The sequence below is a fragment of the Marmota flaviventris genome, chromosome 17 (assembly GCF_047511675.1).
Source record: "Marmota flaviventris isolate mMarFla1 chromosome 17, mMarFla1.hap1, whole genome shotgun sequence".
Classification (NCBI taxonomy): Eukaryota; Metazoa; Chordata; class Mammalia; order Rodentia; family Sciuridae; genus Marmota; species Marmota flaviventris.
The window spans coordinates 22,607,306-22,679,394 of NC_092514.1; the positions used below are offsets into that span (position 1 = coordinate 22,607,306).

The 72,089-nt window shown below is 41.7% G+C and overlaps 1 protein-coding gene across 1 annotated transcript; it reads left to right on the forward strand.

Moving 5' to 3' along the window:
* The first annotated feature begins 11,521 nt into the window (after positions 1–11,521).
* On the forward strand, positions 11,522–32,703 carry LOC114101732 (myosin-3). Its single transcript, XM_027946854.2, has 39 exons — positions 11,522–11,725; positions 13,527–13,670; positions 14,110–14,266; positions 15,065–15,092; positions 15,396–15,504; positions 16,123–16,215; positions 16,959–17,022; positions 17,103–17,201; positions 18,118–18,221; positions 18,305–18,443; positions 18,834–18,952; positions 19,043–19,192; positions 19,920–20,090; positions 20,181–20,487; positions 20,604–20,674; positions 21,593–21,680; positions 21,765–21,882; positions 22,318–22,441; positions 22,530–22,666; positions 22,751–23,006; positions 23,227–23,469; positions 23,559–23,735; positions 23,840–23,985; positions 24,066–24,156; positions 24,945–25,334; positions 25,440–25,566; positions 26,549–26,667; positions 26,841–27,037; positions 27,408–27,591; positions 28,248–28,413; positions 28,719–28,843; positions 29,518–29,826; positions 29,948–30,151; positions 30,226–30,351; positions 31,280–31,450; positions 31,558–31,662; positions 31,829–31,924; positions 32,024–32,161; positions 32,655–32,703. Exons 1-39 carry the CDS (start codon positions 11,522–11,524, stop codon positions 32,679–32,681), a joined length of 5,823 nt encoding a protein of 1,940 aa, XP_027802655.1. The 3' UTR covers positions 32,682–32,703.
* The last annotated feature ends 39,386 nt before the right edge of the window (positions 32,704–72,089 follow it).

The window sequence follows — 72,089 nt, forward strand, 5'->3', positions numbered from 1 at the left end:
AGAAAGGACTGGCCTTATCAATATTGTATGTTACTAAGCCTGATTTTTTTTTTAATGTACTACTTAGCATTTAGCAAGAAGAACAAATTAGACACAGCAGTATGGAAACAGAACCATGTTATATGAAATTCCTGCTTATTTGTCTTTGGCACTCGGGGGTAGAACCCAGGGGTACTCGACCACTTAGCTACATCCTCAGCACTTTTTGTTGCTAAGTTGCTGAGGCTGGCCTGGAACTTTCAATTCTTCTTCTGGCTCCCGAGTTGCTGGAATGATAGGAGTGTGCCACCAAGCCCAGTTCCTGTGTGTGCATCAAGTTTTAGATCCCATCTACCTTATTACAACACTTTTCCTCCCCTTTCTTTCTCTGGAGGTTCTGAATGACCCTCTGTTGCTTTTAACCATAAAATTCAGACTGAGATAGTAGGGAATACTTTTGTAAACCCGACATTAAAGATAGAAAGTAAGTCTTTGCTGGGCTCGATCAAAATCATATATAACAAAGAACTACTGGCCCCGATATATAAGGATTATTTACAGACCCATAGGAAATAAAAGATGAACCCCTAATAAAAAGCTGAGCAAAGGATATAAATAGGCAAAAGAAAAATATCAGATAGATGATAGCCACACAGAAGATTATTAGCAAATTCAAACAATGCCATTTTTGTCTCAGATTCACTAAAAAGAATGATGTCAGCCCTTAAGGATTAGGTGAGTAGAAACTGGCCATCACACAGAACTGGTAGCAAGTGTGGCTGCCATTCTAGATGGAATTTGTCAATATAGAGCAAGCCAACTATACCATCTTTGTGTGTTTATCCATGGTGGGAGGTACATTAAAATGCACAAAGATTTGTTTGCCGCAACATTTTTGTAATACAGCTAATGGGCATAGGAACTAGATGCCCAGCTACAGCAGATAAACAGTGGTACATTCATGAATGGCATACCATGAACCCATTAAAAGGGAAATGTTGGTTTAATATTTACTTATATAGAAAGCTATTTCAGTGAGTAAATAAACTGCAGAAGTTTGATCCCACTTTTTTTTTATAATCCCGTGTTAACAGTGGTTAACAATGGCAATATGCTCATAAATATTTTTTATTTTCTTATTTTTGAGTTATTTTCTAAACCTGCTTAAATGAACATATATTATTTTGTAAGAAGAGTCACTATTAGGAAAAATAGCTGAGTGACAGGAAGACAAATAGTTTATCCCTGTGTTTATTTAAATCAAATGTTAGTTGCTTTCTACAAAACAGTGCTAAGCAGGATTAGGAAGCTGCAGCCAAGCTCAGGTGGTGTGTGCTATGATCCACTGTGTCTGAAAGGGTTGGCGGAAGCGGCGATGGCTACCTTGATCTAGTCCTCTCCAGCCATAAAACTGAGCTGGAGTTCTTGTTGCTCTAGGTCTTTGGTGGCTTTTTATTGCATGGAGGCAGCATGAGGCATCAAGCTCCTCACTCACAGTCCAGGAAAGGATAGGAAGGAAATGCCTTTGGTGACATACTGTTGCAGACATCTGCCCTGGAGAATGTCAGACATGGGGATGGATCAGCCAGCTGCCTCCTCCACCCACCTTCAACACATACATAAGCCTTAAGGATAAGTTCAATGCTTTTGCTCAAGTGTCTCTTTCTTATGCCTTAGATTACAGAATCAGAAAATAGCAGAGCTGAAGAGGACTTAAGAGGTCATTTAGTTAATGATTCCCCTGATAGTCCTAAAAGATGTCATCCAGGCTCCATGTCTCTGTTGGAGCATTGAGACAGCTCAGAGTCCCAAGCTCAGAGCAAGGAAACCAAGGTCCTCCCAGAGCCCAGTTAACCTGGGCCAACTGTCTCCACTGAGTCATAGTTTCCCCACCAATTAAATGGGGATAATTCCACCTGCTTGGACTATCCCCTAGGATTGCTGCAAGGCTCAAAGAGATCAGGAACAAATGGAGGAAAACATTGGCAATATACACGAGAGATTACTAAAATCTTTGACATATGAAAGATCTTAAAATAGAAAAATATTAAATCTTAAGGGAAAAAAGACAAAGGATATGAAGACTATTCATAGAAGAACCACAGATGACCAGCAAATAGGAGGCTCAACCTCAGACCTTACTTATAATGGAAGAAAAGCAAATTAAAGCATCAGTAAAATATATCTTTACCAATACAAGTGGCAAAAATTAGAGTGAAGATACCCAGAATTGGAATGACATGGGGAAATAAACTTTTTTTTTTTCACAGCTTGAGGGAGAAGGGTAAATGAGGAGGCAGAGAAACCTACAGTGGATCTCCCAAAATTTATCTATTTTTTATTCTGCTCTCCTAACTGTTGAGTCATGGGAAGACATCCATGTTTTTCATAGTACTTGTTTCATTTCTTTACATTTGGATCTGATAACACTGGTTATTTAATCTGACATATGGTTTGAAGTATGATCCCAATTTATCTTTTTCCAAATGGCCATCTGGTTGTCCCACTCTTAGGTGGTAGTTAGTAATGAGCAGTGGAATGAGTAACAAGGTCAAGGTTTAATTTACTCTTAAGGTTTTCTTTAAGTTACTGCTAAGGCAGTTGGGAAAGTAACTTATAGAAGATAGCCTGTGTATAGAAAAATGTGTATACACAGACTTTGAGAGTAAGCAAACAGAAACAAAAGGAGCTAATTGGGGGAATCCAAGAGGAAAGAATTAACGGAACTTACTCTTGATAGGGTCCACTGAGGTCAGGGTAAAATTAGAGTTATAGCCATAGGTGTCTCCATATAGTTCAAAAAGGAGGTTTCTCTAGGAACACAGATGCACTAAGGTAGCTTTAGACTAGCCACTAACCCCAGGACCCACATTAACATAGGATTGACTTATAGATGAAGCCACCCTAATAGGATGGCCACCACAATGACAGTTCCATAGAGGAATAATTGGGGTCAAAAACTCTACTACCCACCAGGCGCAGTGGCCCACGCCTGTAATCCCAGCAGCCTGGGAGACGGAGGCAGGAGGATCATGAGTTCAAAACCAGCCTCAGCCACAGAGAGGCACTAAGCAACTCAGGGAGACCCTGTCTCTAAATAAAATACAAAATAGGGCTGGGAATGTGGCTCAGGGGTTGAATGCCCCTGAGTTCAATCCCCGGTATTACAAAACAAAACAAAACTCCACCCCTGACTGTGAAGAAGAGTTAGTTGAACACCTGATTGGCCAAGAGTGCCGAAGGTGGTCCCTAGTTCTCAAGGCAAACATCAAACAGTAATAAGTTTGGAGACAGTATTACTTCCTTTGTCATTCTTTGCTCAGACACACCTCCCTCTCTCTTTCTCTTGCCCTCTACACTTCAGTGTTCTTTGCTTGAGCCTTACTTTACTTTCACTTACAATAAAGTTTTCTTGCAAAACTTTTAGTTTCTGACTTTAAATTTTCTTTCAATCAAACACAGGAACTGAGGTTTGGAGCCTCAGCAACTCACTCCTGTGACGCCACCAGCACTTATTAACAAGTCCCTCTTTGCCTCACTGACTTAAGATGCTATTTTCATGTGTCAAACTTCCATATGTATTTCTATAGGTTTTTGAAAAGCCTCTCTCTGGGCTTTATATCATGTTTGGCCAGTCTCTCTTCATGCACCTACAGAACAGTCTTCGTGATACAGACTGTAGAGTATGTTTTAGTATCTGCTAGAATGCTCTCTGTGGCTCCTCTTCCGATTTTCTTACCAAACACACAGGAAATTTGGAATCAACTTTCTAGCACCAGAGAGGAAAAATGTTGCTATTTTTCTTGGGATTGCATTAAATTCATATATTAATGGGGGGATATCCAGCATTGTTATTCTGTTGAATCATCCTATCTGATAGCAAGGAACAAATCCACTTTCGTGTCTCAGTAATACTTTCAGGTTTTGCACATAACTTGTTAAGTTTATTCTTTTGTTTTGGGTGAGGTGGTTCCAGGGATTGCACTTAGGAGCATTCGATCACTAACCTACATTCCCAGCCCTATTTTTTTGTATTTTATTTAGAGACAGAGTCTCACTAAGTTGTTTAGCACCTCACTTTTGCTGAGGCTGGCTTTGACTTCTCAATCCTCCTGCCTCAGCCTCCTGAGCTGCTGGGATTACAGGTGTGCACCAGCGCGCCCAGCTAAGTTTATTCTTAAGTAAGTAATTTATCTTGTTGCTTTGATTGGTACAATTGATCTTCCAATTGATTATGCAAAGCTTTTTCTTTTTAACAGCTCACCAGGTGATTCTCATATGTAGCTGGGTTTAAAAAACACTACTTTAAATGAAAAGTCAGCATCAACCTTCAAATTAAAGGTTATGATTTAAATGATAATTGACCCCCAACCCTCCAAACTTGTCACTTTTTTTCCCGTGTTCACTATTGTCATAGTGCCATTTGTTCTCCATTCCATCCCTCTGGTAATGTCCTGGTGATCTTTGATCTTTCTCTTCCATGCCCTGCATTTAGCCAGTGAACTAAGTTATCTGCTTCCTTCTCCTTGACATTATTCAGACTCATGGAAACTCTTCAGTCCCATCTCTAAATCCCCTGGCGAGGCCCTGGGCCATGCCTGACTCTTTGCAACCTTCTTTCCCTTGGAATCCCTGTCTTCTCCTGTCCCACTCAAAGCATTCTTCCCTGCTTCCGTCATGTTGCTTCATGCTGCCAACCACATGAGCCCATCAATCATCTGAGTCTAATGAGGCCTTTCGATGGTAGCTGCCAGTAATTAGGCACGGTAGAGCAGCTTCTCTTCGCCAGCTGAATGTCTCAAACTTGATTGGCACTCTCCTCCTTAGTTCTCTCCTTAAGTTTTCCAGGGTGTGCAGAATTGTGACCTTACCTAGTCATTCTTCAGCCTCAGCTGTGTCTCACTTACCAATGGGGTCTGGTGTTTTCAAGAAGTTTGCTCTGATCCACCTTGCAAACTTCCCAACTAATATCATAATTCCCAAGCCATCCATCCCATGATCTCTTCTCATATAGTTAATGAAGTGGTTCATACCACGGCTTTGACATCAAATAGAACTGAATTTTAATACTAGCTGCCTGCCCTTAGCAAGTTACTTTCCCTGTCTTCAGCCTTGGCCCCCTTTTCTGGAACACAGCTCGTCACAGTACCTCTGTCACCTTCCTCACAGAGTTTATATAAGCATCGGATGAACTAGTGTTCACAAAATACTTAGAACAGTGCCTGGCAGAGATTTTTTTTTTAAAGCTAGCAATTTTTATCCTTGAAATACTAGCAACCTCTTATAACAGGCTATATCATGTCTTGAAGGCAGACATGATAACTCGTTTTAATTTTATTGGCATTTTTCATACTATATCTTTTAAAACTTAACAAATTCTTAGACTAGCTAACACATAGACCAAACATATATTTCAAAAGTTATAAGAGAAGGTAAAAAAAAAAAAAAACCAAAAGGATATCTCCCTCTCCTCTATGCCCTCTCAGCTACCTGGTCCCCGTCCCAGGGAAAGAAAACTTTTGAGAGATCAATAAATGCTTGTTTCCTATGGACTTGGCTTTTCTCACTCCCTGAAAGTATCCACCCTTTGTCTTTGCCCTGCTGCTCCCCTCACCAAAAGCCTTCCCTCGACTGCATTTTCTCATATCACAGTAGTTCCCACTCATCCAGGTGGGATGCATTCCCAGACCCCCAGGGGATGCCTGAAGTCATGGAGAGTATCAAACTCCAGATACACTGTTTTCCTGCACATGCATACCTGTGGTCAAGTTGCATTTATACAGGAGACACAGTAAGAGACTAACGGCAATAACTAACAAAATAGAGTGACTATAACAATATGCTGCAATAAAAATTATGTGAATGTGGACTCTCCCTTGAAAGAATCCAGACACATGCCACATTAATATCTTCAGACCAAAGTTGACCTTGAGTAACTGAACCATGGAAAGAGAAACCAAGGATAAGGGAGGACCAATGCCTCTTCACAAAGGATCCCAGGGCCCTCATCCGCCGTATCCAGCTGGAAGTTATTTTTCCCTTATTCAAACACCATAGCATTTGTGCATTTTGGTGGCACTTGTCATTTTTGACCTTGTACTACACACTGGAAATGGGTAAATGTCTTACCCTCTGCTCATCCCTAGAGTCAGAGACCTCCGTGTTCTTCACTGGGCACATAAGAAGTGCTTAGTTTAATGTTTATGCTATTAAAAAATAAAATTAACAATACAGAAGGAATGTTCTAGACCAAAAGAAGCTGGAAAGTCAAAGCAAACCAAGATAATGTCCAAAACCAAACTCAATCATAATCTGGGGAGGAATGAACCCAGTGATGTACTTGTGGGAAGAACTGGAGAAATTTGAGTATGGACTACATAAGAAATGATACGGAATTATTTTCCATTTGATTAAGTGAGAATATGGCATTGTGGAGACCGTCCTTATTTCTAGGAGATACACACTGAAGTATTTAAGGGTGAGGTTTCATAATATCTGCTATTTATTCACAATTGCTATAGCCAAAGATGATGGACAAGAGAGTGAGAGCAAGAGGAGAGTGAGATGGAGGGACAGGAGCAAAGGGAGAGAGGGACAAAGCAAGTTGGCCAAGTGCTAACAGTTGTTTCATTTAGATATGAGTGTGTGTTTATTATGCTTTGTACTTACCTGTATGTTTGACAGTTTTCATAACAGAAAAATACGGAGTAATGCCTATTGTTGAATTGAACTAAAAGAAGACTTATGGCCTCTCCCTGTTGGAACTTCTCTCTGGGGCTCTGAATACTGGCTCAGGACCCCTACCTAACACCTCAGTGCCAGGGAACCATCTTGGCTCAGAATAAGCGAGTTCCTCATATCCAGTGACACCTAATCCCTCTCACAGTGGGACATGGAGAAGGCATTTGATCCTGAAGGTTATGTGCCCACTGATGCTGACTTCATGCCCTGGCAGAGAGCGGGCCTGGGAATGCTGCTGCCTGGCTGGGAGCCCCTGTGTCCATGCTGTGGAGCCAGACATCAAACAGGGAAAATAGCTAGGGAAGAAGCTGCCAGGAAGGGCAAAGTGGGCTCCATTCGGTGCTTCCCAAATGGGCCTGCATTCTTGAGACACGATACATTTTTTTTTTTTGCAGCTCATGGGGATAAATGCAGCCCTCTGCTCTGCCTGGGGATTAGCTATGGCTGTGGAATGGCTCAAAGGACAAGGGCTCCTTCTGTTCCCAAAAGGCAGCTAATAATATACCAATAGGTCATCTGTCCCCTTTTATCAAAGGGAGAATTCCACACCAGGAGAGTATCAGTTTGCTCCTGAAGCTGCTTCTTGAAGTAGCAAGAAGTTCTCTTCTTCAGGATTTTCTCTTGGGATAGACATCTTTTAAAAAAATAATAATAAGGTAAAAATGTATGACTATCTCTTTATCTCATCACATGGCAATAAAACATATTCAGTATAATCTATTCATGATTATTATGAAGAAAGCCACTCATACTGGGATATAATACCTTCAGGAAGAAAAGAAAATTTATATTTGTCAAACATCGATGTGCCAAATGCAGCATGGTGGGCCTGAGATTTGAATATCCTATTGAACACACATAACTAGTCTGTGAGGCAGGTGTATCCTCCCCATTTCACAGATGAGGAAACTGAGTAGAATAGTGCTCAGCAGTGGGGGAGCTGGGAGCCACAAGCAGACTCTGTTTTTTCTGCCAAAACCTACAGCCACTGCCACTGTGTGGTTCTCCCCTCTCCTACAGATGATTTCCCAAATGACCGGATCTTTGATTCCTGACATCTAGTTTTTATATATATATATATATATATATATATATATATATATATATATATATATATATATATATATATTTTATACTGCAGTTGTCTTCACTTCTTTCTTCCTCATGATGTCTTCTATAGAGTTGAGTTCCATCCCTGATGCTTCTCTTTGTGGCTCTGGAAGTTTCCTCCCTCTCCCCATCCTCCATTTTCTCACAGAAGAAAAGTGATCTAAGATCTTCCAGCGGAACATTCTGTTCTATGTCTCTGCCATGTTTTCTCCTAGTTTCCCTTACATCTGCATGCTGAGGGTAAGAAATTTGATAGAAGGAAGAAAGGATGGGTAATTTTGGAAAAGCTGGGATGGGAAGCCACCAGCATTTAAAGTTTGCACTAGGTTCAGTAACATGACATGGGTTCTGTCTTACAAGAAACTCAGAAGCACAGGTTATTTCTTAGACTCCTAGAGTATGGATGTAGTTAAATGGATAGATGAACTGGTAAACACACAGGGAAAAGCAGAATTAGCCCATATTTCATGTCCATAACGTCTTGCCCAACAAATCTGGGTGTTAAAGAAGGAACTGCAGACCCCCACCCTCCAAGCATCCCATGGCCTGCCCTGAGTAACTCACTGCCCAAGATATAGACAGGGCCCCTTGCACTGTCCCTTGGCTGAATGGGGCTTGTTAACACTGCTACTCTCCTAGGTGACATCTACCTGTCCCATGGCTGTCCTGACTAGGTCTCCCAAAGGGGCAGGCAGTCAATAGCCTGATAACTAGGGTTGATGTGTCCCTGGAAAGGCAGGACAGAGCTCAGGAGACAGCTTCCATCCAGGACATAGATGGACCTTAAGAAGTGACAGTGCTAGAGAGGCACAGCTATTTGAAATAAAATTGGAGAAAGAGTGGTGGGTGAGATGGGGCCAGCCCTTCTTACTCCCTTGGCAACCACTCATCTTGCCCGGTGTTTACAGAACTGGCATTTGATAACCATGCACTGCTTTGATCTGAAATTGCGTAAATCTTGGAAGGGAGTCTATATAGTTCACCTGACTCATCATTTACAATATAATCTATTCAGGAGAAAGCCCGCATTTTCCATTTCCTTTGTGTCTTCTTGAAGTACTCTGGATAGGAGCCAAGAATACAGAGGGTGTTTAATAAATGCCCCCTCACCACGAGGACTACTGTCCTGCTTACCCTTCCCACCCGCCGCTCTTTGAGAAGCCTGTATATCTGAACTGGATATGGGTGCTGTGGGAGGGGACAGTCTTTTTTTGAAGTGGGACATGTTCTCTTTAGAACGGACAACTATGGGATGCTCATGCAGCACCCTCCCAAAGACTCAGTTGGAAAATAAATAAAAAGTAGAGTGGGAATGGAGACAAGCTTCAAATATATCCTTATTCTTTTCTTAAGGCTTGATTTTTCCAATCCTGATTTAGAAATGACCACATTTGTTAGACAGCCGTCCAGCTCCCCCTCCTCTGCAGGCCACCACCTTCCCCCACGACCTCCCATCCAGGCCAGCAGCTGGTCTTTGCTACTCGGTAATATATCTCAGTAACAATGGGCCCTTAAGCAGCTGTCACTGTGAATACTGGCTGATGGCATAGTTCCCTGTCATTAATTTACTTGTTGGTCCTACAAGAGCTTAAGAAAGGATTTAGTTAATAATGATACTAATGAGACAGACAGTTACAGGGTGAAAAAGAAGAGGAGGGAGAAGAGGAAAAGGGGAAGAAGCAGGAATTATTATTATTATCTATGATTGTTATTATTCCTGGCATAAGTTTTACAATCACACAGTTCTGCTGCACCCTATGTAGTGACAAAAATTTCTGTGAAATCCTCCAAGAGGATTTCAACTTTTTCATCCTCTATTATATTTGTTTTTCCTTACGATGAGATTCCTAATCAAACTGCCTGGTTGCATGTCCCCTCTTCCCATGAGGTGAGGGAAACTAACTGCTCAGGGAGGTGACAACTGAGAAAGGGAGCTAGGGGCCTCCCCAGGGAGGCTGCTCCCTTGCATCCAGTGGGGGAAGCACCAACCCCAAGTTTAGAGAAAGGCATCTCAAACTCCCAACTTTCTACAGTTGGAAAATGGTCATGGATCCTGCTCATTTCTATATATACCTTTCCCTTGGCAACAACCAAAAATACGTGTGGAAGGAGCTTGTTCTCAGCTTGTGGCGTTGGTCATTCTCTTTCCAAATATAGAGAAAGAATGAGCTGAGGGGGTTAGTGATGGCCTATAAAAGCCCAAGGGAGCAGCCGCCCCTCTGTGGCTCCTCTCTCGTGGGCGTGGGTGGAGGTAAGTCCCAACACTCCTCTCTCATGCCTCCTCTCAGCCCCCTGCTCCTTGGAGGACACTAACCTGGCAAAGGTCCATTGCTCTGTGCTGTGGCCCTGCCTGGCTTTTATATGGTGGCCCTCACTTTTCCTCCCCAGTGTTTCCACAGAATTGTTTAGATGTAGAGTTAAATCTCCCTGGGCCCAAATGCTTAGCCATGCTCTGCCTCCAACACCTCACCAAAGTTGGGGCTCTCTCCTCCTCCCATTCTTCCTGTCCTCCTCGAGTGCCTTCGTGGGCAGGATCCCCATGGACCCCCGTGAGTCTGTCCATGGGCTGATGTTCTCCTGTTGCCTCTCTGATAGAGGAACTGGGCCAGTGTCTTCCCTACTTGGGCTGTACACCTGTCAAGCGTCTCTTCCCTGAGGATCGCACTATGACCACCAGGTGTAAATAAGCCAATTTCAGAGATTTCTTCCATTTGCAGATAACAAGGAAGCCTGTTACTACAAGCATTTTATCAAGGGCTCTGTCCCAATTCCTGCTTCTAAATGGAAGACATTGCAGACTGAAGAAGGTGCCAGAATGAACTAGGGGAGCTGGACTGCTGGATAGTGGGGGCTTTCCTTCCTCAATGGCCTCCTTGTGGGTCATCCCTATCCATTCCTCCAGCTCACCTCTGGGCTAATGCTTTCTTTTCTTTTTTAATTTCTTGTCCTTTATTCTTAGTAGTTAACTCCCATCAAGAGCTGATTCCAAACAGAACCATACCAGGCAGTCCCAACCGTACCTAAGCTCCTCTGTGTGTGCACTGTCACAGGTCCATAGTTCCACGGCTGCTGCTGCCTTCTGCTGTCCTCCTGCGGGTGTGACTCTCAGGTAAGAATCAGCCATGTCTCTTGGCTACTGAAAGTTTCTGGGTGGTTCCAGGTTACCCATTACTCCCTCTTCCCAGTGGCCCTCTGAAGCTACAAAGCTTAGGCAGGAGAGATGAGGTACAGAGTCCAGAAAGGTGGCAGCACTGTGACCTTCCACACAGGGGCTGTAGGCAAAGACTCACTTCTATTCTTAGCCACTGAAGGAGCTGCACACTCTCTTTGACGAATGACTTTGTTTCTCCATGGTGTTTATTTTTAAATATTCCCTCTGCCACACGCGGGTATTTCAGAAGAGGAAAATAAGGTCTAGAGAGTAGTGCTCATCTCTAGGACCCATTCAGTAAATGGAGAGAACTAAGTAGTTGGGATTAAATAAGGTCTATGATTTTTGCATGCAGTAGCTACTCAATAAATATGTGCCAATTTGATTTTCCCAGCCTAAAGGCTTTGAGTGGAGCTCCATCAGGCATGAAGACAGCCTTGTTCTTGGGGGAATCCCATTTGAGGGTCAGGTGGGGAGCTGCCTGGTGCCTGGACCTGGAGGCAGCTGAGCCATGGGTGGATTTGCCTTGCAGCTGACATCATGAGTAGTGACTCTGAAATGGAAGTGTTCGGCGTTGCCGCTCCTTTCCTCCGGAAGTCAGAAAAGGAGAGGATCGAGGCTCAGAACCAACCTTTTGATGCCAAAACCTACTGCTTTGTGGTTGATTCAAAGTACGAATATGCCAAAGGCAAAATTAAGAGTACCCAAGATGGGAAGGTCACTGTGGAAACTGATGACCACCGGGTAAGACTTGTACACTCCCTTTGTGGGCAACTGGCCTTCTGTTCCTCATGTTACCTTGAATATGCCCCCATCCTACCTCCAGCCACTTCCAGATGAGGCTCTGGGATGCCTCATAGGAAATGGATTTAGACTTCATGGGTGTCCTCAGAGAAAGCAAGGCAGTACTGGCCTCAGGTTGCAGGGTGGGAAAAGAGTCCCACTTGTGGTAGATCAAAGCAATTAGCTTTCAGGTGCTTTTATCAATGTTCACGTGCTCTGGGCCAGAGGGGATCAGCTTCATGTGTCTCAAGGGTATGGAGTTGGGAGTCCAATACTAGGAGGAACGCTTTTAGAATATTCTCCTGTGGCAGTCTAGGTTTCTCTCTAATTCTAGCAATGGCCATCTAACAGAGGACATACGGAAAATACATAAGGGATGCTAGTGGATCATAAGCTCAGTATGAACTAGCTGCCTGCCTGGATCAGAAATGCGATGAGCATTGTGGTTCACTATAATCTGTTCCAAGCCACTGTGGGAATGAATGCTGGGAGAAATTCTGGATTTGGACGTTCTATTTTCTGTAATCTTGAACATAAGAATCTGCAAATGTTCCAAGAAAAGTCAAAGAGTAAGAGACAGATAGAAGAGGGGTGAGGGAGGGAGAAGAAAGGAAGGAGAGAGGAAAAATAAAATCCGAGAGACAAGTAAAGGCGATGACGTCATTGAGTTGGATGAAGGAAAAGGGCATTGAAATTTATCCTCTAGTGCTACCAGGCATTGAAGCCCCCAAAGGTGGCTGTCTACATATTTCGGATAAAGAAGCTAAGAATGGGCTTATAAAACGGGAACATGAGGAGCTAGATTTCATGAATGATAATCTAGGACCATCTAAGAAGCCTTGTACAAGGAGGATGGATGGTCCTGAATGGTGTGGATGAATTCCTGCTCGGAGGCAGGGAAAAGGCAGGCTTCCACTCACACTGTCTGGAGACAGGAGCAGGAAAACTGGCCATTTTCAGAGGGTGGTCACATAAAGAAAGAAGGTAGGGGCAGGATGAGGAGAGGAAGACAGCTCGCGCCATGGGTGCCTGAGGCTCTGCCCCCCTGAAGCCTGAGGGCTTTGGGGAAGAGGTTCTGCTTTCTGAGAGGAGTGCAAAGACATTACAGGGCATTTGCCTTGTGGTCCCCTCCCCCAGCTCATAATCCTCTGTTTGCAGAAGGGCCCGGAGGGGTAAAGTGGGGCTGCAGGACTTTTATGAGCATGTGCAGGGAGGGTGGTAAAGGGGGAAAGGTGTGGGGTCAGGGGGCTGGACAGCTGCCTTCAGAGCACTCCAAATCTTGGCTAACTCAGAGGCCACTGACCTGGGGATCCAATGCCACCTCCCTCTCTGTCTTCTCTCCCTGCCTCAGGACTGCCCTATGGACATGCCATTTTTCTCTGAGTAGGTAGGAAAACTCCCCTCAGTTGCTGGAGCTAGGTTTTGGCATAGTGAGCACTGCAGAGCTGAACAGTTCCTGTTGGCTCCCACTCCTGCCCTCAGTCCCCACATCCTGCACAGAGATCCTCTAGTCTCATTTCTGTTATTGTTCCCTCACTCCAGGCCCATCAAAGCAGAAAAGGGAAAAAGTCTTCAAGTAACAGAAACAAAGCATATTCTACCATCAGCATCATAGCCGCCCAGTAGCCTTGTCTTCCTTTGCTGTCACTCAGGTGTTCCCCAATGTCCCTCCTGCTGTCTCTACGCCAGTCTTTATAGGAGATGGACACCTGCAGCAGCAATGCACAAACAATATTAAGCACCAGAACTCTTCCTCTTTCAGACCCTGGTGGTGAAACCGGAGGATGTGTATGCAATGAACCCCCCCAAGTTTGACAAGATCGAGGACATGGCCATGCTCACTCACCTGAATGAGCCTGCAGTGCTGTACAACCTTAAGGACCGCTACACGTCCTGGATGATCTATGTCAGTGGTGATGGGCGTCGTGGCTTTCCTGGGACATTTGACATGAGGGGAAGAGGGAACGGGAGGTGGAGACATTTGTGTGGGTGACAAGATCTTGAAAGATTTGTGTTTGACCAGCTGTTGAGGGGAAATGAAAAAAAAAGATGAGAAAGCAAGAGATGAAGGGGGTAGGAAGAAGAGGGGTTGCTGGCAGGAAGGTGGGGAGGAAGACAGAGAGCTGGCAGAGCAGGAGAGATGAGGCCATGGTGGGATTGGCATTGTCACTTTCTGCATGAGGTCCAGCCACCCTCCTCCCTGAGACTCAGTTACCTCATCTATAAGTAGAAGCCATGTCTTCTCTCCATTATGAGTTTATCAGAAAGAAACACAAATAACAACAAAGGCAAAAGTTTTTAATATACATACACATGGATACATACGTATATGGTTTCCCCCACAGACCTACTCGGGACTCTTCTGTGTCACCGTCAACCCCTACAAGCGGCTGCCGGTGTACAACCCTGAGGTGGTGAATGGCTACCGGGGCAAAAAGCGCCAGGAGGCCCCGCCCCACATCTTCTCCATCTCTGACAACGCCTATCAGTTCATGCTGACTGGTGAGCACCAGAGGAAGGGGCAGGAGGGCGAAGCCTGCACTGGACAGGCTCAGGGCAGCTGTCCCTCAGTCCTGGACCTGCCCCCTCTGGTGTCCAGCACAAGGACGGGAGGGGGAGGAGTGCAAAGAGGTCAGACCATTTAGGGCCTTGCAGGCCAGGACACGTTTACAAGAACTGGTTAATATAAGGGAAGAAACAAACAAAGGAAATGCAGAGAGATAGGAGAAACTGCTCACAGCAACACAGGTTTATTCCAGACAAACTTGCAGAGGGGGGTTCTGGCAGAAGCTGACACCCGTCTTCCACTTAAAGCCTCAGGAAGTTATAGGGGAGGGAAGGGGTGGGGGAAATTTTGCAGTTTGGCCACTGCTCCACTGGAGTGGAGCAACAATGAGAGGTAAACAGGGCATGTGACAGAATAACTGGGGGCCAGGTGTCCAGGTTGTCAGAGAAGGGTTCTTGTGATCATCACCATCATTCTTTGTGCTGGCCACTGTTCCATGTCAAACTGGATGTTTCTTAAGATTTCAGTTCCAGGGCACAATTCTCATCATAGGATATTATTGTCTGGGGTTTAGATCAGGCTGACTGTTGTTCTGGGTCACAGTAAACACAGGGTGACAGTTGTTCTAAGGTGGAGGATATGTTTCAAAATGGCATTGCCTAAATCAAGTTCTCCCTAACTTAAACCACATGAAACTGACATTGCACAATTTAACGGACTGCTTGAGAGATAGATGGAATTAGGGAGCTCTTTTTTATATTGCCATCAACTCTGATTTATTTTTCCTTTGGCAGATCGTGAAAACCAGTCCATTCTGATCACGTAAGTATTCAAGGAATAGACTGGTTTCATAGCTGTGGCCAAAGGTGTTACTTGCTTTATTCTGTTCATTAAAAAGTGTTTGGAGCAAAGTCTACAGTGAACAGATAGGTTTGGGATGGGCACAAAAGCATGCATAAGACCCCGGGGCTCTGTCTCTCTTTAGTAGTCTCTCAGGTTTGTTTGATAGGTGTATATTAGATGTGGTTCAGGCTGTCCAGATGAGTGACATCTGTTTATACATTTAACAGGACTTATTTCTTCTTCTTTTTTCTCCTTTCTCTGTCTTTTGATCGCCCTGAATAGCGGAGAATCCGGGGCAGGAAAGACTGTGAACACCAAACGGGTCATCCAGTACTTTGCAACAATTGCAGCTACTGGAGACCTCGCCAAGAAGAAGGACTCCAAAATGAAAGTATGGAGGGGAGAAAGGCTTGTTCAGCTTGTACTTCTAACCTCTGTCTTAACTTCAGAATTAGGAGGCTAAGTGTCATCACATTTCCCTCCGCAAGGAAAGGAAGGCAGGCTAGGATATAAAATCTTGAAGGATAAGTGATCATCTTAGACAACCCAGTATGTTAGATCTCACAGGACCAGATTCTGTGATTTCTTCAGAAATAAGGCTTCAAGCCTTAACTAAGAAAGATGAAATTGGGGGCAGCTCAGGATGCCTGTCCTTAAGGGTAGAATCAGATACCAACTGGAGAGAGCAATAGTCCATATTTGCTTTTGAACTCAAATGTGTAGCCACAGTATGAAATGAATACAGACAATCTAAATGAACTGGAGAATCAAGTGTTCAAGTAATGTCCAATCAGGAGACCCAGCTAGTGTCAAATAAGATGGGATGATAAAAGTGCTTTGAGAAGGGCATGCTGCTGATTTGGTTGGTCCCCAAATTGGAAAGTCAGGGAGGGAGGGACAGGCCTCACCAGAGCTGCCAGGCAGGAGAAACAGAACTGGTGAGAAGTTTTAATTGTCATGTTTATGGTTTAAAAATAAATCTTCCTTCCTCCCTTGATTTCTTTATCAGGGCACTCTGGAAGATCAAATCATCAGTGCCAACCCGCTGCTGGAGGCCTTTGGGAACGCCAAGACTGTGAGGAATGACAACTCCTCCCGCTTTGTAAGCCTGAGTTGGTTGCAATTGAATCTTATTTGTAGATTACAAGACAGGAAAGATGCCTGTCCCAGGGAGTTTAGAGACCAGTGGAGAGCAACAGTGAGAGGATGTGACAAATAAGATACTTTCACATGAACTTCAATAAACAGGGCATGTGATAGAATAACTGGGGGCCAGATGTCCTTTAGATGGGGTTGGTAGGTAAAGCCTCTCTAAGGGGCAGTTCTTTGGCACATGAACCAAGATCTGCAGGATGAAAAGGAGCCAGGCTTTAAAGTCATCAGGATGAAGGGAAGAGAAGCACACAATCCCTGAGGTGGAAAGGGCCTGGGGAAGGGACCTAACGAGAGTCTGTGAGGTAAGGGGGCAGGTTGCATGAGACAGGCAAGAGGGAAGAAGTGACCTGGTCATGGAGGAGGACATAGGCCACAAGAAGTTATTTGGAATCTACTCCTAGTACAACAGGAAGCTCCTGAAGGATCCTGTAAGCAGGGAAGTGATATGGTTTGATGCACATGCTGAAAAAATTAGTCTAGTTGCTTTGTTGTCTAAATATGTGCAAGGGATGGGGGAGCACAGGCCATGAGGAACAGGAGCAACAGAGCCACACCATTACTGGAAAGAGAAGAAAGGAGAAGCGGGGAAAGGTTCAAACTACAGGGGGAAGGCTCCCATTCATACTGCCCTGGAAACCAGGTGGAGTCATTGGGGCCATGGTAGGATCAGGTCTCTCTTTCCCCCTGCAGGGAAAATTCATTCGAATCCATTTTGGTACCACTGGAAAGCTGGCCTCGGCAGACATTGAAACTTGTAAGTAGATACACTGGGATCAGATGAGGTCTCAGCAATTGGGGATCACTTTGGAAGCCAGGGCTTTGTTTGTGTTCCAGATCTGCTGGAAAAATCAAGAGTCACCTTTCAGCTGAAGGCTGAGAGAAGCTACCATATCTTCTACCAGATTCTTTCCAACAAGAAGCCTGAGCTCATAGGTAAGGGAGTTACTGGCTGCCTTGGTCTTCATGCACCAGGGGTTGTGAATCACTACACCGTGGAGAGCTGTAATCTGTCCATAGGTGGCAATGAAGGACATTTGTCCAGTGAAGGACATTTATTTTAGGCCCATCATGTGGCTGTTTGGGCAACGACATGCCAATGTGAAAAACATAATCAGAGAGTCAGTAACAAGATCAAATCACTATTGGATTCAGCCCTGGTTTATCAAAACCTTCTAAATAACTAAGCATTTAATTGTCCTTGAGCGCCCCCTTGTGTTCTGGCACAGAAACCAACCTCTCATCAAATGTGAGGCCCATGCAGCAGCCTGTGTGGAGAATCACTCTGCTCCTTGTTCTGTACCTAACAGAGGCATCCGTGCACACTGTCTTCTCTGCTCTCTGGCTGTGTCTGCTCAGCCTCTGGTCAGCAGCTTTTCAACAAATTTTTTAAAAGGCTATGATTATACCAAACAACCTGTACTTCCCACAGGCAGGGTAGCCTCCTGTCCTGACCCTCCCTCAGCCAGTTTTCCCTATTAGCTTTCCTTAACCTACATTGACATGCATCTCTGTCATATTTGAAGTAAGAAAATTTAAATATTCTCTCTAAGGGTTTTTTTTTTTTTTTTTCAATGCTGGGGATAGAAACCCAGGGCCTCAAGCATGGTAGGCAAGTGCTCTACCACTGAGCTGCATTCTGAGAGTTCTTTATCTATGTAGCATTGAGAGACTGCAAAGTCTCCCTTGGACTATGTTTTTAGTCATAGCCTTAATATTGTGAAGCTGTCTAGAGGTTACTAACTCTACATTTAATTTGGCTCCAGCAATTAAAGTCCTAGGCCAGGATGCAAGAGCTCAAACCCACAAGGTGATATTTTCTTGCATCTCCTCAAACTACTTATCATTTCAGAGCTGCTTCTCATTACGACCAACCCTTATGACTACCCATTCATCAGCCAGGGTGAAATCCTGGTGGATAGTATCGATGATGCTGAGGAGTTGTTGGCTACAGATGTAAGTGGGAGAGATGGAAAACGTGGTGAATTCCTCCTCCATCACTGGGGCAATGGACTGACAGGCTGTTCTTTCCATGCCAGAGTGCCATTGACATCCTGGGCTTCACCCCCGAAGAGAAATCTGGACTCTACAAGCTGACAGGGGCTGTATTGCATTATGGGAACATGAAGTTCAAGCAGAAGCAGCGAGAGGAGCAAGCGGAGCCAGACGGCACAGAAGGTACAAAATCCCCACAGCAGACCATAGGCCAGAACTGGTAGGTTGTTCACCATTTGATGTTTCTCTTGAAATCAGTTAATACTTTTTCTACCTAGAAGGGTCATGACCCTTTTCTGGGCCTCAGATGCCTATAAGCACCATCACCTCCCACTCTAGCAGAATCCCTAGAATAGTCCTGTTTCAGGTGCAATGAGAAGTAACCAGGGCTTTCTGGAACCTAAGTCTGCCTTTTCAGAAAATCCCCATCATATTCTCTGACTTCCCCACCTAAGCAGCTCAATGTTATGGAATGTAAGACATACCAAGATGAGCTCAGCCAAGCTTTGAACCACTGCATGATTTTCAGAGTCTCTTCTACCTTGCTGAACATTAGCTTTCTTTTCTTTACAGTGGCTGACAAAACAGCCTACTTGATGGGCCTGAACTCCTCGGATCTCCTGAAAGCCTTGTGCTTCCCCAGAGTGAAAGTTGGGAATGAGTATGTTACCAAAGGTCAAACTGTGGATCAGGTAAGGTACTGGCTCAAGGCCAGAAAGGGACCAAAGTCCCTTATGGTCACTATCTTCCTACTTATTAGCTGATCTTCCCCACCCCCACAGGTCCATCATGCTGTGAATGCCCTTTCCAAATCAGTTTATGAAAAGTTGTTCTTATGGATGGTCACTCGCATCAACCAGCAACTGGACACCAAGCTCCCGAGACAACACTTCATTGGGGTTTTGGACATTGCAGGCTTTGAAATCTTTGAGGTTTGTATGATTTGTACTCTTCCTTTTATACATGTTTGTATGGGGGACTTGTTTTTCATAATCCTAAAGGGAAGATGTCAAAGTGTTTATTTTGTAGAAAAGCTAGATAGAGTGAATCAGGTTAAAAAAAAAAAAAAAGGGACCATCTTGGGAGGGTTTGTGTCATTTTGAGAGGCAAAGACTTCTGTAAAGTGGAATTTTAAAGGACATCGCCAAATAGTTTAACACAAACAAACAAACAAAAATGCTATCAGTGACTTAGGGAAAGCCAGAAAGACAAAGATACAATTTGAGAGTAGTAAGTCAATCATGTAATATTTTTGTATAATTGTTCTACTGCGTCCATGAGAAAAGCATACAGATTATCAAAGTGTGTATTTAGTCTCTAGACAGCACTAGACATGCAGGAGAAAAAGAAAAAGCCGAGCTTGTGGTTGTAGTTGAGGGAAAGCGCAAGTCAATAAGGTGCACAGAAGAGTTAGCACAAGACAAAGTGCACAAGAGACGCTCAGACTATGGGAGCTCAGGAGAAGGAGAAACAGCTTCTAGTTGGATGTTTGGAGGTCAGACTCCATGGAGAAGAGGTGGTCAAAGCCTGGAAGAATGTGACTGGCTCTGAAAGGATGAATGAACAGGGGAGGCCCAAGGCAGTAGGCAGAAATGCTAGTGGGTCTCTGCTTTTGAAAGTAGACTAATTTTTCAAATGAATGTTATATTTTGGTATCAGTATAATAGCCTGGAGCAGCTGTGCATCAACTTCACCAACGAGAAACTGCAACAGTTTTTCAACCACCACATGTTCGTGCTGGAGCAGGAGGAGTACAAGAAGGAAGGCATCGAGTGGACCTTCATTGACTTTGGGATGGACCTGGCTGCCTGCATTGAGCTCATTGAGAAGGTAACCTCCTCTGTCTACTCGGTCCCTTCTGCCCATGTACTCTGCTTTTCACATTTACCCAGATGCCTTTTTGCCTTGTCTTAAATCTAGCCACTGGGCATCTTCTCCATCCTGGAAGAGGAGTGCATGTTCCCCAAGGCAACAGATACCTCCTTCAAGAACAAGCTGTATGACCAGCACCTGGGCAAGTCCAGCAACTTCCAGAAGCCCAAGGTGGTCAAAGGCAGGGCTGAGGCCCACTTCTCACTGATCCACTACGCAGGCACTGTGGACTACAGTGTCTCGGGCTGGCTGGAGAAGAACAAAGACCCCCTGAACGAGACTGTGGTGGGGCTGTACCAGAAGTCCTCCAACAGGCTCCTGGCACACCTCTATGCCACCTTCGCTACTGCGGATGGTAAGAAACTCCAGAAACAGTGAGGGTCTTGTCCTCACATGATCTCCTTCCCTTTGTTCCACAGGACCCAGTAGACTTTGTAGATCCAACAGCACCTGCCCTCTTGTTTCTTTCAGCTGACAGTGGGAAGAAGAAAGTTGCAAAGAAAAAGGGTTCTTCCTTCCAAACTGTCTCTGCACTTTTCAGGGTATGAAAAATACAAGTTTATTTGCTTCTGGTTCACTTAAGTTACATCAAAATGAGAAATGGAGAGAGATTCTATCCTGAGTTTATTTTAGAATAGTAATACTGTCTGAAACTAATCACTTCACTGAGGTCGAGGGATAATATGATCATACATACATGAGGTGGAACAAATATGGAGCCAAAATTTCTTTCCTTTTCTTTTTGAAAGACAATTTTTATTATTTTTATGTGGGGCTAAAATTTCATTGTCAATTGTACTGCATTTTGGCTGAGTTGGCTGGCCAGGGAGGAGAGTTCCCAGCACCAACTCTCCAACTCACCTTTAGGCAACAGTAATAGCAGCCCATGCTGTGGCAGGAGCAGGACACAGGTCCAAAGTTGATTTCAGAAACCATTTTATACTCTGGCTCACTGGGAGGTAAAAGACTGACAGGTTGAGTTCCCCATATCTAAAATACTTGGGACCAGAAGTGTTTCAGATTTTAGACATTGGAATATTTCTTATGCACAGGAGATTTCTTGGGGATGGGACCCAAGTCTAAATGTAGAATTCATATATGTTCCATATATATTTTACACATATAACCTGAAGATGACTTTATGTAATATTTGTAGTGCACCTGCATTTTCCTTATGACCCATCACATGAGGTCAGGTGTGGAATTTTCCTCTTGTGGTGTCATGTCAGCACTCATAAAGTTTTAGACTTTGAAGAATTTTGGATTTCAGACTCTCAGGTTAGGAATGTTTAACCTGTGAATCAGTTATTTTCCTAAACCTCTAGACATAGGACCATTAAAGGAGAGGGTTCATTTTACTATTCTTTGGAATTCATGATAAATTTATATACCTAACTTATTTTTCATCGCAACATATCTGTGTCTTTGTAAAAGCCGTTAAATTGATCTTTTCCTTTTAGGAAAACCTGAACAAGCTGATGTCAAATTTAAGAACTACTCACCCTCACTTTGTGCGCTGTATAATTCCCAACGAAACCAAGACCCCAGGTGAGGCACCTGATGGCTCTCTAGAAGGTGCTCAGTTTGCGAGAAATTCTGTGTGAAGCTGATGTGTCTTGCTTCTGCTCTCAGGGGCTATGGAACACAGCCTGGTCCTGCACCAGCTGCGGTGTAATGGTGTGCTGGAAGGCATCCGTATCTGCAGGAAAGGATTCCCAAATAGGATTCTCTATGGGGATTTTAAGCAAAGGTATGCGATAAAAATATTGTATATGCTTCTTAATGAGATATACAAAGACTAGAATTTTAGAGAAATATTGGCATGAAAAAAAAGCATTTCAAAAGAACAGTTGTAGGCTTTCATATAAAATAAATAACCTGTCACTCAGTCAAGACAAACTATACTTGTTTCTTCCGTGTTTTTCTCTGGGACTGATCTGATACACAGAATGGAAAAAAAAAAAACAACAGGGCCTAAAGGTCCCAAGGTCTAGATTCAGGCTAGTTAGCAGTGAGACTATGGTCCAGTTTGGTTTTCTTTTCTTTTCTTTCTTTTTTTTTTTTTTTTTTTAACTCTTGTGAACTTGGTCTTCTGGCCTTTAGGAAGAGAGGCCTAGAGTTGCTGGTCTCCAGGGTTTTTGTCTTTGTCAACAGCTTATAATTAATTCTGTGTCTACAATGGCAGATATCGAGTGCTGAATGCCAGTGCAATCCCAGAGGGCCAATTCATCGACAGCAAGAAAGCTTGCGAAAAACTCTTGGCCTCCATTGATATTGACCACACACAGTACAAATTTGGACATACCAAGGTAATGCCTCAATTCTGACAGATGCTGGCCTATTTGTCTTGTTAACGTCTCCAGACAACTGACTAATGTCACTCTTCTCCCCTCTAAGGTATTTTTCAAGGCAGGCTTACTGGGAACCCTGGAAGAGATGCGGGATGACCGCCTGGCCAAACTGATCACCAGGACACAAGCTGTGTGCAGAGGATTTCTCATGCGTGTGGAGTTCCAGAAGATGGTGCAGAGGAGGTAGAGCAGGGTCTTTGTTCAAATGTGCACTCTCTGGGGAGAGAGGGAGTCTCCCTTAGGAATGAACAATGTCGTGTTTTTTAGGGAGTCCATCTTCTGCATCCAGTATAACATTCGCTCCTTCATGAATGTCAAGCACTGGCCCTGGATGAAACTCTTCTTCAAGATCAAGCCCCTCCTCAAGAGTGCGGAGACTGAGAAGGAGATGGCTACCATGAAGGAAGAGTTTCAGAAAACCAAGGATGAACTGGCCAAGTCAGAGGCAAAAAGGAAGGAGCTAGAAGAAAAACTGGTGACTCTGGTACAAGAGAAGAATGACCTGCAGCTCCAAGTACAAGCTGTATGTGTTTTAGAAATCTTTTCTTTCTTTCTTTTTTTTAAAAAAATCCTTCTAGATTTGTTTATGTATTTAGGAAAGCTGGATTATTTGTGGGATTTTTAAAAAATTTTGTGTTGGGATGCTCTATAAAGGATTTCATATAGAACAAAAACACTGGATCATCACAAACCTTATCTCATTCAAGGAAATTGTGATTTTTTTTTGTTGTTGTTTTTTAAAGGAAAGTGAAAACTTGCTGGATGCTGAGGAAAGATGCGACCAGCTGATCAAAGCCAAATTCCAGCTTGAGGCCAAGATCAAAGAGGTGACCGAGAGAGCTGAGGATGAGGAAGAGATCAACGCTGAGCTGACCGCCAAGAAGAGGAAACTGGAAGATGAATGCTCAGAACTGAAGAAAGACATTGATGACCTTGAGCTGACACTGGCCAAGGTTGAAAAGGAGAAGCATGCCACCGAGAACAAGGTACTGTCCTGATGGGTCTTTCTTGTTTGATGCAGTCATTGCAAACTAGACTTTATTTCTTTTTATAATTGCTTGTGACTTCTTCTTAGGTTAAAAACCTTACTGAGGAACTGGCAGGGTTAGATGAAACAATTGCAAAGTTAACCAGAGAGAAGAAGGCCCTGCAAGAGGCCCACCAGCAGACCCTGGATGACCTGCAGGCAGAGGAGGACAAAGTCAATTCTTTGAGCAAAATCAAGAGCAAACTGGAACAGCAAGTGGATGATGTAAGTAAACAGTGTTCATCAGGACTCCTTCAGGGCTGAAAGAGCACCCAGGGGTCCTCTTGCAAAGCCTTTGTTCCCTAAAAGGAAATGGTGCCTTTTTTTAGCTGGAAAGTTCTCTAGAGCAAGAAAAGAAGCTCCGAGTAGACTTGGAGAGGAACAAAAGGAAGCTGGAGGGAGACCTGAAGCTTGCCCAAGAGTCTATATTAGATCTGGAGAATGATAAGCAACAGTTGGATGAAAGGCTCAAGAAGTAGGTCCTAAAACCACTGCTCTCAAGTTTATAAGTTACTGGGGATTCTGTTTTCATACAGTGTACACTTCCCTCCCCAGGAAAGATTTTGAATATAGTCAACTACAAAGCAAAGTAGAAGATGAACAGACTCTGGGCCTCCAGTTCCAGAAGAAGATCAAAGAGTTACAGGTAGGAGGCCTTTGGATTTCTCTTTCACGTGTGGTGTCACTCACTCAGTGTGCTGGAGCTCTAAGCCATTTAGAACAAATGGGCAGGACAATGAGGCTGCCTTTCTCACAGGTTCCTTTCCTGCCAGCTGACTCCGCAGGGATGCACAGTGATTTTCTTAACTTATAATAAATTCACAATTATTTGGACCAACATTCAGTTGAGTAGAAAATATCCTGGGTTGGTCACTGCGGGGGTAATGACCATGCTGGTAAAGGAAAAAGCCATTGAAAGAAAACTTATCAATATTCCTATTTCTTGGGGAAAATCCATAAACAGATTTGTCTGATAGGAATGGAAGCTAACCTATTCTTTTATTTTTATTAACATGCATTACTTAATATGTACACATTGACTTCAATGTGATATTTCAATGCATGCATAAGGCATGCATTGATCAAATTCAGCCTGCCTTTATACAACCTCCAATCCTTTTCAACCTCTAGTAATCACTATTCCACATTTTTTTCAACCTCCACATATGAGAACACGTGATACTTGCTTTTCTGTGCCTGACTTATTTCACCAAACATGTTGTCTTCCAGTTCTATCTTATTAACTGCAAATGATAGGATTTCATTCTTTGTATGGCTGAACAAAATCCCATTGTGTATATGTACCACTTTTTCTTTATTCATTCATTCGTGGATGGGCTCTTAGGTTGATTTCATATCTTAGCTGCTGTGGACAGTGACCCTGTGAGTTGGTTACTCTGGAGGAGTGAGTGACTGGCTGCTCGCTCTGTACAGGCACGCATAGAGGAGCTGGAAGAAGAAATTGAGGCGGAGAGAGCGACCCGCGCCAAGACGGAGAAACAGCGCAGTGACTACGCCCGGGAACTGGAGGAGCTGAGCGAGCGGCTGGAGGAGGCGGGCGGAGTCACCTCCACGCAGATCGAGCTGAACAAGAAGCGGGAGGCGGAGTTCCTGAAGCTGCGCAGGGACCTGGAGGAGGCTACCCTGCAGCACGAAGCCATGGTGGCCACGCTGAGGAAGAAACACGCGGACAGCGCGGCGGAGCTCGGGGAGCAGATTGACAACCTGCAGCGGGTCAAGCAGAAGCTGGAGAAGGAGAAGAGCGAGTTCAAGCTCGAGATCGACGACCTCTCCAGCAGTGTGGAGAGTGTGTCCAAGTCTAAGGTGCCTGGCTAGGGTGGGAGACACGTAAGGGAGACACGTTGCACCTGGGACCCTTCATACCTGACCTCTGCCCGCCTTCTCTCCCTTTCCCAATACTTCATTCAGGCCAATCTGGAAAAGATATGTCGAACTCTGGAGGATCAGTTAAGCGAGGCCAGGGGCAAGAATGAGGAGATTCAGAGGAGCTTGAACGAGTTGACCACACAGAAGTCTCGGCTTCAGACTGAGGCAGGTGAGCGATGTGCAGGAAACCAAAAGGGCGAAAACACAACGGCGCCTAGAACAGTGTGCGTGTCTGAGGGAGAGTCTCTAGGAAAGAACATTTTCAAGAGAGAAGTAATCAAAATAACCTACAAAGGGGGCCATCTACAGTTTCCTAAAGGAAGAGAGCACTGAGTTCGGTGAAAACCAGAGAGAATAAGAAGGGACTCAAAATATCACCTTGTTTAAGCTCTGTCACAATTAGGATCAACTTGCTTCAGCTGAAATCTCATTGGCAGAAATAGGACGAGAAACCAAGACTCATGGCCTTTCTGCTTCTTGATGCACATCATGTGCATTCGGGTGTTTTAGAGAATAAAGAGAGAAACAGGGCCAACTGCTCTTGGTGTGTCATAAAAATATAAAGGAACATTATTTGAGGCTTTTACATTGAAAATGTGGCTCCACCCAGGACGGGTCTGTCATTATAGGTTTTGCTCATCCATATTTTGCTGCATCCATAGCCAAGACAATGGAGATGAGAAGTGTAGCTAGTTGTCACTTCTACAATAACCTTTAGGTTGACCTCTGGAGTCATAAATTCCCACCCTCTTTTTTTCTCTGACTTCTGTATAAGGATATAAACCTGAACTTACCTAATTTACGCAAGAGTCTAACTTCACATTATTAGAAATATAAATCCAAAATATTCCTCTTTATGACCAACAAACAGCTGGAAATACCAGCCACTGGAGAGGTTTAATGGGAGTTGTTAAGAACCACTGGTAATGCTTCAATTTACAATTATTCCCCCCACCTTTTTTTTAATCAACAGAAGCCACTCCCATCTTCCAGTAGTTTAAAATGATATCAGGTTATGCTTTCCATTTCTTCTTCAAGAAGAGCCCACATCTTATTGTTATTCTTTCCCCAGACCTTGGTACAGGGCCTTATACACAGTAGAAACTTGGTGAATGAATGAATGCCATGAAAATATTTCCTTCTGGATATAGGTGAGCTGAGTCGTCAACTGGAAGAAAAGGAAAGCACAGTGTCCCAACTTTCCAGGAGCAAGCAAGCATTTACTCAACAAATAGAAGAGCTCAAGAGGCAACTGGAAGAAGAGAGCAAGGTATCTCCTCTGAAGGATGCTCCCTTGATCTAATTTTCATATACTACCTGCAAATAAGATAAAACAAACAAAACTGCAACTTTATTCCATAGGTGATGTTAGCAGGAACATACCTAGATTGTATGATGCACATAGGATTAAGTCCACTGGGGGCTCTTTCTTAACTCCCACAGGCCAAGAATGCCCTGGCCCACGCCCTGCAGTCCTCCCGCCATGACTGTGACCTGCTGCGGGAGCAGTATGAGGAGGAGCAGGAAGGCAAAGCCGAGCTGCAGAGGGCGCTGTCCAAGGCCAACAGTGAGGTTGCCCAGTGGAGGACCAAGTATGAGACGGATGCCATCCAGCGCACGGAGGAGCTGGAGGAGGCCAAGTACGCAACTCTCTGCCCTTAGAAGAACTAGAAACCTTCAGTGATCATAATGCTTTAGAACTCCTTGGGGATACATTTGATGAATTTGTTTTTGTTACTAGACGTTTTCCTGTTACATGTGCCTTTGAATATAGTGCTGTGCCATTAGAGGAACTTACTGTTAGTACATTTCATTAAGACAAACAACTTTGATCTTGGTTAAAGACAAGACAGATTATTGATCACGGATTTTGAGACAGGGAATTCTCCTGGGCTTATGAAAGCACTGGGTGTTTGAATCACATAGATTAGTGATTCCAACTTGATGAACAGTGATGTTCAAGAAGATTGAAACTTAAATAGCATCTGCTTCTCTTTCATATTCTCTAAGGAAAAAACTTGCTCAGCGCCTTCAAGATTCTGAGGAACAAGTTGAGGCAGTGAATGCTAAATGTGCTTCCTTGGAGAAGACCAAACAGAGACTGCAAGGGGAGGTTGAGGATCTGATGATTGATGTGGAAAGAGCCAACTCTCTGGCTGCCGCTCTGGACAAGAAGCAGAGGAACTTTGACAAGGTGTGGGATCAGCTTCTTCTTGGGTGAATACATGATGTGGGGGAATTCAAATGGCATGGAAGGATGAGATTGGGTCCCATACCTGACTCTTCCCATTCCCAGGAGGGTGGCCTTGGGAAAGTCTCTGAACTTCACCAAGATGTGGTTTCCTTGTCTGTGAAACAGAATGGGAATGGGATGGGGGTGAAAATCCTTTTCCAACATTGTCAGTGGATATGAATCAATTTCTACAATGTCATTCAGCCCCAAGCCTTGTTCCTTCCCCCTTGTGTCAAGATGGTTGTTATGTGGTACTCTAACTTGGGTCCCAAGGACAGGCTTTTGGAATTTTCCCCTCTCAGTATGGCAGATAAGGATGATTTGAACCAATGTTTTAATAAAACACTTAGAAGTTCAGGGCCATTTTCATATTAGGAACAAAGCAATTTAGCCTAACTAATTCCTTCCCAAAAGATCCATTTGCTTTTTGGAGATAGCAATTGTTACGGATTATCTTGAGTAAATGGATGGAATGAAATCCTGGTTAGTCCAATAATCAAGAAGGATCCAGACACCACCAACTTAGTACTAACTCTGAGACTATTTGCATTATGGTAATATTTAGTAAGAAGCTTGGAGGAGAACTCTTAGAAATCCCTTCCATCCTGGTGTTTCAGGTGCTAGCTGAGTGGAAGACAAAATGCGAGGAGAGCCAAGCAGAGCTGGAGGCGTCTCTGAAGGAGTCCCGGTCTTTGAGCACTGAGCTCTTCAAACTGAAAAATGCCTATGAGGAAGCATTAGATCAACTGGAAACTGTGAAGCGTGAAAACAAGAACTTAGAGCGTAAGCTGCTCCAAACAGTCTGCGATGGTCCGAAACTGCCTCCCTTCACACTCCATAGCCAGTGTGCTGGATAGGGATGGCTCCATTATTCAGATCCCCGCACGCATGTGTATTGAGGCACCCTCAGAAAGCGTTCACTATCCAAGTGTTCTTTTTGAGTCTCTCTGAGCTACATCTTATCTCTAGGAAACAGCAGTCCTTAGAATTTTAATAAACTAGTGAAAAAAAGCATTGAGTTGGTGCTTTGCATGCCTGGCAACCCGTGCAGAGGCGTCCAAGTACAATGGAAACTTATTTCATTGCAGAAGAGATAGCGGATCTCACAGAGCAAATTGCTGAAAATGGCAAAACCATCCATGAGCTGGAGAAATCAAGGAAGCAGATGGAGCTGGAAAAGGCTGATATTCAGCTGGCTCTGGAAGAAGCAGAGGTGAGCATGAATGCTGGGGAGGCGGCAGCAGAGACAATGAGGGGGAGCCTGGGAGGCCAGCTGAGCCCATTCTGTATCTTGGCTTTTGCCTTTGCAAAATCACAGTCCTAAAGCCTTTCCCTTTCCCGTCAAAGAGTGTAACTGAGGTTGAATGAAATAATACCTGTGAGTTATCTTGAATGTATTGGAGAAAGTCATTACATTTAAAGAATGAGATTTTATAAAATCTTAGGTGAATTTCAAATATTTGTAAAGTGCTTCCTGCTCCTGGGAAATATGATGATTTAAATGTTATTGTTGTTGGGCATGGTGGTGGAGGTGAGGCAGCAAAGCCAACCTCAACAACTCAGGGAGACCCTGTCTCAAAACACAAATAAAAAGGGCTGGGGATGTAGCTCAATGGTAGAATCTCCTCACCACCCCCAGATTCAATCTCCAGACCCATGAAATTAAAATAAGTGTTATTATTGTTTTATTGTATAATCAAAACTAAATAGCAGTGAACCTTATTCTATTTTTGCACTGAAGATAAATTCGAGGTTTTTTAAAAGTAGCTTTGAATATTATAGAGTTCAATTTAGGAAATATCCCACTGAAGTTTTGTTACCCCAAAGGTCATAGAGCAGACTTATAACAGGCATAGATACCATTCGTTTTGTTTTTGTTTTTTAAAGGCTGCTCTTGAGCATGAAGAAGCCAAGATCCTCCGAATCCAGCTTGAACTGACGCAAGTGAAATCAGAAATTGATAGAAAGATTGCTGAGAAGGATGAAGAGATTGAGCAGCTGAAGAGGAACTACCAGAGGACAGTGGAGACCATGCAGAGTGCCCTGGATGCAGAAGTGAGGAGCAGAAATGAAGCCATCAGGATCAAGAAGAAGATGGAGGGAGACCTGAATGAGATTGAGATCCAGCTGAGCCATGCCAACCGCCAAGCGGCAGAGACCCTTAAGCACCTCAGGAGTGTCCAGGGACAGCTGAAGGTTGAAAGAGCTACCTTGGGGGGTGGGAGAGACCTCTCTTGTCCTCATATTCTCAAAGATAGAAGGCTCATGGTCCTAGTACCTCCACTTCAAATAGAATTTTCCTTTTCCCTCTGGCTAGGACACTCAGTTGCACCTGGATGATGCTCTGCGGGGCCAGGAGGACCTGAAGGAGCAGCTGGCAATCGTGGAGCGCAGAGCCAACCTGTTGCAGGCAGAGGTGGAGGAGCTGCGGGCCACACTAGAGCAGACAGAGAGGGCCCGGAAACTGGCTGAACAGGAGCTCCTGGATTCCAATGAGAGAGTGCAGCTGCTGCACACCCAGGTAGGGGCAGAGAGGACAAGGTGAGAGGGTTCGGCCTCCAACACAGCTGTGTAACGCCCATCCTCTTGCTGCAGAACACCAGTCTCATCCATACCAAGAAAAAGCTGGAGACAGACCTCACCCAGCTCCAAAGCGAGGTGGAAGATGCCAGCAGGGATGCCAGAAATGCTGAGGAGAAGGCCAAGAAGGCCATCACAGATGTAAGGCTTCTCTTTCCTGTTTCGCAGGGCGACCAGAACAGTGCATCATTAAAGTCTATGGTCTTCCCTCATCTCCAGAGAGTGCCCTGAGACAGGCAGAGTCTCCCCCAGGACACACAGGGTGGACATGTTGCTCCAATACCACTCCTACCTCCCCTCAAACTCAGCAGTTACCCCCTCAACATTTAAAAGTAGGACATAGGAAAAAAAAAGAAGAAGAAGAAGAAAGAAAGGGATCACATCCTGCTTATTTTTTCAGTGAAAAGGCATGATTTTCTTTCTTTCAATATCTGACTTCTTCCAGATATGGGAGTAAGGCCTCCTGCTGTCACTGTCCTATTAGGTTTCTCTCCCCTGTGTCTAGCTGAACTTCCTGGATATCCTGGAAGCTCCAATAGCACCACCTGCTGCCTGATGGGAGAATACTACCTCAAAACTATTTTGCTTTCCTGTTTGTTCAAGCACCACCTTAATTCTCCAGACGCCTTCCTTTAATCTCCAAATTTGTGAGACTGGATATTCAATCGGTCTTCTTCAAATCTCAGGATCCTTTGAAAATAAATATCAGTGATAATGAAAGAAAGAATTCTTGAGTGGGACAAGGTCCCAAGGAGTTCAGTTTCAGGAAAGGGAAGATACTGTTTCCCATCCAGGCCTTGTGGGTTTCATTTATTAGGTTATTTATATCTCGGTTATTTTAAACAGTTTTTATCTCTCTCACATATATATTTATTAACACACACAAAAGTGTGTGTATTTATATGTGTGTGTGTGTGTATTTCCAGGGCGGAAGACATGCTCACTAATTGTCCTACTTATTATCCTTTGACTTCAGCCTGGCCTCTGGTCCTCTGGGGCACCCAGGTTTCAACAGCTCCAAGGCCCCTGAGCTTTGTCTTCATCTTTGTGGGTCTGATTTGTTTTTCAGGCTGCCATGATGGCTGAGGAGCTGAAGAAGGAGCAGGACACCAGCGCCCACCTGGAGCGGATGAAGAAGAATCTGGAGCAGACAGTGAAGGACCTGCAGCACCGGCTGGATGAGGCCGAGCAGCTGGCGCTGAAGGGCGGCAAGAAGCAGATCCAGAAACTGGAGACGCGGGTACTTGCAGGAGCAGCTCTGGCAAAGCTGAGCCCAGCAGCCTCCACACTAATTTCTTGATCATTCGTTCTCCAGCCCCACACTAATTTCCTGACCATCTCCCTCAGATCCGAGAGCTGGAGTTTGAGCTGGAAGGGGAGCAGAAAAAGAACACCGAGTCTGTGAAGGGCCTAAGGAAGTATGAGCGGCGAGTCAAAGAGCTAACGTATCAGGTAGGTGGAAAGAGAACCTGACAGGCATTTTCTCTGTAAGGTGCAAATGCCACCTTGGATTCTCCACCTGTATAGAGGAAGAAACACTTGAGCCCAGCAAACTAGCCAGGCCTTGTACATCTCTATTCCCTCTTCTCTAGCAACATTCCATTTTTGTCATTTTTAGAGTGAAGAGGACAGAAAGAATGTGCTGAGATTACAGGATCTGGTTGATAAACTTCAAGTGAAAGTCAAGTCGTACAAGAGGCAGGCCGAGGAGGCTGTAAGTCAGGGAGGAGGGTAGCTTTGCAATGGTGGCCTGGTCCAGTTCCTACAGGGAGCTCAGAGAGAGGATCTTACCTGCTGGGCTCTTTGGTTTCAGGATGAACAAGCCAATGTTCATCTCACCAAATTCCGGAAAGCTCAACATGAGTTGGAGGAGGCTGAGGAACGTGCTGATATTGCGGAATCCCAAGTCAATAAGCTTCGTGCCAAGACCCGAGACTTCACTTCCAGCCGGGTAAGCTATTGACCCTGGTGATTGCAGGGAACCCTTTCCTTTATGGCTGGGGAATCTCAGGCTCTGGAAGAAAAGGAATTTGCTTCAAGTCTCTGAGCTGAGCACTAAAGTCAGGTCAGTAGTTGACAATACAAAAAATATCATCCATAAAAGGGATGAGATGAGGGGTGCCTAGTGAGCTCTCTCTCAAGCACCCCCTGCTGGTATAAAAGAGGCTGCTGCAGGAATACCCTCCAGAGCCAAATGAGCTTGTCTGTAGTCACTATACAAGTTGGAGGATTACTATTCAGAGTATGGGACTTGCTCTATTTGATGGCCAGTTCCTAAGGCTGTAGGGTGACTTCACATTGCTTAATGGTACATCCTCCCAAGGTCCAAAAAGTATCTTGTGTCCCACCAAGATAAACAAGTAACTCCCTGATGCTTGCTGGGAGAGAGGATGAAATATGTCTCTGCTGCCTGACTTGATTAAAAGTGTCCACTTTCTTTCCAGATGGTAGTCCATGAGAGTGAAGAGTGATCGAGCCCTGCTGGAACAGGACAGAAGATATGCAAAATGTATATTTTCATGCTTCCTGACCAACATTTAACTTCCATGTGACTCCTTTTCACATGCAATAAATTTTACCTTGTTTTCAGTTTGGGGCATTTCATTGGATTTGTCTTCCTCTTTCCAGCCTGGAAATGATTCCTTGGATGGTTTTTATGCCCAGTGTTGAACTCTCCATAAGCAGATGGCTTTGTAAATGCAATTGATGAGTGCATATATATGGGAGGGAGAGACTGCTTTGGGTTTAAACTTGAGAGGTTATATGAAAAAGAAAAAAAGACAATTAGGTTAGCCATTGCTTTGGCAGTGGGTAGGACGGAGTTTTTCAAAAGAGTCATGTCTTAATATGATATAAGGGAAACACATATGTTAGGTTCAGAAAACTCTGACTCAACTTCATAGGGTTATAAGGAAACGGACCAGATCACCCTCCTCTATATTCTACAGGGGAAATATCTAGTAAATATTTATTGGGTGGTTGCTCCGTGCAAGCAACTGTGTCAGTAGGAATACACAGATGAATAAAACAGTGTCAGGTCCTTTTAATAGTTCAATCTAGATTTCCCACATGTCCTGTTATCTTGGCTCAATCTGCAGGATTTCAGAGCAGCACAACCCCAAACCTCACTCCTCAACTCAGGGTGGGCCTGTCATTATCTAGAAAAATACAGCAGGAAGTCAGGATAACTATCCTGCTGATCTGTGGCTGGACATACTGTCTTCTAACCTGGGACCATTTGTCATAATTGAACTCATCAGAAAGGGCTGCCAAGTTCCTTTATTTATCTGATTCTAGAAGATTAGGAGATGACCCAGCTTGACTCAGGTGGGAATTAAAGTAGTTTGAATCAGGTGGGAATTAAAGTCCATGGGGAGTTCTCTTCAGTGCTCAATACCAAGTTAAGCAGCTTCTGGAATTTGCCATTAAGATAGGAAGGGGGCTGCTATGGATGTCATATTTGGCCTGTCAGTGATTTCAAAGCTTTTTGTTTCTGAGGCCATATCACTATCACTTTGACTTATTTTCAATACTTCACAGCAACACTATGACAGAAAAGTGAGATGTCCTTCTGGTGGTATCTGTTCCTGAGAGGAAATTACAGCAATGTGAACAAGTCTGATCCATGCCCAGGCCTCAGACCTGGCCAAAAGGGCTACAGTCATTCAGCCATTCAGAATTTATGAAGACCGCTATTGATTGTTTTCCTTGGAAAGCTGGCATCAGAGAAAGCAAACAAAGTTTCTCATTGCAAAGATATCCCAATTATTAAGTAAAGAGGAAATGAATTGGAATTTCACCACTTTGATAAGAAATAGAAACCCTTAGTGAATTATGACTATTAGAATCATTAGAAAATAGGCAGCTAGACATGATATGTCCACTGACAGAGGTGCACACTGTTACCGACAAAGAATGCCTGCCCAACAGCTTCCCTGGATCTGATCAAGCCTAGGGATGTGACTGTTACCAATTTAGAAGCAATACAGGGGATAGAGACATAAGGTGCAATCAATAAAATCCAAGATATAGGGAAATCGATAGAACAAATCACCTAGTTCTTTCTTTTTTTCCCCATCTAATTCTTTCAATAAATAAATTACAAATAAAAAATAATAGAAATGAAAGGGGGAACTATAGAATAAAAGAGATGTAATGGGCTTATCTATCAATTGCACTATATGGACTTGGTTTGTATAAATAAGTGTTAAAACATAGATACACATATGTGTACTCTATTTTGTTAAATCTGAATACAGACTGGATATCTGATGGTGATAAGGGATTCTTGTTCATTTTTAAGGCATGTGGTACTGTGATTATGTTTTCTGAAACAATCCTTATCTTTTAAAAGCACATGCTAAAATATTTCCAGACAAGAAGGGAAGGGAAAGTAAGCAAACTATCTTTCAAGTCAACTCATATGATAGAATTTGAGACATAAAGAATTAATAAAAGAGGTTTCTGATTTATTTTATACAGAATGGGGCCTCAAACTTGAAAATCTCTTGAGGCGTTGGGACCTGACAGTGTCTACTTATGGAAAAATGTGCCATGTCTCATAAAGGAGATGAAATGAAGTTTGATTCTGGAAGTTACCTATGACTACCTCTATTAGGCTTTGATTTTGTGAAGAATATACATGAGAAAAATTCATTTTCTAAGAGTTACTATTAAGATGAATTTTACCAGCGTTCCATATAGTAAAAGATACCCATGATTATGAAACCATAAGCTCTGTTATTGAGGAGAGAAAAATGAGAGTAGGAAGTTCCTTCGAAATAAAGAACTGCTGTGCCTCAGAGGCCAGAAAGCAGGGTGGGGCGGGTCTTATCTGGCAATGGAAAGGAGGAAGATAAAATCAGCCACAATTTACTGACTCCTACTGATGCACTCAGCACACACTATCTCTTATCATCCATATAAAGACTCAGTAATGATGAACTTGACTTAATACACCTGCTTATTATAGATGATGAAGAAACTAAAACACTGGGCAACTTGCTGAAGGTCAAAATGGCGGAGCTGAACATGTCTTTAGATTCCAAGACTGATTCATCCTACAATGCACTGACTATTTATCTGGGCAGCTGGCCTAATAGATATGAGAAACACCTTGAGGAGGTGGATCATGGGACAAAGAAGTGTCAAAAATGGGCTAATAAGACCCAAAGAGTACTTCTTTTCTGATTACGATTTCTGTTCACATCTTTTAGGCATTCCATTATAACCCTTCTCTTGCCTACCAAATTGGCCTACCTCATCCTCAAATAGTCTACCCTCATTCCATCATTTGGTGGAAACATGGGTGACCTTTAGCTTATTTGTGATGTCCACTGGCTCTTCTGTACATGAGCTCTAAAACAGGATGGCAAAAGGATGAAGGGTCTTCTTTCTTCCAGTGTATGTCTTTGGGAGGGATCTCCCATTTACAAATTTTAAGGGCCATTGCAATTATTTTTGCCTTTCTTAAATACATAGCCACACTCTTCTATTCTTTTTTTTCTGTTATTGAGTTTATTTTATTTTTCTTCCTATAATCTTCATATGATCCAGAAATCTTTGGTTTTCTGAATTCCTTATAATGAATCTCTAGTCTCAAATCCCAGCAGTGGATTTCCATTTTTATTACCTTTTATAATACTTTAATTATACAAGAAATACATAAGAATAGGATTCAAAAAATATCTGTCAAGTATAAAAGGACTGCCAACTAGGATGGTAGCCTCCTTCTTTATTTGGAACAGATGAGATCTTAACTTATAATTGGCAGGTGTCCCCCCTCTTAAGGACATGAGGGACACAGTTTCTAATAGGAGTAACATGTCCTTATGAGGGAAAATGGGCTGTAGTTTGCAGCCTGCCACCAGTTGGTGAGGGGAGCTTTTCATTTCTCCACGCCTGGGTCATCGAGACAGCTGAGAGTTTTAATAAAGCAAGTGTGCCTCAGAATGGGGGATGAGCAACCACCCAGAACACAGAGGTCTATTTACACCACTCCCAATAATCCCACTGCTAAAAAGAGCTGAAGCACAGAGGTGCCTTGGTGATCTGGTTGCCTTCAGCTATGCCGAGACACTCCAGAGGCTCTCATTCCGGAGGCTCTCATTCTGGAGCCAAGGACTGAAGACGACTCCGATTATTTTTATCTAAGATGTTGCATGCTTTCCATGACAGCGGGGAATAAGAAGCTTCTACTCTTGGGCATTTAAGAGCTTACTCCATGTTATAGCAATGAGATGTGGCTTTCCTTCAGGAGTCCTGAGGAGATTAGGAGAGCAGGTGATAGATGTTTGCCTAGGTCATCCTCATGGAGAACCCTGACACCACCTTATGGAGAAAAGAGGAAACTTAAATTAAAAATATTAAAAAATAGAGCATTATCATCACATAGGCTTCCCCAGTGACTCAGGGATACAAAGACAAGTAAAATAGAACCTCAGAGCTTAAGAACAGTAAAGGGAATATAAGCACCCAAATAATAAGAAGAAAAAATAACAAACCATAGAGGTAGTGGGTAATTGAGGAAGGTGACAGGGTAAAAAAGTCTTATAGTCAAAAAACAAAGCAACAGTCAATGGTTTTAGCAATGAACAACAGTGTTATGTATATAGCATGCTCAACACATACTTGAATCAAATTCCTAGTAGTGAGAATACAAGGGAGGGAGACGTGTTGCTCTTGAAGAAAACAATTTCTCTCTTTTTTTCTATATCAATGATCTGCCTCCACATATCAGTAACAAAGAGAGAATAATAACCCAGAAGTCCAGAGGGCTTTTTGTTTTTACAAATATGGGAACAATGTTATCCAAGAATTTTATTATTATTATTATTATTATTATTATTTTGGTTTTCTGAAAGAACAAGGATAGGCATGGCTATTTGCAATTCACACAGGCTCATAAGCCTAAAGTGAGGATCAGGTATCTGAGAGAGGCCCAGTGGGGTAAGGTGCTGCAGTGTGAAGGCAAGAGATCCTCAGTGCCTAAGGCCAGGGTCAGAGCCACCATCCCTCCAAGTTTAGCCACCGGAAGTTTCAGGCATGTGTCTCCTTACACTGGTCTTTCTGAATCTGTTATTTACCAACTTTTTACTACTATGTGCCCCAAATCATGAATAGAAGCAGAAATCCTCAAGCTAGACCAGGAAAAGCGGGAGGGGATGAAGTTCATGTTTTAAAGCCTCAAGGCTCAGAGAAGAGGGGTAGGGGTGGAGGGACACACATTTCCAAATATGGCCCAGTCTCAGCCCTGGGCGAGATGAGCATCCGCAGCAGCTGTGCCTATTTTGGGCCTGGGGTCTCTGTCCCAAGAGCAGCAGGTGTCAAGACCTGACGGACAGGGCATCCTGGCATCATTCCCAGGGGCAAAAGCCAGCTTTTCAATTAATTGTCTTCAGCTAGAAATATCAATTGTCCTTGTTTTCTGTTTCCTAGGGACCCACCAGCTTTGGCTATTCAAGCCTGCCTCATCTCACAGGTGTGCTCAGGGCAATTTGCAGGTTTTGGAGAAGAGGGTAGGTTTAGGACATGCATCCCTTTCTGAACTGGTAAGGAGGGAAGGAAATATTCTCTCACAATCCCACCCTGATGCAAAAAACCACAGAAGAGAGAAGTTAGAGGGGCAGACAGGTTGACTGCCTTTGCTACCATCCCAAGATTTAGTGTTCTGGGCTCCTGACCATTCTGATGAAGGAGCAAAAGGACATCCAGTCACGGAGAACTGGCGTTCGAGCTGCCAGGCAGTTTCAGACATTCTTTTGAAAACTAGTATAATAACTACCAACATGCCAGGAACAGCAAATGTTGTAAGCCTCTAGACACCTCATTCCTTGTTGAAAAGTAGATTAAAAAACCATGAATTTTCACCTTTTAAAATGATTTGCTTTCAGTCCCAGAGTAAACCCCAATCATAACAGGGTCTTATGTGTAATGAACAATCCATAAATACACACTGATTAGATCTGATGTGGCCACCATCGACCTGCCATTGACAAGAGGACACAGCCCAGTGGAACTTGTTCTCATCTTTTGAGAGGTTCCATAGACATCACAGAATAAAGCCGCTCCCTTAGGGATGATCAGCATTTTAGCTGTGACCTCACTAGGTCCTGTTACAATAGGGTGTTTCCCGGCCACCTGTTTCTTCCCCACATTTCCTCTGTGCCCACATTAGAGATGGGCTCAAAAGGGCAGTGCCTGCTAGGCTGTCTCTAAACCTAGCTTGGGTGCTGTCAGCAATGAGACTCCAACCTCTGTAGGTCTCTTCTCTTCTATTCCCAGAATAGCTCTCCAAACTGAGATTCAAATTTCTGACTCTGAGCTTGAGACATTTCTGCTGCCTGATCAGCTGGTGCTGAGCAGGGCTCCTGGTCACTGGACCTGGTTCCCTCCCCTCCTTCCTTCAAATTCTGTCGTGTCTTGTAATCCCGAGAAATCCATGGTCTTAGTTTCATTGTCTGAAATACAGGATAAGAGATGAACATAGGCTTTTTTGTGTGGCTTTTGACATTTATGAAAGAAAATATTAATAGTAGTCCTATGGTTTAAATCATTTAAGCTCCTGAGATAAAAAATACTGCTTGAATACTAATCATTATTCTAAAAGAAAGGAAGAAGTAATTCTGACAGGTCTCTCACTGCACTTAATGGCTCCACTGAAATCTGATTTGGATTTTAAAGGCTGGTGATATGAAGATCTGGCGATCTCAGGTGCACACAATTCACAAGCTATTTAGTCCCAAAGAGCAGGCAGGTGCCCCTTGGCTTACAATTCAGTTCTATCCTAGGAAACCCATCAGAAGTTGAAAACATCAGTGGAAAATGCGTTGAATCCACCTAACCTACCAATCATCCTAGCTTAGTCACACAGCACACTGGAATGTTGGTTGTTTTCCCTGTGATCACAGGGCTGATTGGGATCCCTGGATTGTGCCACCGTGTAGTAACAGTAGAGGATGTGTAGCCTATAACTGTTGGGAAAAAGGTACAAATTCAAAATTCAAAATACAATATCTGCTGAATTCATATTGCTTTCCCACCACTATAAATGGAACTATCATTGTAAAGCAGAAAGGGGCGCGTGAGATCAGGAATCACAGAGCAAGAATGAGGCACCAAAAGAAGGTTTATTGGGGGACACTCCCCATGAGGTTCAGGGGTCTGCGAAAGGGTGAAGGCCAGGGAAGTCACCGGCGGGAAAAGCAAGAACAATGCTAATAATGGAAACTGTAGGGAGGAGGGACTAGGCCATTTAAATAGCAGCTACGACAGCAGGTTGGCTGAGTGGCGTTTAGGGGGATCATGTCTGTTGCGGGTTGGTCAGGGCTGATTGAGTTGACAAGGCAATTGCTTCAGCCAGCAGGAACCCATGGTGGTTGGGGTCCATTGCCATGTCAGCTTCCGGTTGGCCATTTTGGGTTGCCTCAGCCAGGTGGAAAGTCCCTACAGCCACCATGAAACCAGAGAGTGAAGGGAGGCCTACTGACCTAACAATCATAAGTTGGGCACCCTCTGTACTGAGTTCAAGGAGAATGGTGTCACCACTGAGTCCAAATTAATTGACACAAGTGAATTCTCATTAGGCCTATGTGAAACATGATTCTGACCAGACACTATCAGGGGCCCCTCAGCCTATCAATTGAGGACATTCTTCTTAGACTGATCCCACACATACCTGCCCAGCATGGCTCTCTTTTGTTACCCAACCCAGACAGGTCGCTTCTACTTGTTGAAATCTTGACCACTTCAGGTTCTCTTGGTCCTCACCACCCATAGGGGTTATGCTCCAACCTTTATGTACTTTCTAAATTACTTCTGCTCTTCCTGAGTATCAGTTGTGACTTATTGTCTTACCTTAATAACCTAGTTCTTACCCCAATACCTTGCATTTCCAAAATATAACACATACACACACACACACACACACACACACACATTTTAAATAGGGAAAAGAACACTGGATTAGGAGTAAGAAAATCTGGGTTTCAATCTTAACTTTACCTCGATTCTTTCATAATCCTTAGCAGCTTACTCTCTAGATTTTGAGTTTCTTGCCTAAAAAAGGAAAGGTCTGCATTATCACAAGGATTCCTAGACTGAGCTGGGCACTGATATTTTTAAAAATACAACATTTAAGGTTCTACCCCCAGAGACTGGATTAAAGACTGGGAATCTGCATTTTAAAAACTCCCTGGCAATTTTAACAATCTGCTTAAAGATAAACTCTTAAAGGAGTTGTTTTAAAAAGCAGATTCCTAGGTCCCAAGCCAGATCTACTAGGTGGGAACTTCCAAGGCAGAGACATGGTAACTTGTACAGTTAACAAGAACCCCAGATGACTTTTATCATAAAGTGGATCTGGGAAACACAGGCCCAGATCTGTGCTGCACAAAGAAGCCTGAAGACCAACAGTATTGCATCCACCTGGGGATTTGTTAGAAATGCCAAACCTCAGGCTCTTTCCTGGGCTACTGAATCAGAATCTAATTCTAGCTCTTGCTAGACTTAGCAAGAGTTTCTGGTGATTGGCAGCACAATAGAATTTGAGAAGCATATCACTCTTGTCTGTTAGCATGCTTCAGAGTCCTCTGGAGGGCTTGTAATGGACAGCCACACCATTGATTCCCTACCCTCTAGTTTCTGATTCTTTGGTATGGGTGGGGCTTGGTGACATGCTGCTGCTGGTCCAGGGAACACATTTTGAGAACCATGTCATGGAGTGTTTCTCAAAATTTTATTTTCAAGAGTGAAACCTCTCTATTGTTTCATTTTTTTGTTTTATTGATCTACTCAGGCACTGGCAAAATCCTATGCACCCACCCTAAGTGTGAAAGATTCTATGAATTAACTATGTGTATAACTATTTAAATGCCAAGTTTTGGGCACAATGGAATTTGTTGTAAAAGTTTCAAGAAAGTCACAACATGGGAATGGATATAGTGCGTGGTCATCCACACAGAGAAATCCTTTCCTCTTTCTCTGTTTGGAGTGGTGGGAGATGCTGCTCTTTGGATTGCTGCTTGAAAAGCTACATGAACTCCCCATGGGAGTATGCTTTGTTACTCTCAGAAACTGATTTTCTCACTCTTGTCCTCAGAACTGAAACTTGGACACTGGAATTTGAAGGATAGGGTCATGTAGAAGGTGAGTGACCACTTCAAGGTCACTTCATCTGTTGCTGTGCTAATGAACTGAGTTCTGCTTCCTCATATGTTGAAGTTTGAACATTAGAGAAGCACACCAAGGCAAGCTTAAAAAGCAGGGTTTATTTTAACAGGGGTAACACACACGAAAAAACTTCTCCTGAGAGGGAGAAGGGGACCATAGCTGGTATCCTGGTATCCCAAGAAGCCAGGAGTTCTGCCCTTTTTATACGTCCTAGGCTTCCTTTGTTCTCCTGTCCTCTTCCCTTATCTTTCTCCTTCCTGCTCATGTGACCAGGCATTTGACCAGGAAATGCTCCGTGGGATGGCCAAAAGGTGAGAAACAGGCTGAAGGGGGAGAGGCAGGATGGAGCAGCTCAGGACACATTAATTAACAACCCTATAGCTCCCCGTAGGGAGGGGCAATTCCTTCGACAGGCTACCTTAGCAACAGGTTGGAGCAGGGGGAGGTTCTTGATTAGGGTGGGGGAAGGGCTCTGAAGGAATTAACATTTTAATCCTTCAGGGCACAGTCTCCAGCTTCCAGGGACTCACTCAAAATTGGCCTCCTTGATTGACCTGACTCGATTTACCTATCTATACTGCCTGCCTAATTGTGGCTTCACTAGGACAACAGGGCTAGTGCTTGCCCTGGGAGAGCCAGTGCGCTCACTTTCCTACTTCCTGCCCCCTTTGTTTACACGGTCTCCCAGCTGTCCCATTTCAACCACCATCAGTGCAAGTTCCCAAGTGGTGCCTTCCGTGCTCAGGACAGCCCTCTCCTCCAGAAGGCTCTGTTGCTCGGCCTGACATCTTTCATTCCCTGACATCAGAGTCCCCCACTAGATGGCACTGCTGCTCTGCCAGCATCACAGTCCCCAGTGAATCTACACTCACAAGACTGGGATTCTAATTAGAATGAGATGAACTCCATGTTTGTATAAATAAGTCAAATTATACTCTATTGTCATGTACTACTAAAAAGAACAAAAAGTAAAAATTAAAAAAAGATCCTTATGTGACAGAGCTGACTATGGCTCTGGCAGTGTGGGTGAAGAGCAGAACGCTCCCCCAAATTCTTTGTCTACTTCTGTTAGAGAAGTTCAGAATGGTGCTATGCCATATTGGAGTCAAAGAAAAAGAAAGTTGGTAGCACCAACTCTAATTTAAAATTTTGCTCATAATGGATTTTTTTGCATTAAGTTTGATTTTATTATTTATTATTTATTATATATTTATTTATTAGATGCATATCCATATACACATATAATAAACATAAGCATGTTGTAGTAAACATAAATATACATATGCACATATATATATTTTGAGGGGGGGTACTGGGTATAGAACCCAGGATCTCATACATGCTAGACAAGTCACTGAGCTATCTCCACAGTTTCTTAAATTTGATTTTTTTTTTAATTTGCAATACATTATGATTCATCTGAGTTTTCTGGATCACCCTCTTAGCTTTTACACTGCACACTAGGGAAGCACACTACTGTAGAGCTACACCCCTAGCTCCTGGTCCTACTTTCTTTAGATGAGCCCAGGCCCCCTCTGCAAAGTAAAGTAAAAGAAAAAGAAAACAAGCTGCCCACTGAACCCATAATCACTCCCTCACTCCCAACCCAGGCTCAGAAACACCTGAGGAGCTTTTAAAAATTTTAAAAAATTCAGTGATGCCCATATCCCAGCCTTCTGGCACACACCTGTGGTCCCAGCTACCAGGAAGGTGAAGACAGAAGGATCACTTGAGCTCAGGAGTTTGAGACCAGCCTGGGCAACAGAAGAAGATACTATCCTACCCTGTCTCAAAAAAGAAAAAAAAAAAATCCCAATACCCAGGAAACACCCCAAATCAATTAAATCAGAATTTCTAGTGTGTAGTCCCCAGGCATCAGTAGTTGGTAACATCTCCAAACTTTCAGATTGAAATAGTTCCCAACCAGTGGGGGCCAGTGTACCCAAAACAGACCTGGGTTCTACCGAACAAAGGCTGTCACCTACAGGGATATGTGGGTGCTGCCACCTGTGGTAGGACAGCAGACTGAGGGACAACCAAACATCAGAGGCTTTTAGGCTTGAAAACTCAGTCTTTTACCCACTCCAGAGTCTCTTTTATAAACCTCCCAGTGACCACCCCCATCTCAAGCCTTCCCAAGATGTCCCACCACCAAAGGTCCACTATATCCACTAGTGGCCAACAAGATGCTTTCATATGCTGCTGAAGTCCACTTGGAACTTGGCTGTGGACACTGGAGATACATGGGAAATATAATTACCTTCTTGTCTCTTTAAGGGTCATCAGACAATCACCATATTCCCAAGAAACTACGTCCTCTCAAGGTGGAAGGTTCCCTGTTCCTGGGTCTTGCCCCCTCCTTCCTGGCTATCCTCTCATGGGTGGGTTAGAGTGGCAACATCCTTTCATCAGGGAGACACTCAGAATTTCATCTAAATTTTTTTAAAATTATAGAAGTATGTTCATAATAAAAATATATTTATAAGTCATAAAATAGAAGTGCTCCTGCCTAGTCCATTCTCCTCTCACTTCCACTCTCTTGGGCAGGGCAGGGTGGGGAGGTACCATCCTTGACAGGTTACCAGCACCTAGAACTGAATGTCATATTTTCAGAGTGAGAAACTGAGCTTCAGTTTCGTCATATGTAACATGTGAATAGTTACTATACCTACCTTAACGGATTAATTGTATGACACAAAGAGCCTAGTGTGGTATTGTCGGATAGTAATAGTAGTTCCCAAAGCTAACTCAATTATCTCAGACAGTTGCTGAAGCCAGATAGATATGAAGTACACTGGCCTGTCCTGCTCATTATACTCACATCATGGTAGGACTGGGTTCATGTGGGTTAATAAACTCAGCCTGAAGCCCCAGTGCTAATGGTATCTGCTGATAAGCACTAAATCAGAAGCTTCCAATCCTTTTTAAATCAAGTTGTATTTGATAGAAACTGCCACAAGAGGACAGTGCTGGGCCACTTATGAGGGGGATGACATCATGGTTGGATAAATGTAGGTCCATCCAGCGGAGTTGCCATGGTGGAGGCAGCTTCAATACTACACACTCGGCTGTAACCTGCGGTGTCCTGCCTGCTAGTCTACCTAGGTATCAGTTCAACAGAACCCCCAGGTGTCAGGCTATGTAGAGGCAAATGCATCCAAACTCTTTTCCACTGTCCTTCTGCAATCTAAGCCCACACTTCATAATCATTAAGCTCAGGTTCTGTTCTGATGTCCCACAACAGGTTCTCTGTGTAACTAACTATATTCCTCTCCAATTGCTCATTTGCTAAAGAGGCACATGAGTCCTAAATGACATCATTTCCCACTAAGCCTGCCTGAGAGTCCTTCTCAGCATCTCTACCAACTGCTCAGACTTGACATCAGAGATTTTGTATTCAGCAATATATGAGCACCTACCCTGTACCAGGTACTGTTCTACTTGCCATCCCTTCTCTGGCCCAAGACAGGCCCCACCAAGGGTTGATGTCTGACAGACAACTTTCTTGATTTCTCCAGATTAAGAATTTCTCAGGGCTGTAGCAAGGTCCCCATACTTTTGGACTTCTCTTGACAACAAGCATAAAATGAAAAGCCTCCAAATCTCAAATTCCCACAGCATACTCTAGGCTGGACCCTAGCACCCTCCCTTAGCCAAATTTAGAATGGTGACAACACCCTCCCTGCCAATCTCACTCAAACTTTGAAGAGCCCCTATAACTGTGACAAGAACTCAGAACTGTGATGCTGCCCCAAATTAGACTCTCCCCTCTTAACTCCATTCCTACTAAGAGGTAAAGAAAATACTCACGGAGATTTTACTTTCCACAACAGTATAGATGTCACATATCCTCTCTCCCTGTCAAACATTCAAATGCTCTTGGACTTGGCAGCCACATGCACCATGGACTTAGGGGCTGCCTACATACCACCCTGTCTTGAGGTTTTCACTTAAGACTGTTTTGATTATCTGTGCTTTTCAAGGAAATATGGAAAACTGTTCCTGTATGCTTATGCAATTTTACAGAAAGGAAAGCTGATAGGGTCTTTCACATGAGGGCTACAGACTATTTTAAGAAAAGGGAGAGGAAGGATACAAGGAATCAAAGGTTTTAACACTGCTTAAACCAGAGAGATCATCAAATCCTTGTGGGGGATTTATCACTAAGATGGAATTTAGCTGACTGAATGATACAAGATGCTCAAGATAGCAATAAAAGAAGGGAATATTTTGGCCTATTTAACCACTCCAAGATAAAAAGAGATACCAAATGTCCATCAATGAATGAATAGATAAAGAAACGTGGTACTTACACAAAATGGAGTTTTATTTGTCCATAAAGAAAAAGAAAATTATGGACCTTGCAGAAAAATAGGTGGAACCAGAGACCATCATGTTAAGTGAAATAAGTCAAATTCAGAAGCTTAAGTGTCATATGTTTTCTCTCATATGCAGAATCTAGAGAGGCAAAAGGAAAACAAAGGTGGGGGTGGATGTCCTAAAAATCAAAGGGAGATCAGTAGAGGAAAGGGACAACCAAGAGGTGGGAGGTACGGAGGGAGGGGGGTAAATGCTGGGGAGTGACATTATCCAAATTATATTGTTATACTGTGTGCATGTATGAGTATGTAACAACAAACCCCATCGATATGTTCAGCTATAATGAAATAAATAATAATAATGAGGAAATAAAAAAAGAGAAAAACTAAAGAAGTTCACAATGGAATTACATTATGAGCCTGGGTCCAGAAAAGGCACGAGACCACAGGCCTCGTCTAATTTATGTACTAATGGGCCCAGTATGCAAAGTAGGGAGACCAGAAAGGACACGTTGACTAAAATAAGAGTTAAGCTTCACAAGAGAAGGTATTCAAGAAGTCACCTGATGGCCCCAGCAAAAAAGCCCTGACAAAGTCACATACAGCAAATGAACCATAGAACCTAGAGGCAAATGGCACTGTGTCTAAATACTTCTTTTTTTTAAAAAATTTTTTATTGTTGACTGTTCAAAACATTACATAGTTCTTGATATATCATATTTCACACTTTGATTCAAGTGGGTTATGAGCTCCCATTTTTACCCCATATACAGATTGCAGAATCACATCAGTTACACATCCATTGATTTACATATTGCCATACTAGTGTCTGTTGTGTTCTGCTGCCTTTCCTATCCTCTATAAATACTTCTTGAGATCATCGTGAGCATGGTATACTATCAATAATGTGCCTAAATCATCAAGAAAAGGTAAGTACACAGATTGTACTCTGTTTAAGAGAATAGAAGAAACAATAAGAGCAACAGCAACAACAACAAAAAAAACATGTTATATGACTCCACTTATGAAAAATATCTACAGTAGGCAAATCCACAGATAAAGAAAAATTGAGTGGGTGCCAGAAGGTGGGGGAAGCGGATAACGGGGAGTGACTGCTTCATGAGCATGGAGTTTGTTATAGAGGTATCAAAATGTTCCAGAATTAGATAGCAATGATGGTTGCATGTTTCTGTGAATATACTAAAGACTACTGAATTTTTAATAGGTGAACATTATGGCATGTAAAATATAGCTCAATAAAGCTCTAGACAAGATGACAGGAAGGCATGTAATACAATTTAAAAATATTCCATTAGAAATTACTCCAAACCTCAACAGAGATTAGATTCATTTACCTAGAGAATTCACAGTTTAGAAAATTTCATTCTCAGGCCAGGCTGGAAAAATGAGGTGTTTCTATATAATCAACAGAGTTAAATTCAGTAAAGTAAAGAGATTAGAGAAAGAAAGTACAAAGCATACCCCCAATTCAGTAGAATCATAGATTCTCAGAGAAGGGACTCAGGGGATCATGTGACCATTCTGATATGATCTCTTATTTCATGGATGAAGAAGCAAGTCTGACAGCACAAAAGGCTTGGAACTGAAAATAAAGTCTCTTTCATCAGCCTCACTTCCTACGTAGCCACTCTTCTTTAGTTTATTGTATCTTCTTCCATAAATAATGTTCTATTCACGTGTACACACACACACACACACACACACACACACACCCTTCCCTATAGTCCAATTAGACTAAAATTGTAGGAGGAAAACTATAAATTAATTTTAAAGAATATTAATATAAAAGCATATCCTGAAAGTTACTCTGGATTTTTAAATGATAGAAACACTTCCTTGAATTTAAGCATTCTAGAAAATGTTGCCTTGACAAATTCATACCTGAAATAGGGGGCTGGCCACCTATCAACACGTGGGTGACTCTGAGTGACACTCATGCAACTCATGGTGTCCATGGCCTAAAAAGACACAGAAACACACACTGTCCCATTGGGACATGCCACTGCATGTCTCATACTTCCTTCTGCTCTAGACAACCACCATCTCCTAGGTAACACAAATACATTTCTGTTTCTCTGATCCTAGGGTTTTATTTATTTTTATTTAAGTGATACATAAAAACAAAAATCATACATATTAGTGGGGTACCACATGATGTTTCAATATATGTGTACATTAGTGATGCTTAAATCAGGTTAAACATGTTTATCTTCTCAGTCATCTATCATTTTGCATGGTAAGATCATTCACAATCCTTTCTTGTAGCTTTTTGAGTACAGAATCGTTATCTAGGATCATTCTACTATGAAATAGCACACCAGAATGTCTTGCTCTTGTCTGTGACTTAGTACCCGTGGATCAACTTTTTCCCCTTCTTGCCTTCCCACTGCTCTCCTCAGCCTCTGGTAACCACCATTGTATTCTCAGCTCCTGTGAGATCAACATTTTTAGATTCCACATGTAAGTGCAATCATGCAGTAATCGTCTTTCTGCGCCTGTCTTATTTCATTTAGCATAATGATCTCCGTGATCTAGGTTTGTGTGGACACTCTAATTTATACTATTGGGGATGGGAGACAGAGATGTCATTTAATGGGATTATGCCTATCACACAGGGGTAGAGACTTACATTTCCATGGGGACAATGTAGCCTTGGCATGATGTACAGAGAATGTGGCTAAGAGGTGATGGTGTTATCAGGAAAATCACTATTGGCCACATTTTTGGGAAAAGGGCAACATAATCACAAGGTTCAGCATAAAGACTGATTTCCAATCAAATGTGAAGTACAATGTCGGTCTGGCAGGTAATCAGCAGTTTAACACAGGAACAGGGCCATTACTTTGAAATATGACATCAAAATAGGAGGAACACAGTCCAGGTCTCAAAGTCCCCTTGAAGACTCTCTACCCTCCAAAGTATTTTTAGTCATAGTAATTGTAGATGGTGAGCAGAACACAGCAGTCCTCAAAATAAGATGGCTCTCAAAAACATAAGGTCAGCAGATGCCATCTCCGTAAGTCAAGCCTGTAAGAAAGATGGGATTAGCTGTTTAGGGGACAGCTTTCCAGAAGTAACCCATCTTGCAGAGTGATTTGGAGTGACCTTACTGAGGAGATTAATGTGCTTCTCCCTGGTATGTCATTAGCAAGCAGCAAAACAATCTAACACTTAGGAAACCATTTGTTGTGGTAACCAGGAGAGTAAACGACAGGGTGGTGGTCGCATGAATATTTGGAAAGGGAATGTTGGAAAATGAAAATCTATCAGTGTGTTGCCAGGAGGCCTAACAGGCATTCTGGATGAATGACCCTGACCCTTTACATAAAAATGGTCTTAAAGGAAGTCAAGCCTTCAGAGTTGGATGGAAATAGAACATAAGAACATCCAACATTTGTCCTATGCTCAAAGAGTGCTAGGTTTGGATGTGAAATGACCGCCCAAGGCTCTTCTCCAGCCTGTGCTGCTGTTAGGAGGTAGTGGAAGCTTTATGTGGTGAGGCCTAGGGGGAGGTCTTCCATACTGGGGGTGTGATCTTGAAGGGGACAGTGGGACTCCTATACCTTCTTCTTCTACTCTCTTTCCCATCTTGGCCATGAGGTGAGCAGTTTTGCTTTGCCATACACTCCCGCCATGACATGCTGCCCCCTCCCCACTGCCAGAGGCCTAAAGCAATGGATCTTCCCTACCACAGACTAAAAGCTCCAAAACTGTGAGCCTAAATAAGTTGATTATCTTGGGTATTCGTTACAGTAACAGAAAGCTGAGTAATGCACCAAATGATATTCAGGTCTTATTTACCAGGGAGAGAATACTCTGGAATAGATTGGCTCTACTTCTTGGACCCTGAAGAGTTCTACTATGGCCCAATTTCTGACAACTTGATTAATCTTAGATGCTCTGCTTAAAACCAGGTTGTGGAACTTCACTCTGTCATCCTTTCATCCAGTATTCATTGAGCATCTACTGTATATCAAGCACTGTGGTAGGAACTGGTACAACCCAAACAGAGTGGAGGGAGCTTCCAGGCCTGTGTTGACTCAGGACTGGAAAGTGGGTGAAAATCACAGTTGTTACAGTTGCTTCTAAAAAGAACAAGGAGCCTCCTCCATCATTACAGGATCTGTATTTACTCTGTATTTATAGTCTATTCATGAAATCAGAAGATCAATTATCTTATAACTTCAGAATTAGTTTAGTGAATTAATTGAGAGAAGATCCCAGGTATCACTATTTTTTACGCCTGTCTTGGTGATTCAAAAATGAACACAGGGCTGAAAATCCTTGATCTGGTTTAACCATTGGACTTTCTAGGTAGGTGAACTGAGAGCAGAAAGAATGTGTTTCAAGTAACATTTCCTATGTGTAACACTCACATAAATTCAGGGATTTATAGCACTCTAAGACAGACCACAATTTGTTTTAGGCAATTTCTCCTAAATCCAGTTATTGTCTTTGATTGTCGTATTTACCATAGCCATATGCACCTCTACATACCAATTTTTTAAAAGAATGATTTTTTTAACTTAATAGTATTTAAGCAATATCACTGGCAGTAAAAGCTGCAAAACACACTGTAAAATTAATAACTATTAAAATGCAATGGACTGAGCAGGAGGCCATCTAAATTTGGTTGCATGTCACAGCTTACGCATACATAAATAACATTTTGGGACACGGGGGTGGGGGACTGCAGTATTGGGAGCACTGGGAAGCCTTGGAAGGTCTAGGCAGGTTGTAGACTTTTACCAGGAGTTCCCCACAGAAGGGGCTGAAGAAACTATAGGTGACCACAGGTACTGGGCAGCAACTGACCCTCCTGGAGTCTGTCAGTCCTTGGTGGCATTCAAATGAATATGGGTTGATGATGAGGTAGGAGGAGTTAACAATGGGAAGATTCATTTTACCTCTTTTGGAAAGGCCACAGGTCACCCTGTAGCAACAAACGATTAAAATGAAGCTGCCAATACATCATCTGAAGTCTGCTGATGCAGACATGCTGAAATTGATTTAGAAGGAAGAAAAAATATGATGACAGCATGCTCATAAAGTAATATCCCAGAGATGCAGCTTAGATTAGATGCCATCTTTGAGCCTTTTGGGTTCATAAAGATTCAGGATTTTTAATTTATCATTCTACTTACCAAGACTTATTTTCTTTTTTGAATAAGCTCATTAATCTTGCCATCTTGTTTAATATGTTCTAAGTTGATGTGTGATATTCTGAAAGGAGAGGGGGGAAAATGACTTATTCACCAGTATCCCCTTCAGTTCGGCTTCAGGATGAGTCAGTTTTTAGATTTTTGACCAACAAATCTTAATAATCAGGGTTTTGATGAAGAGGTTTCCAATTTTTCAAATTTGGGATTGAAAAAAAAAGTATTAAAAGGAATTGGAGAACCCATCATTCAGTAAAGAGAGATGACCTGGAATCCTGGGACAAAACCTAAGACTTTGTCCATTTCTCTCTTTCTCTTTCATTCTATTTTTAAGAGGTTTTCCAGTGGACTCAGTAATCCCACTCCTAGGAAAATCCTTTGGATGGATTCTTATTCAAGTGCACAAAAAGACATGAATTTGGATGTCCAATGCAGCAACAACTTTCACAATAGAGAAAAATTAGAATTGTCTTAAATAATGGAATGCTATGCAGCAATGAAAACAAAGGAATTAGAGCTATGTGTATCTCAAAAAAGATAAGAGTTAATTGGAAAACTATAAAATACTGGACCAGGAAGATACTCACCAACTTCAGGATAACTGTTACCACTAGGATAAAGGCAATTATTTGCAATAATTTTTAAACAGCTGAAGGAACTCAAAATTTTTTTTAAAAAATTGTTTTCCAAAACTTTTCTGTCAGCTTAAGAATTCATAGTTGACAAACAAATTATTTAAGCTATTAAAGTTCTACATAAGATGTGTGTTTATAAATTTATTGGGTAGAAATAGTCATTTGTGACAGAAAGGCCTATGTTTTTCATTCTGGGGAACAAACCCCCAAATCACCTTCTGTCATATAAGGTGACACACATAAAATTGGCAGAGAAGATCTGCTGAAGAAATAAACCTCAACTTAAAAAATGTATACAGTTAAAAAATAGTGAGTTAAAAGTGTTTCACTTATTTGAATTTGGTGTCAACATGCCTTATATACAAACATAGATATGAAAAATTGTGGTATATATGTGCATTAAGAGTTGTAATGGGGCTGGGGTTGTGGCTCAGCGGTAGAGCGCTTGCCTCGTATGTGTGAGACCCTGGGTTCGATCCTCAGCACCACATAAAAATAAATAAATGAAATAAAGGTATTGTGTCCAAATACAACTAAAAAAATAAATATAAAAAAAGAGTTGTAATGCAAAAAAAAGAGTACATGTATAATGGCATAATTTGGTGTGAACATACTTTATACAGAGATATGAAAAATTGTGCTGTATGTGTAATAAGGATGGTAATGCACTCCACTGTTGTCGTGTATTTAAAAAATAAATTTAAAAAAGCGTTTCACTTAATAAGTAGCTTTGCTTTTAAAAAACAAATGGTAGAAGATGATGATTTACTTTTTAATTCTTTCTTAAATTTACTTTAAGAATGACAAAAATAATAAACAATCATTTTAACAAGTCAAGCAATAAAGAGATAGTTAAAGAAGTTGATAATCTTCCGTCTGTCTGTCTGTCTTTCTAATTCCATCCCCAACCCTTTAAATTATCCAAGGTTAACAATCAGGTATTCGGTCTTCTATAATATACTCTATAAATATTTTAAAAATTGTTTTCGCAATTTTTTAAGCTGATTCAATTTTTTTGTGATCAAAATTATTTATTTTTGTTATTGCCAAGTCAATCCATAGTCATTTTAGAAAAATACACAAATTTCAGATGAGCAAAAAGAAGATAAAATTAAAATGGGCATGAATTTTTTTTGATTCATAAACTTAATAATATTTAAGTCCCAAATCAAAAATGTAGGACAAACTCCACTTTAGTACACAAGTGGCTATCTTCATTGACAACAGTCACTTTTCATCAGAGGTGGACAAATTTTGGTGGGTATATCGTTCTGAGGTTCAAAGTAGGGAGCCACCCAGGCTCCCCAGAGTACAGCAGGGTATGGTCAGAGACAGTTCCACTCCCTGTCATCAGGCTGCTGGCTCATCACTCCTCAACCCTCCTGTCACGTCTCCATCCTGTCCTTTCTCCTCTGTCCTTCCCTTCTCCACCTCCCTCACCCCACTCCTTCCCCTTCTCCAACTGGCCAAAGAAGTGTCCATGTCACTCACCTCTTGGGTAACTGGAGCCCTTCAGCTGTTTGGGTCCTTGTTTGGAAGGGCATTTCAGCATTGCCCTGGGCTCCCAGGACTGCCAACTTCCCAGAAGGCTTCATCTGTCAAAGTAGGAGGGTAACTTAGAATTCCTTACAAGAACTTTACAACAGCAAATAAAATAATGTATCTTAGTTGCTAGAGAAAAAAAAAAAAAAAAACAGTTTCTCCAGAATAGCCCCAGTCCTCTATTTCCCCTCTATTGCAGTTTGGGTTGGGGGATCCCTGGAAGGAATGCAGGAGAAAAGCTACAAGGAAAAGATTCAAAGGTAACATCCCATCTCTCCAGGAAGAGAAAGGCCCAGAGACAGATACACGGTGGTAGAAGCAGATTTAGGGAACAGAAGAAGAATCTGGACATTTTATGCATAAACTATCACTAACTTTTACCTTCAAAGACTTCAGAGACTGGGGGTGGGAGTTGCCTGGGTGAGTGGATGGTCCTTTCTTTTCTCTTTCTTTCCTCCCTCCACGACTCAACTTCTTTCTTTTATATGTCTACCCAATCTTAAACACACTTCTCCAAAGAACATGTTCATTTGAAAATAGATTAGTATTGCTAGCTTTGCCTCAAATCATGTGGATGTGCTTTCCCCGGGGACATTTGCTGGTGTAAAAAGTCACAACTCTCAAGAAATATATATAACCAAGTGTGAACAGTAATGTGAAGCATGGACTTGGGGTGATAGGATATGCCAGTGTGGGTTGATGATGACAAATATACCACTCTGATGCAGGAGGTTGATGATGGGGGAGGCTATAAGTGGGTGAGGAGGGATATGGGCTATCTCTGTACTTGCCACTCAGTTTTGCTGTGAACCTAAAATTGTTCTTTAAAAAAAAAAAAAAGCACAGTGTATTAAGACTTTTTTTTCAAGTCAACCACTCCCAGGAGGCAGAAATACACACCATACTCACTTGTACAACACAGCTGTTAAGCAAAGGCAATCACAAGAAAGATTCAAGGACTTTTAAGACAATCCCCAGGGTCTAATATCAGCAGACACCTAGTCATCATGTGGAGACAAGGAGCCTTGGATGGGGTCTGTAGTCCCTTGCCTGCTGCCAGGATCTTTGGCATTATCATTTTACACAGGGAGATGCAAGAATGTCTTCATAATCCAAAGCTTGGGCTCCTCCTCCTTGATCCCCACGGGGTAAGAAATCTGAGGACAGAGTGAGCCTGCCAGGCTTGTCCTCCCAACATTGCAAATTTGGCTGAGAGATGGGGTCAAAGCTGCAAATCCCACCAGGGCTGTTCTCAGAAACTAAGTGATAGGGTCGCCTAACCTCAACTGCTCTACCTGACCCTGGGTTTCTCTACCAATGCTGACCAGGGAAACATTATTATTCTTACATAAGAAGTAGGTTCTAGCCGGGTATGGTGGCGCAGGCCTATAATCCCAGCAGCTGAGGGGAGGCTGAGGCAGGAGGATTATGAATTCAAAGCCAGTGTCAGCAACTTAGCGAGACCCTGTATCAGAATAAAAAAAATAAAAATGAGAGGTGATGTGGCTCAGTGGTTAAGCACCCCTGGGTATAATCCCTGGAACCAAAAAAAAAAAAAAAAAGTAGGTTTCATTTTTATCTCTGTTTTACAGATAATGAAACTGAGGTTTAGAGAGAGTAAATAATTTGCTACAACCGTAAGCATAATACATTAAGTTTTTGAGGGCTCAGAAAAACACTCCAGTATGGCATACACCAAAGCCCACATTTTTCCTTCGGCATCTTGCTTTTGGGTCTCAGTATAATACCTGCATTAGGGTAACAGTAGTGCTTTGGGTTTTAGAAGGGGTTATATTTGATTCATAGCATCCACAACTGGACTAATTGAAGAGCCTTTTTCTTAATACTTATTTTTTAGTTTTAGGTGGACACAATATCTTTTATTTTTATGTGGTGCTGAGGATCGAACCCAGTGCTTCGCGCATGCCAGGTGAGCATGCTACCACTTGAGCCACATCCCCAGCCCTTGAAGAGCCTTTTCTTCCACCTCTATCACCTTTTCCAGATTCTTCTGCATTTATTCTCCTGGCCTTCTCCTATACGTTGGCCATCCTGAACCACTGTCTCCCCCCCCCCACCCCCGCCACCTTCCTAAGCTTTTCCAGATACCTCTGTACGGGGCCCCTGTACAGGTCCTGTCTTCCACCTGCTGAAAATGTTCCTCCTTAATTTTTTTTTGACAAATTCCTCTTTGAAAAATCAGTTGTGATCCTGTCTCCTCCTCACAGAAGGCTTTCCTAGCCGTGTAAGAATTACTTTTCCTATGGTGCTGCCACACTGGGTGAGAGTCTCACATCTAGCCCCTTCCATATTGCTGTTTATTATTTTGTTCATAATTCTCTTTCCACCCGGACTCTGGGGAGGCAATCATTGTTTACTTTTGCCTTGTTCTACCTTCACAGTAAGTATCAGCACCATTGTAGTAGACGCTTATTGAGTGATCAAATATTTGTTGTATGAGTAAATGCATACAATGGAGTTAAATTGAAACAGACAACTAGGACTTGGAAGATGGATGGTGAAGTGGGATTTAGTTTGCACTCTAGACTCTACAGCTCACAATTTTTGGCTGGGGGTCACACCACCCAAATCACAAAGGAAGAAAAGGTCAGAGCTAAGTCAGAACGAGTGTCAGCTCACTGGGCAAACCCTCAGCCTTAGGCTGTAACTTCCTAACTGTGAATTATTATTATTATATTTTTTATGAAAAGTGCTCTAGGATGGGAGGCATATTCTGAAAACTGGATCTGATGATACGTAAAGGTCTAATGGGAAGATTCTGTAAAATTCAAGAGGACTCTCTTTTGACTAGTCATTCTTTTCTTCCTGGGACCACTTGAAAGAGAGGGAAAACTACTTCTTCTGGAAATAAACAGAAACCAACTAGAAACAAGGTTTATTCTAATTGCTTGCAAATGATAATTCTTCTGGATGTACCTCCCGCTGCCAAGAGAGCCTTTCCACTTATCCCAAAACAGCTCCTATGTTGACCAGAGAAGATGCAGAATGTGTTTATAGCAAGGTTCATTGATTTCCTGGCCTATCAACCACCTGGTCTATGGGTTTTGAGAGGTCAGAGAGCCTCTGATGTTAGAGGCAGGGCAATGCTCTGAGGGTGATTCATGAAGCCAATATTTGGGGAATTCAGTGTCCAACCTTTTCCCCAATTCCATTGACAAAAACTTGCATCAAATGATTAGGTCCAGTGGTAACATGTCCATCTAAGCTCCAACTTTACCCCAGGCACTGTTGTCTTAGTAATTAATTGTGACGTGGCAAAAAAAGGGGCTGGAGTGTGGACACTCCAGCCATTATACCAGCTCATTGTTGGAACAAATATTTCAAGATGATTGGTACAAACAACAAACTTTAGCTATTAAATGCAGCTATGCAAAAACAAGTAGCTATGGATTTCAGCTGGCTCATGAGTCACATGACAAGTTTTTAGCACCTAGATGTTCTCTGAGAATGTATTCAGGTCTGGAATATCAGAGAAGTGGCAATAGCAGCAGAGTGGGACTGGAAATAGGTGAGCATTGACAGAATTTGTAAAAACAAAAAATACAACTCTTAAAATATCCAAAAGTATCAGAGGTCAAACAATTGGACCTCTTGGTAGGGTGAATCGGTGTGTAGTTACATTGGGAGAAATTGCTTCATCCACTTGAATCTTGGTTTTTCCCTTTGAACAAAGTGGTCATTATCTCTACCATTTTATAGAACTCTATACCAATCCCCCTCCGTAACATCAAAGGGACAAATTACATGTAAACATTTCAAAGATACATAAAGTAGTTTTATGCTTCTTACATTTCCACTGAAAATTATAGTAAGCCTATATTTTCAACTCTTATTGTTCTTGTGGTTTTGGGAGGGTGAGGTTTTATGGGGGTGCGTTATTTTAAGACAAATCTTGGTTATATACTTTATTAAACTTTATATACTCAAAAAGCTATCTTGGGGCCAGGAAGGTAGTTCAGTGGCAGAACACTGGCCTAGCACAGGGGAGGCCCTGGGTTTGATCCCCAGCACTGCAGAAAGAAAGAAAGAAAACTTACAACAGGATTATTTCTGTGAATGGATAGTCTCTTCCATACACTGAAGACACCACCCCAGCACCCCAGCAGGGATTACTTTGAATGACTGTAACACAGGCTTCTCCATGAGAGAATGTAAGAGAAGAGCCAGAAGGAAGTCCTGGAATTAGTACAACAATAAACCCAGCAGCAGGGGAGGTAAAATGGTGCCCTGCTAACATGATGGAATGCTTTATCTACATTCCAAAAGCTTAAAAGAGGTATCAGCTTTGGAACTCCTACAGTGGGGACAGCAGGGACTGGTCACACTGCATTCCCCCATAATTACTTAGGTAAAATTTAAATATGGTGACTTCCAGCTGGCTTCCCACCTGCTGAGCCAAGCTATAAGAATTGCCCCCAGTTTATTGAACAGCTTCTAAAAGTTCCCCCAGTTTTCTCTATGATATTGCACTTATCTGAACAATGTTCCTCCAGAAAGGAAGTGTCCTGTTCCTACTGCCTTGAATGAATGGCATTAAATCACAGATGCCAGGTATCTGAAAGGAGATAGACTCACACTGAGGAGATGGAGTTCCCTTGTTCATTCTGACTACAAAAGTGCTGTCAGACCAGAGATATGGTAATCAGTCACTCAAGGAAAACTCATTTTCTCATTCATTAATAGTAGTACCTAGTATGTACCAATCACTGTGCCAGTTACAGAAAGGTAGGCAGGCATGGAATCACCTGTCGTAGCACTTACAGTTTAGCAGCTGATTGCCTTGCTGTGTGCTAGATGCTATAGAGGACATACAGACATTAAAAAATATATATATTTTGCCCTGGAAGAAGCCGGTGATCATTCACATGTCAAGCTCCTTCCTGCCTCAGGGCCTTTACATGTGCTATTCCTTCTGTCTGGAATGCTCTTTCCCCTGATGCTTGTATGACCGGCACCTTCTATCATACAAATTTCAACTCAAATTCTTTCTCATCAAAAAGTGCTTCACTCACATCTTATCTAATGTTACCTCTCTCTTCCTCAGCCATTTACCAATCACCTTGCTTTGTTTTCTTAACTCTCTGAAATTATTGTGTGAATTTGTTACTTCTTTTTCCCATCTTACACACTTGAATATACACACATAGGAATAAAATGCTATTCATATTCTCAGAATTTAAAGAATGCCTGGGATGTCCTAAGTGTTGTTTGTGGAGGGCAGGTCCAGTGCAACCTTCTGCAGAGAAGACCTTAGGAGTAGAAGAGACAAGGTTTTACAAACATTCAAAGCCATTGCATTTTGGGCCGCTGATAGGGTTGATTAGTGAATTCTCTCTGAAAAGATCTAGATTTGGGTCTGGATTATAATGAATCAAAAAGATGAACATAGTTGGGGCCATATAAGAGCAGGTAAATGGACATGAGCAAAGATTCAGAGGCAGAAAAGGATTTTCATAGGGGAAAGTACACCAGTGTGTCTAGGAGCAAGAGTTCAGGAGTGAGCAGTGGGAAGTGAGGCCCCAAGACAGTCTAATGCAGTCCACGGAGAGGTCCCAATGGCAGCATCAGAAATTATTCTCCAAAAGGTGGAAAGGCTCAAGAATATCCAGTTGCATCCCTATTGAATAAAATCTATCATATTTTTAACAAATGACTATAAAAAATTTCTTAGACAACAATATATCTGATTTAAGCCTCTCTTTTCCTAGTTTGAACGTAAGTGCAGGCATTGGAGGTTAAAGAAAGGAGAAATAAATCTAGTCATAGGTAACTTGTCCAGGACTCTCTCAAACCTGTAAGGGATGAAGAGCAATGGTGACTGGGTGGGCACAGAGACATGAGGGTGGCAGTGCTTCCTTGGGGATCCTGTATGCAAGGCATTCATAGCAAAGGCAGGCACACCCAGTTAATCAGACTCAGCACATAAGGACCATGAATCTATTGGTAACTCTGGGACAATAAAAAGGAGGTTACCAAGGAGCTTCACTTTTATGAGGACTAGCTTTGCCATTTAAAAAAATTTAAAGTAGATTAAAGGAGGGCAAATAAAAATCTTCTTCTGCAATCATTTTGGAATAGTGGAAGGAATATTGAATTAAATTTTAGAGTTGAAAGACATTCTTTTCTTGTTCATTTTATATATATATATATATATATATATATATATATATATATATATATATATATACACATAGACTCTGCCTTAATAGCTGAGTGGGAACACTGCAAACGGTGCTTTGTGAAAGTGAAGGGGGAATGACATTGCAGAACTTAAAAAAAGAACCTGATGATGTCTAAAAGCAAATGTGTAACCCTTGAAGCTTCCTTTCCACAGATCAGCTTCTGTTTGCAGCTCAGCAAACCATATGCTGTATTCACTCACTCCTCAAGGATCATCTGCTCCTTTCCAAGTATTAAGATGTCAGCGAAAATCTACCTTCTGGGGAAATTTAATCTGAGGGAGAAGAGCTGCTGACGCTCATAAAAATAGCTGTCAGACATTATGACTCCTTCGGGACACCACGATGAAGAAGGGTCATGGAGCCCAGGGGAGAAAAGTAAAATTGTTTACAATTCTCAGAGATCACACAGCTCAGAAACTCTCCAACTGGGGTCAAGAAGCTGTAGAGGGTCTATGAGTGGTTTTCAGGGTTTCTAGAGATTCCCTAAAATTGAACAAAAATTTTCATGCCTTTGTAGAATTTTTTTTTAAATTTTATTTTGAGACAGGGTCTCTCTAAGTTGCCTAGGCTGGCCTTGAACTTGTAGTCCCTGGACTCCTGAGTAGCTGAGATTTGTATTTGTGTACCACCATACTGGGGAAAACTTTCATCTCAGAGATCCACAACCAAGAAATTATTACAAACCATTATTTTGGCATATTACATACAAAGAAATTTTTTTCACTCTCAGAAAACAATGTTTTATTGCTTAAGAAATGCTTGAATGCATAATCTTAAGAGAAATTTAAAAATTACAGATATGGCTAAAGTTTCTTTTTGCCCATACCCAGTTCCAGATCTGTCTCCCTCCCTCTTGCTCTCTACAAAGATAATAATTCTTATATTTTTGTATACATTTTCATAATTACACACACAGAGAGAGAAAATACAGAGTATTTGAGTGTGTGCTATTATTCTAAATGGTACTGTATTTTCCATGTATATCTTGCCTTTGCATTACACAGTGTCTGGAGCATAGTTTCACATGTGTCTTATAAACCTCCTTCATCTTTTTCACCTGTTGTATAGTACTCCACAGTAAGTCTGTGGTCAGTGTTCTTAGCCATTCCTCTATTGATGAATACTTAGGTTCTTTCTTCTCCCTTTGCAAATAATGGAATGATTTGTATGAGTCATTTTATGAACCAATACAAGAGAAGCCAAAAGGGCAACTGTTTGTGATATGCATTTTTAATTTTTAATTCAACTGCTGACCTGCCTTTAGAAAGTTGTTCTAGTGGTTTCCTCCTGTCACACTAGATATTACTAATCTTTGGGGTTATTTTTGCCAATATGAAAGATCAAAAGTATATTTCTTTGTTATTTCATTTGCATCTCATTGGCTGTGAGGTTCAGACTCTTTTCATATGTTTATTGACTATTTGTCTTTCCTCTGTAGTGGATGTCTGTTCCAAGAGAGACAGTGATTCTGTCACCCTGCTGCACAGCAGCATCATGCAGGGGGGTTAAGACATGATTAATGAGCTCCCTCCCCAGACTTTCTGATTTAGGGAGTCTAGGTGGGATCTGTGAATGTGCCTTCTAGCATGTTCCAAGGTGATGCTTTGCATCTGGTCCAGGAACCAGATTTTAAAACCACTGAAGAAACTGCCGGGTATATGTACCTTTCAATTGTCCTATACCTGTGCCTCTCAACTCTGGTTGAACAATAGAATCTGTAGAGTTTTGTTCCCCTCCATGGTCCTCCCAGACTAATCACATTGGATGCCTTCCTATGAGGACATTTTGAGTTCCCATGGTGAATCTGATGTCCCGCCAGGATTGAGAACCATTGCTGGCTGATACTAGGTGATATGAAGAGAGACAAAGAACAATTCCACTTTCACCTGTCCTATAGATTACTCAAGTCTTTCCCATACCTCTATTTCCTTCTCCTTTACAGCATATCATAGTTGCACAATGCTTTTTCTAGGGTCATCTGAAAGCATTCTTTCCTTGTGTTTTATCCAGAGGCACAATTCTGTGAGTTTATACCACACCCCCTGGAAAAGTTAAGATTTGTTCAAAATGTTTATTCTGTGTTCTATTCCAGGGCAGCACAATGCTGTGGGCCTTCAGATCTGGGTTCTTATCCTAATTCTGCAATTTACCAGTTGCATAATGCTTAGGCTACTGACTAAGCTTCCATTTGTTCATCTATGAAATAGACTTCATTTATTACTACCTAACAGGCTTGTGTAAAATATCAAGGTTTATTAGGTGTCATAGACAGTGCCCAGTCTGGTAGGAACTCAACAAATCTATACCCAGATCCTTCCCCACTTGAGACTTCAAATTAAATTATAGCTTCTAGATCAATACCGCTATTTCCAGCCCCTGACTGACGGAACAATTCCACTTTCACCTGTCTTATAGATTACTCAAGTCTTTCCCATACCTCTAAACCACATCTTCCTACTACTGCTAAAACTTAATTGCCCAGGCTGCTTCACTTCTACATAATAGGATAGGAATTTGCCTAGAAAGAAAGACTGCATGAAAAATATTTTGGTACCAAATGATAAAAGATAATCAATAAAACACTCAACATTATTGCATGTCTGTTACACCAAGTCACTAGAGGAGTTCAAAGAAAGATCCCAATCTCGCCTTCAAGAACATGGAATGGATAAGAAGAGATGTGAAACTTAAAGGCAATTAATAAATTCAGGTGATTAAGACTGTAGGTGATAGAAAACTCTAAGGAGATCCAACAAGCAAAAGAGAAAAATCTCTTTGAGTGTCTTAGTCAGGAAAACCTTTGAAGATTTTGAAGGAAAAGCAGAATGTTGCTAGGTAGACAGGAGAGAGATGGTTCTGGAGAGCAAAAGGAAATAAGAAACAACAATGTATCTGAAGTGCTGAGTACTCTGCAGGAGCAATGGGTAGACCAGATGGAGAACCTGACATGTTTCCTTATGGCATAGTGAGAAGCAGCACTGAAGATAAGCAAGAGTAGGGCTTGGGCAGGGCAGGGCAGGGCAGGGCAGACCAACAAAGACATACAGGTGTCCTCTGATAGATTGGATTTTTGGTAGGAGTTGGTTCGTTGTCCTAAGAATGAAGAGAAATGTGATTAATTTTTTTCATTTTATTATTTGCATTTGTTTTCAAATTTATATTTGATTTTTTGATGGATACAGTTATACAGCACAAAACCACAAAAGACACTGTAGTAAAGAATCCCTTCCCGTTTCTACTCCCAGGACACCTGGTTTTGCTCTTTGGAGAAACTGGTGTTACCAGCTTTGTTTGTATCTTTCAAGGGGCTCTCTTACATAAATACAGTTATTTCTTATTATTTGCTATAGTTAAGTTCTATAAAGTCAAGTAAACAATGAATTAGTGAATACTGAACCATTGATCCTACCGGAAATGATGGATTTCATTCCTGTGAGCCTCTGGTCACAACATTTTCACCAACTGACCAATACATAACCTTGTTTTATGCATGTTTCTATTTGTAGACACTTTCTTTAATATACATTCTAGATTCATCAACATTGAACTTATGGTCAACATGCCTGAATGACACATGTATTTTCTCCATAAGGCACAGGCTTCTGGCACTTAATGGACATCAGACAGCACTTGACTCTGCCCATGGGAATCATTTCAAATAGAAAAGAATGACCAGCAAAAAAACACAAAAATTCTTCCAAAAGTAGCATTAAATAGACACAAAAAGGATACTTGTTCACAATTTGAGAGCTGAAATAAGAAGGTCAGTGTCACCTTGTTTGACCTCAGTTTAGAACATGTGAGTTTGCCAAACCAACGTTTTCTCTGCCCTAAACATGTCTTTGAATAACTACAGAAGTGTGTGAGCTTTGATTTGAGGGTTACAGATAAGTAGGTGAATTTGCAAATATGAAATCCACAAATAATGAGGATATAAACACCAAACATTAGAAGATATAATTTTCCCACTTTGATGAATATGATTAAGGCCATGATTAAGAAAAGATGAATATGAATAAATGCAATGAGCATGAAGAGCTGTGGAAAGAAGCACACTCCAGCCAAGAGGCACAGAATTTTGGAAAGGGGAACAGTGACATTGGTGCTCACAGTCAGACCATCAGAAAGCTGGCTGTACTATCAGAAAGGGAGGGAAGGAGTAGTGATGGAGATGATATCTTCTTCCACTTAAGTAGCTTGGGAAAGTGTGCACGTCATGGATGATCAGTTTGACAAATTAAAACCAAACAGATCTCAGGCAGATAGCAGGTAGAGAGGAGAAATGGCAGGCAAATAAAACAAATGAACTCAGAAGATTGAAGGGGTCTATGGTGGAACAAAAGAACAAGAAGTGATCCAACTAACTTCTAAGAAGAAATTTTAAAGTTTAGACATACCTATATCTCAGAAAAAGGTTGAAGCATGGACCAGCGTGAAGATGGCAGAAGAAACTCTTTGAATTGGTGCTTAAATGAATTCCAGGGGCCTGAAAATTCTAAGCCAGCCTGGGCAGTTTAGCAGAGACCCTGTTTCAAAATGAAATACAACTATTTCAAAAGTCAAAAGGTGATATGAGAGGACATTTGGACCTAAAGTAGAATCTCGGAGCTGGGGAGGATTTTAAGATAATGATCAAGTTTTAATCTATCACTGTTTCTTCCTATAGTTCACCCCCTAACTGGAGGACTTGCTGAAACATAGCTGGGAATAAGGAATTTGCTGCTGACTCTCTCTACAAGGGCCATTAGAGCCTAGGGATATGATCAGGGAGGATGATATCAAGGGTCATTGTACTTGTAAAGCACTAGAGTTACCATTTTGCTCTCGAGGATTGGACACTCCATGTATCCCAATGATCCTATCTCCTAGGAGCTCCAAGTTTTTAAGGCAACAGCAGTTCCTATGATCTTCTGTAAGAAATTACTATCTGAGTTACAAGTGCGTGTCAGAGGCGGAATCAAACATCCCCGAACACTGATGGATCAGAAATCAAATTCATGTACTAAGTGAAGTTATCTTCAAACTTCAACATTCCAGATTATTTTCAGCCTCTGTGTAGAAGCCCCATGCCTAGTACACGTGACCATGGTCTCAGCAGAGGTACCAAGGAATAGACATTTTCTTTTTTATGATTATTTACTGTAGCATAGGACAGTGATTCTCAAGCAGGGGCAATTCCCCTCCTCATGGGACATCTGACAATGTCTGGAGATATTTGTGGTTGCAATATATTAGGGAGGGGGTTGCCACTAGGAAGGAAGGCCAGGACATTATTAAACATCCTACAAGACACAGATTTACTGTGACAACAAGGGGCAATGGGAACAGGAAAGACAATAGAATGAATCAGACATAACTTTCTTATGTTCTCATATGAATACACGACCAGTATAGTTATATACCACATCATATATAACCACAAGAAGAGGGCGTTATACTTGATGGATGTATAATACATCAAAACACATCCTATTGTCATGTATATCTCAAAAGAACAACAACAACAAAATTAGCCTGCCAAGGGTGCCCAGGACGTGCCTGGAATAGGGAGATCAAAGTAACTTTGTTTACTTTAGCATCTTGTTCAGAGTATATTTAAAATATATTGAAATGTATTGTTACCTCTAGTCATTCTGTTGACAGGTCATTATCCTTAGGACTCATGAGTTACAGTTCAGTGTTTGACATATGAATGACAACCAAAAATCCATACATAGGAATTAATTTTAGAGATTCCTGCGTTCTGCTACACTAAATAGCATCTCATTTTTCAGGCTTGCATGGCTGACTCAATATATTTTCCTATTTTATATCTGTGTCTTCAAAGCTGTCATTAATGAAGACACTGGATGAAGTTAGCATGAGCTCATTTGATGTAATCTGCAGCTTTCATAGGCTATTGATCCCCCCTCCAGCCCTGAAAAAGGTAAGAGGTAAGATTGGTTTGTACACAAGTATTTGCCTCAGGATAGCTGTAAGTATCAAGTAGAATGGTGGTAAGGGGTCAGGGGAGATAAGGGTAAAGAGACTGACTATTCACTTTAGGGATGCATTAATTATGTGTCTATGAAGTAGTATGTTAGGAGATAAAACCCTTCTCTGCTATTATTATTTTCTTATGAGAGTCTCAAATTTTTCAAATAATTTTCTCTGCCTTAAATATGGATTTAGGACATCAGAGTAGGAAAAATGTGTTATGGGGATAGGAATCACTGGGGAATCTTGTTAAATGAAGATTCTAAAAACGCAGGCTGAGGCAGAGTCAAAGATGCTGCCTTTCCAATAAGCTCCCAAGTCATGTTCATGTTGCTGGCCTGTGGACCACCTTTGAGTACCACCAGGCCATAGGGAATTCTAAGTAGCTCTTTGATAGAATCTGTCGCTATTTAAAAGCCACGGAGTCATAATATCTAGTATTTAGAAATTACCTCTATTCCTTCACTTACTTCATTATACAATGAAAGACAAATTTGGGGGTCTTTGCCCTTTTTAAGGATAGAAAAGAGAAACATTTTTATCAGCTGCAAAGGAATAGGGCATCATTGTAGATCATTGTTAGACATCTATTTTGACTTGAAAGATGGTCCGTTTTAAAAATGAATATTAAAATTTTGCTTTTTACACATACAATGCTTTTCTGGCTGTTATATGACATTATTTTTAAATGTCCTTTAGTTTTTGATGGCTTCTTTATCAGAAACTAAAGGACTTAAATAAAAGCTTTTGCTTTTTAAAACAAAAATAACAATTTATTGCCAAATAAGGAAAAGCTCACTGGATCAGGCCCTGGTAGAAGCAGGAATCAATCCTGCTGCTGGGTCACTGTGGAAAGTCAGGCATCCCCTGTAGGCCTTGATGTGAAATATAGGAGGTTCCTATTCATTCTAAAGGACCACAGCTCTGGCTGGGCATTATGGCACACTCCTATATTTCCTGTCACTTGGGAGCCTGAGGCAGAAGCATTGCAAGTTCTAGGCCAGCCTGGGCAATTGGCTCTATTTCAAAATGAATCAAAGAATTATTTCAAAGTCAAAGGTGATATCATTAGAAAGTTGTAGACTGATATTATGCTTTTAGATTAATATCTTATTTAATCTATAAACAAATCCAGTTTCAAATTCCTATAGAACAAGGATGATGATATGTGCCAAACACATACCTCATTGCATGTCTTTACAAAAGTAATTTTGAATACTGTGTGTGTATTTAAAAATAAAGTGATTTAGCAAATTATATGCTTATAGTTATAGAATACAAATCACACTCTGATAGAGATTTGGAATGGGGGCTTTCAAGGTAGAATTGCAAGAATTTTAGCCTTTCAGTAATAGATGTAGCTTCTTGTGGGGTCTCAGGCAGCCAGGGATTATACAAACAAGTCTGGTACAGAGAATCTGGGGGGCTTTTCTTACAATATGACATCTGCTGACATCCTGAGACTAGCAACAAGTGCTTCAGGTACACATTGAAGGAAGTAACTTTGACAGAGGCTCTTATAGCTAAAAAACTAGTTCAATAGTACACAAGCTAATCTCCATTATATGCTTCTCCACCACCATAACGATCACTTCCTATAACAAACAGCAAGACTATTAGAAAAGAAAGAGGTAATGAGTTTATAAAAGCAACTGATACTCCCCAGTGCTTATCCTTGGATTCCTATATGATGATTCTCTCTTCTTGAATTCTTAGCATTTTGTTGCAATTGGTTCTTTCCTCTGAGCATAGAAAATGCCCTCAGATAGACCTGGTGGCCCTAGGTCTCACCTCTCCAATAGACAGCATTAGGCAAACACCACAATTCAACTAATGTTAAAGATTTCTATTCTCCTGCCTCAATCATACCAGAAGTCTGTTATTAGAGGGAAATCCAAGGTTGGCATGATAAAAGCACTATCCATGGAACTGGGGACAAGGAAAAGACCAACAAAGGTGGGATAAAAATGTATGCAGGACGTAGACCTCCATCATTTAAACAGGAAATCCAGAATAAATAGGTTGAAATTCCACTGAAGAATTTCTCATTTGATGTTCCTTGCAGCAGGTAGATTTTGCTCAGGTAGCTAGAAAAAGACCACTTTGTGGATTTCTTTGTTAGTCATGCTTGAAGTACTCATACTCAAATAGATATTATTGAAAACTACCTATTCCTGGCCATAAGCTGACTGCTTTACTATAGCTGCTTGGTGTTAAAACTAAGGGGAGTGTAGAAGAATAGAATAAATGTAAATAATATGGTCATTTGAAGAAGTTTGGTAAAAGCTAAAAGTCTGTAAACCACTGGAAAATGATTTCTCCTTCCCATCATCACTCCATCCCCATCATTAAAAACATTCACGTAATGTAAGTTTCACATCAAAAAGGAATGAAGACTTATGTCTACACAGAAACCTATACATGGATGTTTAGTTTTATGAAATCACCAAAAGCAGAAGCAGTCAAGATGTCTCTCAATAATTGAATGGGTAAACAAAATGGTACATCCATATGATGGAATATTATTGAGCAATAAAAATAAATAATATGAAAAGACATGAAAATTAAATGCATATTGTGAGAAAAAGTTGGAAAAGGCTACATACTGAATGATTCCAATTATATGACATTCTGAAAAGGGAAAATTATAGAGATAGTGAAAATAGTCAGTGGTTTCCAGGGGCTTTTAAGAGAGGATAGGGTGAACAAGTGAAATAAGGGGTATTTTTAATCCAGTAAGACTACTTTTGTATGATACTCTAATGGTAAATAAATGAGATTATTTATTTTTCAAAACACACAGAGCATATAGCACAAAAAGTGAACCTTAATGTATGCAACTTAAAAAAAAATCACATTAGCCTACACACATACATTTACTTCCTCTGTGGCAACCCAGTAGCAATGAGCACATCTAGTGCCCAGACATTGGTTTCTAAAACCATTATTCAATAAAGAGAACCAGGGTTCCTTAGAGAGTAGCTGAATTAAGGATTGAGAAAATAACTATATGAGATGAGCCTGGAACACCTTGAAATTCCAGAAAGTAAAGGAATAAAACAAAAAAATAAACAACCCTAATATACAACAATGGGAGACTGTTGTAAAAGGGGCACGGTAGCCAATTGGAAGAGCTCCTGGTATTGGAAAATTTTGAGCAAAAAAGCTCAAATGCTTATTTTGAGTAACAAAATAAGCAAGGTAGTATTGGATTACAACCCAAAGAATAAAATAAATATCCATGACTTTGTACTAATACAAATAAATAAGTGAATAAATGAATAAACAGTGGAGAAGAGGCCAATTTCCCATGTATAAGAATTCCAAATGACATGTAGGTACTCTGCCCTCGAGGAATGAGAGTATAAATTTTCACTCTTTTAAGATGGGTTGACCATGTGACCTCCTTCTAAAAATTCAATATGGAAAGGGTGAAAGAAGAGTAGCATTGTTGGACAACCTGACAAATCCCACCTCAACCAGGGGATCCCAGTCATCATGAACCCATCATAAGTCATGAGGATGGCATGTGATGTAATGACAATGGCACTTCACCTCTGAGATCTTTGTACCCAAAGCCTGTAACATTAGGCATGAGAAAAATATCAGAAAATAGAGGAGTTATCTTGTAAAATACAAAAACAATTGCGGTCATCAAAATGAGGTCATCAAAAGCAAGAGAAACCTAAGGTCACATGACAACAAATATAACATCATATCCTAGATGGCTGAACCAGAAAATGTATTAGGCCAAAACTAAGGAAATATAAATAAACTGTGAACTTTTTATTAATAATAGTGGGCCAAAATAGTTTTTTCATTGTAATAAATAAACTATATTAATTTAAGATGTTAGTAATTAGGGAAACCAGGTGCAGGGTATATGGGAACTTGCTGTATTACTAGTTTCTCTGTAAATCTAAAACTTTGAAAGAATAAAAATAAAATATATGAGATATGAAAGCCTTAGAAAGCAAAAAAAAAAAAAAAAAAATCACCACCACCAACAAAAACTAATTGCTACAGAACAATCTAAATGACACAAGGAGATTTGAGCTTCATTCACATGAGGAAGTCCAAATCTCCAATACATTTCTAAACATTCTCCCTTTAGTCTGTTAAGAACACAGAGAGGGCAACCCCTATCCAGTCCCCTCTCACTCTGTGGGGGCTCTGTCTCTTTTCTTCTTGAACAAATCCTATTCCTTTCACTCTTACACAAACAAAACAGGAGAGATGGAAGCAGAATCAACTGAAGATAAGCAATGACATGGCTAATCTCTTTCAAACCTGTTCGCCCAAATTAGAAGTCTGTAGGGCCATCAATACCATGATCCCACAGCCTTATATCTATCAGTCAGAAGTATACTCTCATAAGTTTGTAAGTTGGAGCATAGTAGAGTTATACGTATTTCACTGGTAAGAGGAACTGCCAAGACTTAGCTTATCTAGGGTGCTGAGGGAGTGTTCTTGGAAATACAGCACCCAGCATCTCAGCAAGTTTTATGATGATGTCAAGTTTCCATATTTTCAGCAGTTCTTTTGAAACAAATCCTTAAATGCTCTCAGGAACATGCAAAGGAAAGTGAGCAACAGTTTTATTTTCTGCATGTGTATCTTTAACCAACAGGTGTGGATATATTTATTAGGCATTATATGTTCCTCTATAAAGGACTTGTGTGAGGCTATAAATTTCAAAATTCTATAAGAGGATAACACCTTCCTCCAGGTGCTTTATTTAAATGTACAGAATGGAAAATAAAAATATACATAAAGGCAAAGAAATAAACTAGCAAAGTGAAATGAAATTGTGTCTTCCAATCTATCAAAATACAGGTAACAATTAGTTAATGTGAGGACTTTGAAATCTCTTACTTTATTAATTTTGGGAAAGAACATTTTTAAATTACTCTTTTCACCAAGTATTTTCACACTCCCTGATATGAAAAAGTAAAATTCCATCATGATCACTGCAAACATATATTCTTTGGAATGATTTCATCTTCTTCAAGGAGTGAACTTTGCTGAGCTAAAGAGTTTATGTTAAAACTAACAAGAAATCAAGTAAAATGTTTTTAAATGAAACAGCTGGTAATTTCCCACATATTCACTTTTCAAGCCTAGTCAAAGCTGCCTGTAGCCTTGAGCATAGTTTTTGTGGAATGCTTTAACTGTGAATCTGTTTGCAGGTGCCTTTTCAATGGCCCTTTCCCAGCCTCCACCTCTGTGTCCCCAGGGGGTGATAGCAGGATTTGGGATTAGGCCTTATTGCCACTAACCGAAACCATCTACTCTTCAAGGTCAGGGGAGTATTAAATATTCATACCTCCTTCAATTGCAGATGGAAAAGACCAAAGATCCAATTATGAAAAGGCCTTGGGAAATACAGGGTATCTTTTGGGAAATTTATAATAGGTATCTTCAAACTCATTTGAGAGACACTCGTTTGTTATTCCTTTATTCACTTAAAAAAGTTATTAGCACCTATATGTGCCTATGTACTTTTTTAAATGCAGAAAGTGGGAGAAAGAAAAATATTTGCCCTTATGCAGATAAGAACACATGTAGATCTCGTATTTTAAAATATTGATTAGTATTTCTTTGAATCAATTTTCATAATGATGAGTAGATAGTGTTTTTTCCCTATTACAAACACTGATACCCTGAATCTTGTGTGTGCATGACGGTGCACCTGTGCAACTAAGTGTGCAAGTTAAATTTCTAGAAGTAGAACTGCTTGCCCAAATGGTTTGTGCATTTTAAGTGATTTGGGGCATTTTAGATACTCCCTAGTTGCCCTCTTAAAAGATGTGACCTATCTGAGAATCCCTTGCCAAGGCACTTTTAAAAGGCAGAGGCAGGGGCATGGGCCACAGAGGGCTAGAGACACACTAGACCAGGAAGATCTTCTAATCCAACCCCACTGGCAAATGAAAATCCTAGTTCTGGTGGTGGGGGGAGCTACTCTGTTTACTTCAAGGTCGCTATGTGACAAATGTGTCCCCAGCTCAAATTTACAAGTTCCATATGAGGGTGGTTTGTCTTTCAACATCAGTCATCTTTCACCAGGCTGATTTTGAGCCTCCCAAGGGTAACACTCTACTTAGCACTCTGCTCAGGACATGTCTCAGTAAAGAGAAGAGACACAGTAAAGCCCCCAAGAGAAATAAGGACATTTTTCTTTCATTAAAGCAGATATCTTTCATTTCTTAAAATTAAGTATTTCTCCTTCATATGAACCTATTTCATTCTTTCAGGAAGGTAACATTGCAAAGGCAACATTTCAGTAGGGATATCTTAAGTCCTTGGCTAAGTCCCTTATATTTTTGCTAATTTTCTTTTTTTTTAGTTGTTGATGGACCTTTATTTCATTTATTTATTTTTATGTGGTGCTGAGGATCCAACCCAGTACCTCACACATGCTAGGCAAGCACTCTACCACTGTGCCACAATCCCAGCCCTAAGACCCTTATATTTTGATGAACTAATTAATAAAGAAGAAATTTCTGCACAAGACATGTTTATTTCTATTAAGTAAATATAAAATAAATTGTCTAATTATTATTAGTTGATATCAAATATACAATACTAATATTCTCAGGTATTATTTTTGGGATGCTTGACAAATGAAAATATCTGTAAGCTAATCAAACAAATGGACTCACTTTGGTTTGATGCAGGGCCATTCCTTCAGTTCTCTGACTTAGACTTAAGTGGATAAGACAAAATACCTTAGTTTTGCTTAGCTGAATAATTGTTTATTCACAAGTCAGGAAATCAAGCTCTTGCCTTTTCCGAGGCTCAGTAAACTGACAGATGAAGCTCTGTATCCAATTACCCTTCTAGACATGCTAG

Bases quoted from the DNA above. Each gene is read 5' to 3' on its own strand.
- LOC114101732 (XM_027946854.2), top strand. From the start codon at position 11,522: ATGAGTAGTGACTCTGAAATGGAAGTGTTCGGCGTTGCCGCTCCTTTC. The intron at 21,883-22,317 runs GTATGCGATAAA...CTACAATGGCAG, and splicing joins TATGGGGATTTTAAGCAAAG to ATATCGAGTGCTGAATGCCA. The intron at 31,925-32,023 runs GTAAGTCAGGGA...CTTTGGTTTCAG, and splicing joins AGAGGCAGGCCGAGGAGGCT to GATGAACAAGCCAATGTTCA.